Source organism: Mauremys mutica, chromosome 7 (genome assembly GCF_020497125.1).
Source record: "Mauremys mutica isolate MM-2020 ecotype Southern chromosome 7, ASM2049712v1, whole genome shotgun sequence".
In the NCBI taxonomy this organism is placed as follows: domain Eukaryota; kingdom Metazoa; phylum Chordata; order Testudines; family Geoemydidae; genus Mauremys; species Mauremys mutica.
The window spans coordinates 85,872,705-85,933,652 of record NC_059078.1 but is presented as its reverse complement, the minus strand read 5'-3'; the positions used below and the strand labels follow the sequence as shown (position 1 = coordinate 85,933,652).

The following is a 60,948-nucleotide window of genomic DNA, read 5'->3' as shown; positions in this document are numbered from 1 at the left end:
CTTGTTAGTGAGAAATGAGTGGAAGGCAGCCTCCAGCTGCTATGATAGTCCAGACAGGACATTAAGAAGTGTGGAGGAGAGGAGCCCAGCATCGCGCTGCTAGTCCAGGGGCAATTGAATCTTTTCTTTACACATGAAGGGTGGGGGCTGATGGAGTTCAGCCCCCTGTTGCTATGATGAGGACGGTTGCCAGCCATACTGCACCATCTACCAGGAAAAATTAGGGCCAGGCGCCCTTGATCGACCTAATGGATGCTAGTCGGCATGATTACCAGTCCTTTTGCACTGCCCCATGTGCCAATAGGCTGATGATGACGATGGGTATCAGTCATATTGTACCATCAGCCACCCATGGCGGGGGGGGGGGGAGCAAGGATGTTGGTGTTGGGTGCTGCAGCATCGCGTCTATCTGCAGCATTCAGTAAAGATAGGGTGACATGTAAAAGAGTCAAGAGAGGGATTGTTTTCCCTTTCACTTCTGGGGGTGGGTGAGGGGGTGCGTAAATTGCTGAGCTATGCCCTGACCCACCGCGGACACTGTTTTTGACCCTAGAAGCATTTGGAGCTCAGCCAAGAATGCAAATGCTTTTCAGATACTGCAGGAACTGTGAGATAGCTTGAGTCCTCCAGTCCATGAGCATCCATTTGATTCTTTGGCTTTCCGTTATGCTTGTCACGCAGCAGTGCGCTGAGTCCCTGCTATGGCGTCTGTCTGGAGATTTTTTTTAAATGATTTTGAATTTCGTCTTCTGTAACGGGGCGCTGATAGAACAGATTTGCCTGCCCTTACTGCGATCACATCCGCATGGTCCATGCTGGAGCTCTTTTTTTATTTTATTTTTTTGATTTCGGACTGCATCGCCACCCGTGCTATCGGAGCTCCACGCTGGGCAAACAGGAAATATTCAAAAGTTCGCGGGGCTTTTCCTGTCTACCTGGTCACTGCATCCGAGTTCAGATTGCTGTCCAGAGCGGTCAGTGGTGCACTGTGGGATACCGCCCAGAGGCCAATACTGTCGATTTGCGGCCACACTAAACCTAATCCGATATGGTAATACCGATACTAGCGCTACTCCTCTCGTTAGGGAGGAGTACAGAAACCGGTTTAAAGAGCCCTTTATATCGATATAAAGGGCCTCTCAGTGTGGACGCGTGTGGCATTAAATCGGTTTTACGCTCCTAAAACCGGTTTAAACGCCTAGTGTAGACCAGGCTTTACTCAGACTGCTAAAGGCTCACACTCTCTGCTGGGAGGAGCTGATGAAAGTCTCTCTCACTGGAGATGTACAGCAGCATCTACAGCCTACTGCCTCTGAGCAGACCCCCTTGGGACAAAGCTTCTGGTGGAAGGAGAGGGATAGCTCAGTGGTTTGAGCATTGGCCTGCTAAACCCAGGGTTGTGAGTTCAATCCTTGAGGGGGCCACTTAGGGATCTGGGGCAAATATTGGTCCTGCTAGTGAAGGCAGGGGGCTGGTCTCGATGACCTTTCAAGGTCCCTTCCAGTTCTAGGAGATTGGTATATCTCCTATTATTACCTTTTTTAGAGGTCTGGTCCTAGGATAGGGGATAGCTACTTCCTCTTCCCTCAAATGTGGTGGAGTGGGTTCATCCCACAGTGTCATCTCAGCACTCAAATGCCTTCCATGAGACTCTCCCTTCAGTGGGATGTCATTGCCCCAGGGAAGCATGGGAAAATTTAAACAAACACTAAGGGTAGGTATTAACCCAGTTTCCCCTGGTGGCAATGCTGATGTAAGCCATAGCATGGAGAATGTGGATTCCAGTGCGCTCTCTCTCTCTGGTAGAGTATAGGGAAAAGGTGGTAAAATGCCAGGAATAGGTAGTTGAGGTAGGAGCTCAGGCTACTGGAGAGGAAGAGCGTAGCTGTCGAGTACCTGGGGTGAGGACATGCAGTCTCACTAGCATATATTTTACATTTAAGACCAAAGAAAGCTCTATACAAATGAAAGCCTAGGTCTCCCCCAGTCATTCAGTAACCATTATAATTATTCCTTATTAATTTATTTCTACTGCAGTCATGACCAGTTTCCCCAGTCAGGGTGTGAGACACTGCCCATGAACAGAGAGAGAGACACGCCCTGCCCTGAAGAATTTACAATCTGAAGCCCCAACTCTACAATCACAACTCTGCATGGACCCAGGCCTCCAATCATATTGATCTAATTACAGGATCAGTACCTTCTGTTGGAGACCAATGGATCACTACAGTTTCTCATTTGCCAATGAATACTTCCCCAGATGTGCTTTTCTCCAAATGCTCCTGTGTCCTAAATCTCACTACAAGTTTCAGATAAATCTCATTTGAAGTTTCTCAAATGATTGACAACTCAGCTATTTTTCATATGTGGTACACACACAAAAAGGTACAAAAACTTTTTTTTAAAAAATTAACACCTCCCCCCTTCCCTGAGTTTCATCTCAACAAAATACCATGTACGAATGAGTTCAAATCTGGGCAAAATAAATTTCTTCAGTAGCCGCAGGACAGGCAAACTCTGATGGAAAAAAGTGACCTTTCTGAAGACTTTTTGGATTTGGGGGCAATATTAAGTTTCTCCTGACTTGGTTTTACCAGGTGTGACAACTCTAATAGTTTAATAAATTAAGCTTGTTCAAACTATTTTGATGTTATGCCCCACTCACCCCTCCAGCACATTATTTTCTGACAGTGAGTTTTATTAGTTTATCTGGTGCACCGCTCTCCAAAGCAAATGCTCCATTCTCAGCTTCAGGAGTCCAATCTTAGTTGCACACTGGAATTTAGTGATAACAGTATCAGGGAAGTGAACAGTCATCACTTGGCTTCACCTCATGTCAAATTATAAAGCTCTCATTTAGATTTCAGTAAGTGGGAGATAAGTATGTATTTCACTTTCACTACCATATTGGATATATGCATTTTTGAGGACAAACTGCACAAAGCTCAGTTTTGTCTAAGGTTCTCTTTAGACATAACCATTAGCAGCACCAGGCTGCAAAATAATAAGATAAAATGTGTACTTAAGACATCGTCTGAGTGATTGAAGAAAACACCTGAAAGCCCCTGTCCAGCAAGAGAGGGGGGAAAAAACCTGTCTTACCCTAACTTCTACACAACCTCCATCTCCTTTAAACAGTGTAAGAATTGGAAGGTCAAGTTGGCTTAGGAACAGTGTCTTCAGAAACAAAGTTGCTTAAAGTGGCTCTTCCAACTGAAGGTAAATACTGTGTAAATTACAATTTATATTTTATCAGGGAATCAAGCTTTTATTCATTTAAAAGTGTAGGCTGAAAAGCATGTTGAACTTTCAAAATGTAGGAGCACACAGCACAGGCTCCATGCACAAAAACACTAGACACAGGCCATTTGGAAGTGTTCTTGTTTTGTGCAAACTAGACCCCTGTTAAAAAATGTGTTCCTGGTGTAGCTCTGAAATATCAGTTTTGATCATACCATGTGAGGCCAATTTGACAGCAATGTTAATTAGATCTAATGGCAACAGTGCCATTAGCTCAGAAGAAAAGAAAACTTCCTTTTATGAAAACCAGCCCTCGAAATGCCTGAATAAATTTCAGAGCTCTTACAACAGTTACTATGGAGTCACTATGGGAACAAGCAGTGAATTAAGCTGAAGTGCTAATCTCAGCAAAATACCGAAAGAATGCTGTAGAGTTACCTAGCTGTTTTCTCATTAAAAGGGGCTGTTGCTCAAACAAAGATTTCAGTTTACTCCGCCAAGTACCCAAATGAAGCCTTTCCTTGCTAAAAATATACATTAAAAAGCAGCCTTGTGAACAATTAAAGGATAAACTGGTTATCAAAACATAATGGAAGCAGGGAGTATAGCAGGAATGTGGATTTTGTGTGTGACATACCCATGATGGTTGAGAGCAGGGAGGGGAGCATTAGCATTATACAACATATTGTTCTGAATTGAAGTTTAAAATTTGGACTGAAGTCTGTAGCCTAAAACTTAAAAAAGCATAGATTTGCAAGGGGTCAGAGAACTCCACAGCATACCAGGGGGTGTAGAACTGTCTGTATGAAGGTCAGTGGTTTTTACTCCTCACCATTGCACATCAAACACTCAATTTCTAACCGTTTTGAATTCAAGCCTCAGAGAGATCATCCTTTAAATTAAAAAAAAAAAAAAAAAAAGAGTCCAGAGAAAGCCTTTGCCATAATCTGTCAGACAGCTGTTTAGCTTTGTAAATAAAATAAAAGTTACATGAACTTGGGAAACAATTACACACATTTCACAAGCCCAATCAAATACTTACCCTGGGGCTGGTACATATAATGCACTGGAAGTGGCTAGTAAAAGAAACAGGTGCTTTCAAACTGCTACATGCTGACACAATGCTTGTTTCCATACAGGAGCTTGTGGATTCTGTTGTACTCAATATCAACTAGAGTTTAATACGATACAACTGGGTGCAAATGAAACCTTTAACCCAATCAGTGTAGGTTTGTATCCAGACATTTTAGAAAGTCAGAATCAGTTAAAAGGAAGTTCAAACTTGCTTTCAAGTTTGCAAAAATCGATGGGAAGAGCTCTAACATCCGAAAGTGCCACAACTCCTCTCCACAAAACAAACACAGCAGGAGAAGCAGTGTAGCTTCCTTCCCACAGCCATTACAACATGCCCCAGTGCTGACAATCACTTCTTTGGACAAAAGTCGTTTCAGCCTCTAAACACACTTGTTGGTGTCTTTGAAGAAAGGCCAGAGATCAAGACTGTCACCTTAAAATGATCCAAATCAAACTAATTTAGTTATCAGGGCTAGAATGCTGATGAGCATGTGCAATCAGGCAAGAGCATTCCCTTCCCTTCTACAAATTGTTTGAAATATCATGTAGTGATTAACTCCATTTAAAAAAAAACTGTCAAAACAGCCAGATAACAACAAACTGAAGAAAGGTCAAACTAAACAGCCAATTTTCCAATTTTAAGCTAGCTGGGTAAACCTCTCGTAACGGCGTGTCGGATATACAAAGGTCATGGATGTCTAAGTGCACTGCACTCTCTCAATTTTTAGTTAATCTGGAATAACGTATTTTACTTCCTCCCCCAACAATTAAGAATTATGAAGGATGAACTTGAAATTAAACAAGAAATAAAATACATTATAACACACAGAAGAACAGAGCCACTTTGGCTACCTCTGCACTGGGGGCTGGGAGTATGATTCCCAGCTCACGTAGGCATACTCGCATTAGCTCTCACTGAGCTAGCATGCCAAAACTGTAGCTGTATTTACAGTATTTTATACTGTACACGGTAGCACAAGCAGTGGCAGCAGGGACTATCGACCCTGAATATGTACCCACAGGACCCCAGCAGGTTTGCACAGAGGGCAACTCACAGCTGCCCATGCTACCACGGCTACACTATTATTTTTAGCACATTAACTCAATGGGAGCCCCTGGCTCCAAGCATAGACATCGCCTTTCATGAAGGGAATATAAAAAATGTCAGGGAAAATATACAGACTTTTGATTGTACTCAAAGTAAAGACACAGCATTAAGAAAGCAATTCGGGGAATTTACAGCTAGCACCACAAAACCACCTATTCACAATGTCGTATTTTTACAGTATAACATTTTTGGCTTTGGTAATAGGTAATAAAGGTGATAATTGGAGATATATCAATCTCCTAGAACTGGAAGGGACCTCAAAAGGTCATTGAGTCCAGCCCCCTGCCTTCACTAGCAGGACCAATTTTTGCCCCAGATCCTTAAGTGGCCCCCTCAAGGATTGAACTCACAACGCTGGGTTTAGCAGGCCAATGCTCAAACCACTGAGCTATCCCTCCCCCCTGAATAAGATCATGTCTAACTTTCCCCCAGGGTAAAAATAATTTTTTTTAAATGTATCAATTTTTTCCCTAGAAGCCATCAGATAGAAAGAACTTAAAAGAGCTATGACCTTTCCTCCAGAATTTCTGAGAGAGAGAAACACTGTAAATTGCCCACATCTAGGACATTAACAGATAAATGCTTTCCACCTGATTACTTCAGATTTTCAGGGAAGGCAAAGGTTGAAAGGCATGAGATTCTAATCTGATTTCCTATGAAGTGGTACATTACCATTTATAGCACTTATCTGTTGAACTATGTACTATACAAAGGTGTGGAATGATTAGCGAATTCATTACTAAGGAAATATACCTGACCATTATGGTAAAAACAGTTTAAGTGTGTATTTTGTAAGGATGTTTTAGATTCAAACTTTCATATAGGAACACACAGTATTTCTTATGCTGAATGTCATGGTTGTGAGAAAATGTGTAACAGGTCAACAAAAGCAGAATTAATAAAATAACCTTTCTGCTTACAAGACTCCATCTCTGAATATTTGCTTCATAGAACTACCACCAGGGGAAAAAATGCAACAGCACCAGTGTAATCCAGAGATGCCAGAAAAGGTTATTAAAATAGTATTTATTCTATGAACAAAAATTAAATGGAATTAGATCATTATTTCACTTCTTCTTTTTCCCTGTCCCCGTTGAACCATTCTGATGATCTTTTTTTCCAGTTGGGAAATTTCCATTGTTATTGTGGTGAACCTGCCACTCTCTTTCCAGCTGTTTCAGCATTTCTTGGGTAAGGAGTCCTTCACGCACTAGTCTGGCAGCAAGAGATCCTTGTCCGTGACTTTTCATATTCGACTGTACTTCAGCAGGTTTATAGCCCAAAGCTTTAGATCCCCTTATTCTCTTCTGTCCTGGGACCTTTGTGGCACTTGAGAATTGCTCTTGGTTTGCTGCTGGAAGATCTTCCAAGTTCAACATCCTGTCATTAACTTCAGTTCTCTGAAGAGGAAAGTCATCTGGTACAGCTATAGCACCAGAAACAGAAGTAGCTTCTGAAGCTCTGATAAGCCTTGTAATGCTGCGCACACCAATTTGTATAATGTTGTCTAGTTCTTTCTGGATATCCCGTACGAGGTTGGCATCTGGGAACATGTCCATAAATCGGTAACTGAAAGAAAAAAAAGGTTTTAAATTTGCCAATATAAGAACTGCTGTAGGTCAATGGAGTAAGTAGAGATCAAGTTGCTGTCTTACTATTTTGTGGTATATAAGTGACCGCCAATCCACTCCCACCCATATGCCTCTTCTTTGTGTATCATATTATACATTGCCTCATCAGAGAGGATCTTGACAGTACAACTGTATAACCTGAGCAGATGCAACAATCGGTAGGTTGTACAGAGATCTGTTTAACTGTCAATGTGGCATTCTCCCATATAGTGCTAAATTTGCACCAACATAAAAACATAGCTTCCATTTGTCCATGAGCTGCAAATATACTAGGAGAAAACCAAAATAAAGCTTAAGTTTCAGTTTCAATACCTTAACCACAGATAGAGGTCAAAAACATCATGAACAGCTTCAAGATGAACAAGATCCTTGATGTTCTTTGGTGGGACCAGTGGCCAGTTAGTATGCCTGCATATCCAGTCAAATGTCAAAGGCTCATTTCTACTAAACTGCCTTGCAAACTGGAAAATAAATAGATTCAACAGGGTCTTGTATAAGTCTGTTAGCAAGAACTGAGTATTTTTACAACATATTAATTTATTAAACCATTTCAAATTTCCATCCCAAAGCCTCAGAAATAGACTGTACTAGTATGAGTTACAAGTACAACAACTTTTTTTTAAACTATATCTTCTTTATTTGTGTTGACATATGTGTTTTTATATTGTAAAGATGATGTAGTATAATAATGGAAAATCATAATACTGGCAAATACAAAAAAAAAAGTTACCAACCTGCTCTGTAGCTGTTGTTCTTTGAGATATGTTGTACATGTCCACTGAAATTTGTTTGTGTGTGTTTGTGTGTGTGTTTGTGTGTGTGTTTGTGTGTGTGTGTAACCCACACACCTTCTGGGTGTGATGTTCTGTCCCATCTAGTGGCACCGAGACCACTTAAAGAGAAAGAGTTAAATGAGTCTGCTCTACAGCCTTAGCTAATAGCCAGCTGGCTTTTAGCTCATGCGGTAGAGGCTCATGAACTAAGCTCCAGGGATCCCGGGTTCGATCCCGCCTGCCAATGACCGTGGTCTGTCGGCGTTACATGTGCACTAGCGTCAGAGATTTTTCCCTGGGTGGTACCAGTTGGGGTGGCACATGCACCCTCTGCTGTCTTGTGGTGCTGAGTGATGGCAAAAGGGTAGAGCTGCCCCCCAAACCCTCCCATTTCCTTCTTACTGGACAGACTCTGATATAGAAGGGAAGTAGGGTGAGTCATAGAATGAACATGTGTAACACATTTCAAAGAACTCCAGGTTAGTTTTTAATTCAAGTGATTGCACTTATCCACTCCACTTTGGGTGACTCTCAACCAATTCAATCTGCAGGTTAAACTCCAAGCTGTGAGATGAAGAGCCTCAGGTTTGGGATGAAGGAGACCATGGTCCTGTGAAATCAAATCTGGATCTGTTTTTTATGTCAATGGATTCCTTGTTGGCAGGGACAGTAGAGTGGAAAAGCAATGCTAGAGACCACGCCGGTGCAACAAGGGTCACGTGAGCATGATCCTATCTGATTTTTTAACATCACTCTGGGAAAGAGTGGAACCAGAGGGTAAGCATACCTGAGGTGGTCTTTCCAAGGCAACAGGAAAGCATCTGTCAGAAACCCTGGACTGTGACCTGTTTTTGAACAAAACTGATGACACCTCCTGTTGTACCAGATTGCAAATAACTTTATGTGGAGAACCTTCAGACAAAGAGACCACTCATGGTGACTGGTGAAAGAACTGCTCAGCTGATCTGCCAGACTGTTCTGGACACCTTGAAGGTCGGAGAGTTTGATGCGGATCAAGCTAGCAATACAAAACTCCCAAAACAGTATTGCCTCTTGGCACAGAAGTGTCCAGTTGGTCCCTATGTGTCTGTTCATGTAGAACATTGCTGCTGTGTTGTCCGTAAGAACTAGCAAAATCCTTCCCTTGATGTGGGGAGAATAGCGTGACAAGCTAGATGAATAGCTCTCAACTATCTTACATTTATGTGGAGAGCTAAATCCTGGACAGATCAGATACCTTGTGTCTGCAGAATTCTCAGGTGGACTCCCCAACCTAAGGCAGAAGCATCTGTAACCAGAGTCAAAGTAGGTTGAAGGGGACAAAAGGAACTCCCACACATACATTGGTTGGACCATCCATCAGTCCTAAGAGGCTGACTTCTTTGAACACTCAAACTAACATGTCCATTGGATGACAAATTGGGAAGTACACCAAGCTCAGTCAGCCCTGCACCTTCCTGAGATGAAGCCTATAGCATGCCAAACTATGTAAATACAAGAGGCCATGTGCCCCAGAAGTGAGAGACAGTTCCATACTGTCATGGCAGAATGGGCTTTCAGATCTAACAAAATGCCAAACATTGTCTGGAATCTGCTTTGTGAGAGAAACACCCTGGCTTCTGAAGAATCCAGGACTACACCTATAAATTCTATTCTCTGAACAGGCCAAAGGATTCACTTTTCCTCATTTATCAGCACCACCTCTCTCTTGGATCAGCCTCTCACCTGTTAGTCATCCAGATATGGAAACATTTATACTCCTGATTTCCTCTGGAATGCAGCCACCATTGCCAGGCCATGCTTTGTAAAGACAGGTGGGGCCACAGTCAGACAAATGGCAGGGACTGAAAGCTGATAGTGGATTGGTTGACCATAAATCTGAGGAATCTCCTGGGGCTTTGACATAGTAACACATTGAAATACACCCTTTAAGTCGAGGGCAGCGTACCAGTCGCCAAGATCCAGACGGGATAATGGAAGCCAAAGTGACTGTGTGAAAATTGATTTTCCTTATGTACTTCATCAGCTCTCACAGGTCTAGTATGGGCCTGGGGCCTCCTTTTTCCTTTGGAATCTGAAAGTAGCATGAATAAAATCCCTTTCCTCTGTGTAAAGGAGGAACTTCCTCTATGACTCCTGACAGGAGGAGAGATTGTACCTCCCAAAGGAGAGCTTCCTCTTGAGAGAGGTCCCTGAAAAGGGATGGAGAATGGGGCTGGGAACAAGGGGTAGAAATAAACTGAAGGATGGATCCCAATTCCATCTTGTTAAGACCCACTAGTCTGTAGTGATATAGGTCCAAGCACTTAGGAAGTGGGGTAGCCTGTTGGAAAAATAAACGGAGTTTGAAAATATAGCAAAACTTCTCGTATGCTGTGCTTCCCAAGATTGTCAAACTGACTGTTTGGTGTTCCCAAGCTGTCTGGACAAGCTCGCAGTGGATGAGAAAAGAAGAGGTGGTGGTGGTCTCCAGCTGTAACTTTTCCCTTTTCTCCTAGTCTGGTCCTGATAAGGCATAAAGGAAGTATCATGGTAGGACTGCTGCGGGTGAAACTGCTGCTTTTTTGGGAAAGGAGTGTAAATACCCAAAGGCTTCAGCATAGCCCTACAGTCGTTAAGGCTGTGAAACTTGTCATCTCCTTGCTGCGAAAAGAGAGTGTTGGTCCCTCCTCAGGAAGACCTGATGACTGGATCTATGAACATTTAATGCATTGTTATGGCTGATGCCATGGCTCTAGCAGCAGAATCTGAAGCATTCAATGCAACCTGAAGCAAGGCCCTGGCTACCTTGTCCACTATTGCAAAAAACTCTTGTCTGGCCTCCTCTGGCAACTTGTCTGTAAATTTTAAAAATATGCCCCAGAGGGAGAAAAACAGTGCCCCAGCAATACTCACTGATTATTCTACAGCTGGCCTGCAACTCCAGATTTCTAAACTTTTCTCCTAAGAAGAGTTTCTTTGCATCCTTGATTTTGGGGTAGACTCCTACCGACCCCAGTGCGAGGAGACGCAATACCTCCATTCAGTCCTTTTAGCAGCGGGAGGCAGGGAAGATGGTGTTTGCCACACTATTTTTGTGGGCTCCAAAATAGTCTCATTTATGAGAAATGCCACTTGAGAAGACCCCACAGATCCCAAAATATCAACCAACCAACCTATGTGAGCTCTACTTCCACCTGTATGTCTGTGGTGAAAGCCACCCTCTTTACGAGGTCCTGATGTAACTGTCAGCAGGATATGAGGAAACACTGACCATTGCTGCTTTATCTGGGGGTGATGAGGAAGAACCTAAGGCTGCCTGAGGTGGTGCTTCCAGAATTTTTTCTGAAGGGGGATTCACTCAGGCAGATTGCTCATGTTTGGGAGCTCATTACTGGGAGAGACTTCTTGCAGTTCTTGACATGAAGCTTCACAACATCTACTGGAGGATGTAGAGGAGGGTGAGCAAGGAGAGGATCTGGAGTTGGCAGAAACCCCCACAGGTTTCCATATGGCCACTGATATGGCACTGGAGCCCCATTTCTCCCCTGCCAAGGCTCCCTACCAACCAACCAATGTGGAGTTTCTGCTGGACACCAGGGATGAAAACCCCTTGGAGTAGAGTGACAGCTTACGTAATGCAGCACTGACAGACTTAGCAGATTGCATGCCGCAGCATATGCCTCAGGTGCTGATGGCATCAGGGAAAGTCATTTGCTGCTGCTGAGCCAAAGAGAATGGCACCACAGGATGGTGTTCCCTAGATGTTGGTCTCAATGGCACTGGTACCAGTGCCGTGTCAATGACCATGCCTGAGCCTCCATATGCACCTCGGCACTGAGCATGCTCTATCTTGCTTCGCAGCTTGACTACTGAACGTCAGTGCTAGGGATCTCAATCTCCTCAATGACATTTGCTAGTGTTGTTTCTTTGGTATCAGAGACGTAGATCAGCATTGACACTGTCACAACAGGAAGAGCATTCCCAACCGAACTAAAGATGCTCAGTGCTCACTCCGAGCAGGAAGTTTCCAAGGGTGGGGACAAGGCTGCCTCCACAAGATGCTTTAGTCTGATTTCCCCATCTGTTTTAGTTCTGCGCTTAAAGTCCCTACAGATTTGGCACCTGCCCCTGATGTGAGCTTCTCCGAAGCACATGGAACTGCAGGTCACTGATCAGCCTTGGCTTTTTGCATTCATGGCAAGTTTTGAAGCCTGAGAACCAAGACATGCCCCAGCAATCTGTATTCAGAACCAGTGGGAACTGAAGCGTAAACTAAGTATGCTAGTAAAAGGAAAAAAAGAGAACTACTACTAAAACACTACGCTAAGACTATTAACAAATACTAGCTATATACAATTGAAAACATTTAGAAAGAGGAAACACTTGCAGTAACAAGGTAGCACACTTCAACAGCCATCACAGATGGAAGACGGAACTTAGGGGGGCTGGGGCAGCTCTGCCCTTTATATCATCGCACAGGAGCGTGAGGAAGAAAAGGGCACATAAGCTGCCCTGACAGGTACTGCTGAGGGAAAAATCTGACACTAGTGCACTGGGCGTGCACACACCCAAAGTGGAATGAACAGGTGCAACTCCTCGAAGAACTAACATACTGTCTATGACAGAGCACTATGTCGAATGAAGTTTCACTAGCAAGGCAATACTGCTTTTGTGATCTCAATCTATTTATTGAGTTAAAAACAAACATCAATTATTGGAGAATAAGGCACAGAAGTATCAGAACAACTAAGTGCGAGGGTTTCACAGCTACTGTATTTTAATAAGTGATCTAAAGTTTGTCTGCACATATTTCAAACAACGTTTTACTTTATGCAGCTCAGAATTTTCGTCAACTACCACACATTTTTTACATAACTGTTCAACCCAGGAGCCATCTCTCCCCTCCTGTGCCTCATTAAAACAATTTGTTATGGGTCATACACACAGCTAAGAAGCAAAGTATGGGGCTATCCAGAAAATGAGAGCAGTTTTATGGCTTGATGATCTCCTCCTAGCATGGTCAGCTGGGCTTTGCCCATTGTCTTAGATCTATCAGCAGCCAGCTCATTTTGCTGAATCCTAACAATGCTTCTCTTATTTCAGATTATTTTTTCTAGGCTGAGAAAGTGATGTTGGATACTCATTCCCTGATGTAACAAAGACACTATTCTCAGCTTTAAAAAAAAAAAAAAAAGGTTTTTTGTTTTTTTAAATAGAAATTAACCACTGACACTTGTGAATCTTAGCTGTTTTGCCAACAGACAACTCAATCACAAAAGTTATGCCTAAATTTTCAAAAGTTATTAGTGATTTTGGGTGCCCATTTTCAGACATTGGGCAGGGGTCTGATTTTCAGAGGGTGAGAGCTAAGCATTTTCTGAAGATCAGGCCCTTTGTAATAGCTTAAATGAGGCACTCGGAATTTGAGGAAAAGTAAAATCACTAGCCAATTTGTAAAATATAGATCTGTATTTTCACACAAATAGGAGATTTCTCATTTCACTGATATGCAGCAAAAATTTTTTTGTTTTTTACTCTGAAAAAGTGTTTTGTCCAAACAAAGTGAAACAAATGTGGCAGCATTTGATATAAATTAACAGGAAGTCACTGAGCAAGGGCCTGATCCTGCAACGCCCAACTTACATGAGTAGTTTCTACCGCCTTCAGTGGACTACTCACATGACTAAAGATTACTCGAGTCAGGCTTTGCAGGACTACACTATGAAATAGATCATATATGGTCACATACTTTAGTTTTTAGTTATGTGAATTCACTATTGGGCTAAATTTGGGTTTTTTTTAAAGTCTTAATCATAAAATCAATGACTAATCTAGTTGAGCTTAAGTACTTCTATTTTATTCACAAACTGGGTGCTGAGAAAAAATGAGTTACTAATAATGGCACCAGCTAGTTGTAGGCAAGCTACTGCTAGAAGGTGCTGTGCAAAGCTTAATACCATACAACTCTGAATATGTACATCATTCCTGACCTCTGCTAGTTCAGAAATTCCCACTGGGCAAGTTATGGGAATTTTGTGACGTGAATAAAGGGAAAGTTTAGACAACCTTTTTTTTATTTTTAATTTACATCCTAAAGTGGAAGCTGAGCTCCAAGAGTGAAATGCTAATGCATTTACAAACCTTTGTCTGAATGGTTAATAGAGGTTGTATTCTTTACAAATTCACCAGCTAGTTTGTATTTCTACTTCCATGTGAGCTTTTTAAAATGCACTTGGAAACTGCCAATTTGCTTAAGACTGATCTAGTCAATTATAAAATAACTGTATATTTGAAGAACGTACCTTTAGCAAAGAGGTGCAGACAAAAGGCTGTTTTTTGTTGATGGGTGCTGTGCAGAACACATACCTTACTCTTAAGTTTAGTGGAATGTGCTGAATCATATCTGCTAGAAATTTAAAGTCATCAACATTGCAGACAAAATAGAGCCCATCCACTTGTGAGAGGCTCACAAAGATATCCTGTTCAGAAAATATTAAAATACTGTTAATAGTTGAAGTTCAGGTTAAGATTATCATAAATGATGGTTGTCAGCTTTTATACTGCCATGCTAACAACTGAATATTTGATGAGCTCTTTCAAAGTCTGATTACATTTGAATGGTACCTTTAAAAAAACCCAATCATTTTTGTATAGGTTGTGTTTGTTCTCTCCCTGCACAATTTCCTTTAAAAATTACATCTGTAATGCAGATTCAGTAGCAGTACAGAGGGTCTGTGACGCTACTTAAAAAAAGTAAAACAACTGCTTCTTAAACGTATAATATAGTAATAATATAATATAAGAGCATACATAATAAGGCACATAGTATGATCTCATAAAGTCAGTTATTTCTACATTAAACTGTTGTAAATTTGTGTCACCATCATAACACAAGATAGATTTCTTTTTATCTTAGTAGATAATTCAACCATTAAATTATTATAAGGTTGGCTTTAGGATTTTGAGATTACAGGAAAAAGTAGTGAGAAATCAGATCAACTAAAATGTTGCAGGACTTGAGATCAAAGAGTATAAAGACAAATTCCTCTCCATCTGTGCTTGAAACATATTTAAGATTAAAAAAAAAAAAATCTAAAGTGTCCACAGCATTAGTTCATACCGGTATGGACATCATCAATAGAGAAACATTCAATCATTCTAGATGACTAGCTTAGTTTTGAAAAGTTTCCATAAGAAGCAGCTTCCAAAACTATTATTTTTGCTTCAATATCTGAGTGCATGTCTCAAACTTCAGAGCAAAAAATATACTTTTAAAATACCAAAACAAGTGAACAGCAGTGGCTGCAGCAACAAATGCTCTTAAAAACAGAACAAGATTACCTGGAGACTTCCAGGTCAGTAGTGACACAAAGGGTTACACAATGAGTATTCTGAATGCATCAGTTGTCACTATACTGGTAGACAGAAAAGTCTAATTGCTTAATAAAAACCCCACAAAGCAGCACCTTGGCTTTTTAATTACATTGCATTGCAGTGAAGTAGTAATTATAAGGTAACATTTATGTGATTTTTAAAATGAAAGCTCATGTTTCTATAGGTTTAATAATTCTTACCATTAGATTTGACAGAGTAGCATCAGGGAGATGATATGCAAACATTTCTATCTGCTCAGCAGTAGGATGCAGGCCAGCTGTCTAGGGAAAAAGAACAAATGAACATAACCTTTTAAAATTGCTTTTTAACAAAAAAAGTAATCTCAAAAGCAAAATCCAGCAGAATAGCATGCAAGAATTCACTGTACCCCATGGAATCCACCACAGAGCACCACTATCCTGAACTTTTAAGAACGAAAATGAAAACAAAGCTCAAGAAGAGAGAGCCTAGAAGAGCAGCTGCAGTACGTGAGTGAGAGACTTCAAGAGTTTTCTGGAACCTGCAAATGCCCCAGGCATTCAGAATGACGGCACTGTACAATTCAATTTTCTTACTCAGATTCAACAGTGTGCAGCAGGGGTCGGCAACCTTTCAGAAGTGGTGTGCCGAGTCTTCATTTAGTCATTCTAATTTAAGGTTTCGCGTGCTGGTAATAAATTTTAACGTTTTTAGACGGTCTCTTTCTCTAAGTCTATAATATACAACTAAACTATTGTTATATGTAAAGTAAATAAGGATTTGAAATGTTTAAGAAGCTTCATTTAAAATTAAATTAAAATGCAGAGCCCCCCCGGACCGGTGGCCATGACCCAGGCAGTGTGAGTGCCACTGAAAATCAGCTCTTGTGCCACCTTCAGCACGCGTGCCATAGGTTGCCTACCCCTGGTGTACAGTGAAGAAGAATACTGGATCACAATATACCAAGGCAATTGCAGAACATTTTGGTGAGATCAGAACATTTAAGACTCTTACCTCTATGGGAGGCACAGACCTATTCAAAATTTCTTTCAGCAATACAAGGTCATCACGATGCATTGTAGTGACTTCCCCTTCCTTGAACATAGAGCTAAATCTTCCAGCTCTGCCTGAAATTTGTAGAGCCTGAGAGGTTGTAATTGCATCCATTTCCTTCTCTCCCTTTTCATTGATACTTGGCTTTATTAGAGAATTAAAAATGATTCTCTTTATACTCCTGAAACATTTAAACAAAAACAGACAAAAATCACTGACTACTTTCTCTTGCAGAGAAAAGATAGGTGAGGTAATATCTTTTATTGGACCAACTTCTGTGGATGACAGCATTGGTCCACCTCACCCACCTTGTGACTATAATATCCTGGTACTGACACAGCTACAACTACACTGCATATTTTCTCTTCAGTCATGCAAGTTATTGCCATAGAGCTAATTACTGCAGAGGAAGGAGTTCCTTTTTCCTATCAAGGTCCCTTCTTTTCACAAAGCAGGTGGTCTTCAGACTGTAGGTGTTCTTCTAATATGAATTTACTGTTCAAAGTTGCCAGACTGAAGGCCTTGGAAACAGAAGGCCTTTCTTTAGCCATGGAACAGACGCAGCACGGGCAGCAGCAGTGCAAATTTCCCACACCACTAGGCCAACACCTATCAGTCCTGTTTAAGGAGGAATACTTAGCCCTGGTCTACGCTGGGGGGGGGGGGGGGAATCGATCTACGAAGTGGACGTACTTAGATCGATCCAAGTGGTGTCTTCACCGTGGTGAGTCGACTGCTGCTGCTCTCCCGTCGACTCCGCTTGCACCTCTAGACTAGACGTGATAAATCAATCCCTGCTGGATCGACCGCTACCTGCCAATCCGGCGGGTAGTGAAGACATAGCCCCAGAGTAATTAGATATCCACGGATTCAGTGGTTGGCAGTCTCAGCAGAGTCCAATGGTGACCACATCACAAAAAAAATGGCAACATCTGGGACCTGACTAAGACCACTAAGACTTCTGAAATGCACACCTCTAGTTTTCACATCAGAGAATAAGAACCTGATCCTGTGTGGAGCTGAGCATTCTCAAATGCCACTGAACTGAAGATGCTCAGTGCCACCCAGGATGCAGTCTAAATGAGCAGTTTATCTGTTGTGATCATTTTCAGTATCTAGAAAGTTTAGCTCAACTTTCAGCCACCACTTAATTCTAGTGAGAACACATATACACACATACTGGGTACTGTACATAAAGGGTTTTTATCCACATTAAGCAAACTGTCAAAGACTGAGGAAAACCAGCACACTTGTCTCATTGAAAAATAAGCCTTAACCTATTCAGAGTACTTACAAATTAAGCCCCATTCCAATTGCATCCGTAGCAACTAGAATTTTACACGGATCATCAGGGTCATTGAATTTCTTTGCCTGGGTAAGCTTTGTCCCTAGAACAGAATCAATCACAAGTACAGGACTTTATGTAACAGGACTTTCCACACAAAAAGAGGTTATACAAAAAGACTGCGTGCTCTTACATGTCACTGAACAAAAGCATAACAGGTTGAAGAAACATCATTGAAGAAACATGTTAATTTTTGCAAGTGTTCCCAGAAAAATGGATGGGTGGCATTTTAAATAAATCAAAATAAAATAAAAGTTATTGTTGGAAGAACAAAATTAAGATTACACAGCTGATAAAGCTCTAACTCCAAGATTATAAAACAAGACCAAGAAAATGTGCTCAGTATTGTCTTAATTCAATATCTAGATATAGAGCTTGAAAAACGTAAAGTCTCTTTATTAAATACTTTTCATATGGTAGCAGCAATAAACAGAGCCTTCTCTTTAAAAGCAAGATAAAGCTAGTATCTTACCAGGTGGGAGACTGCCATATATGACAGCACATTCTAGTCCTCGGGCTTCAATCTGCCGACTCACAGAATAAATATCGTTCTTATTGAAACAGACAATGCAGTCACCAGGACGGAGGTTATCTAAAGACTCTAGCGCATAATCCAGCACGGTAATAGGGGTAAGCCTCTTGTAGTTTCTGACCTATGATCAAACAGCCGTTTTGTCAAGGCAAAACACAAAAATCCTTTGCAAAATGTATACTATGAACATTTAACTTCATATGAAAAAAATCAATCATAGCTTTAAGATTATGCTGTGCCTCACAATCCCAATGAGAGAAGCACTAAGAGAAAAGGTTGCATCCCCTTCTGCCTTCCAAACAGTAATGAACATTCTCAGGAGCATTTCCAAACTGGGGACTTAAAGACCTTTTCAGGAGACAGAAAAGAAGCTACTTTAATTTTTAAATTAGATTCCACTGCAGACATATACAATGTAAGTAAAACTGTATTAATACTAGGGAGAAAGAAAATTTGCTCTCCAATATGGGAGTCCTGCAGGCAGAATGCTTTCAGGGTCGGGATCTATGTTTGTAAAATGTCCCTTGCAGACAAGCACATGGAGGTAGCTAGCCAGAGTTAGTTTATTTTTCTTTTCATAGCTTTTTTCCTTGGCATATGTTAATCCTTTTTGCATTTTATACTCTTCTACTGATTTTTGATTTCTTAAGAACAAGTAACTAAAAATAAAGTGACCTGAGCAAAAGGTGGGCATCGTGACCTCTAGGGAAAATGGATATGTGAAGGAAGCCTCAGCATAGATCTAGCACTCTCTCTGGGTAAGTCAGTAGAAATTGTAAGATCCATTGTTCTCTTGATAAGGGCAATAATATTTTTGCCAATAAAAGTTTATTTTGCAACATCTCTAAGAAACCTCCTTTTGATTCAGGAGGATTACGTAGCCAACATATCAAACACAAGCTCTGACTCCTGTAGATTTGATCAGTATTTTCTAAAATGAGGGATATAGTAGACACCTGCAAAATTTTAGCTAGTTTAGTAGATAGTAAAGTGTATACAACTTTATAGCCACTGGACAGGGGAGAAAAAAGGGGACGGTATAAGATCTACCTCTACTTCCTCTCCTGTAGAATACATGAGCTCTGTCACCAAGTCAATAGCAGCAGCTTCTCCACAAACGTGAACTTCTTCTGCACTGAGTCCTGAAAAAAAATGTAGTGAAATAAAGCGTTAAAATATAAGTGTTCACACAAATCAGCAATACTGAGAGCTGACAGAGGTGGTTACAAAAAAAAAAAAAAATCCTGCCTACTGAAGATGGCAATAAAGGATGGGATTTATTTCCTTGTTTATTTTTTCTTCCTACATATCCATAGTCACTGTAACTTTTGCTTGTGTATTTACCTAAACCACCACTATATACACTGCTAAGTTTTAATGGAGCAATTCTTGACCTTACCAACTATTATCCAGTGTCAAATCATCCATCTGATAACTATCTTAAAAGTTAATATTCTGCTGACACCCTCTTGGTGCCTTGCCATCATCTTCGTATTTCCCCAACATGGGAACACATGCCTAAGGCTTCACTGCTTCACTTGTAAAAGGAAAAATGAAACTAACTCTTCTACTCTAACTTCTCAAAATTTCCTCAAATATGGAAAAGTTAGAGTTTCCTTTTTCCACTCTAACTTTTGAAAAGTCACAGAGTGGGGAAAGAGGTAAAATTAGGGGAGAGAATGTTTTCTTTTTTTTTATCATTCTGCTAAATTCAGTGGTAAAAGAAAGGGGAGAGAAAAACCCCAAAATGTGAGATTTCCAGGCTTTGAAGACAAAAGAAAATTCAAAAGTTCCCACTGAAAAAAAACCCCATAAAATTGAAAACACGTGCCTGCAAGAAATTTGGTTTATAATTAAACCCATGGGGGGGGGGGGGGGGAGAGATAATCAGCCAAATCTAAAATTTAAAAGTTTATAGAAATGTTTATTATTTGCCAAGCTAGCACACATTTAACACTAAGTTTTAAATTAAAATTCTGTTGGATTACCTATAATTACAATTTTTCAATTTACAAAAGTGTAATAAGTAGATTATATGATAAAATGAGGCTTCTCTACTAATCAAGCAGGTAAACAAACAACAAATTCATTCAACATAATTAGTGGTAAGTTTAACACACTTGGAGCTAGTTTATTAAATGTAAAATGGCTCAGTTTCAACACTGATGGGCATACCTAAAAGTGCTCTGGTCCAGGCCCATCCTCTAGCTGGATCTCTGATCATCTGAATTTCATCAATGACAGCCACTTCATCTTAAAAACAAGAAAATTATGATGCGAGGTGATGAGTGCCTAGATGACACGACTACATATGAAGGAACATCTCCAAGAAGCACAATACAAAACAGAAGTTATTTCGTACAAGAACTATTCAAACTCAGTCTCTTCTGCATTCCAAGATTGCTCTGAGAGTATCCAGATTTAATAACTCTCAGATGACAGTAGTATAGAAGAGGTCAGAAATTGCTAAGTTAAAAGTAAGAATACATACAGCACTTGCAAGACTAGAATGAATTGCTTAAGTTTAACCTCTTACAGGGGGTAAGATAAATATGAAATTAAAGAATTAGAGTTAGCTTACGTTTGCTTAAGGAAATATATGTGCATTGTAAAGAAAGACCCTGCCTGGCAAGTAGAAGGCAGGCCTTGAAAATAATAAGTGGTAAAGCCAGAAGGAATAAAATAGGGAAGATGTCTGGTTCAAAGAATAACTAATGAGATAACAGGACGTTTCTAAAAAGAATGCCTCGTACCAACAGGGATGACTGCAGGTGGTTTTAAATAAAACACAGACAATCTGTCTTAAAATGAGCCAACACGACCCTTCCCCAACCCACAAACTAGTGTTAAAGCCTGTGTGAACTCAGGTGCAATGGGAAAACTGTTGGACAGCAAGAAGGAGGGGAGGAAAGGCCTTGAGAAGAAAGGAGGTTGTAAATCTTATCTGGATTAAGACTGGAAATAAGGGTGAATTGTCTCAAATTGTCTTTTAGCTGAAGGCAGTAATTGGCAATGACATCACCTGCTTGTTAAAGGATATAAAAGATAAACTCTTAAAGGGTTCATTGCTAATACCTGCCTGACCGCACTGGAGGCGACCTATATGGGTCTAAACACCCCTGGGTTTAACAGCCCATTTGTAAGTATCTTGATCAAATTCTGATAAAATGTTGTGTTACTTTTTGGATGCAGTAAATTGGCTAAAAAGCCTAACTAATAAGCATGTTTAGACCAATTTGATAAGTTTGGCCTTTGGATTTAATAAAGGAATTTATGATTAAATTAGTGTTTGGTAGTTTTCCATATTAATAATTTCAAATATTACTAATATCAGCATAAGGGTGTAAGCATCATTGCATATAAAGAAACCCATGCATATGAAGAAAATAACCATGTATACATACAAGGTGAAGTAACACTGCACATCTCAATAGTGCAAGCAACATGGGTTGCTTGTCTGCCTTCTGGATCAACAAGAACACGCTCTTCTCCTGTTACCAAGTCACACGGCACACTCTAAAAGAATTAAGAAGAAGTTAAATTATCTTAAAAATAGAATTAGAATATTTTCCAAAGGGGAAAAAAAATGGGAAATTGTGACAGACTATGCCCCTGTATTCACTCCCTACAAACTAACATAATAATCTTTGCACAGGGCATATCTTGTAAGGTAGAGTTTGAAAACGTCAGTTTGGGCAACAGATCTGTCTTAGACAAAGGAATGTATGTTCTGCTTAATTTACATTTAAGCAGTAAACAGAGTCATCAAGCATGAACAGAAACAAAAAGCTCAAACAGGTGAGAAAAAGCCAGCAGAGAACATCCTCTCACATAGATTCTTTGTCTCCTAGTGCCCAGCTGGAAATGTTTTTAAAGAGAGGGACTGAAACTGTAAAAATAAGGGACAAACACCCCAAAGCACCACCCCGTCTCTCTCTGCCCATCGCATTCACAGCAACTCACTCAACAAAGGAAGCATTCCTTGGACGCTGGGGTGGGGTCCTGACCTACAGGGTTTGGTCAGTAACACTGCTGAAAGCATATGGTGAGAGACTTTGCTTCAATCTGATATAGTTTAAGTCAAGTAGGAGTAAATATCTTACCTTTATTTTTCTTGTAACCATTTCTGACTTTTCTGCCTCATTACTTGTACTCACTTAATCTCTTTGTAGTTAATAAACTTGTTTTACTGTTATCTAATCCAGTGTGTTTAAATTAAAGTGTCTGAATAACTATTTGAGATAATAAGATGACACATTGTTTCTTTTAAAGAATAACAGATTTAAAATACTTTGTACTGTCCAGGAGAAGGCTGAGCAGTATTGGACATACATTTCTGGGGGGGGGAAATCTGGGATTGGAGGTGTGTTGGGGTCACCATGCATATAACCAAGACTGGTGAAAGCCAGAGTGTAACCCAAGGGTGGCTGGCTGGCTGCACTTCCACACTGCATGTCACTGTGTTTTTCTTGATGGAAGGCTGTGAGCTGCCCAGGTGGGAGCTACTTTTTCAAGACTTTGTAAGTTAACAAAGCTTGCCAGGCAGGGGTGACACAGCTACTCATATCTGGACTGTTTGCTGGTATGTCACTGAAATTAACCCAAGTATACTACATGTCTACATACATGGTCGGATGGAGCCCAATTTTGTTGACCTTCTAGACATGGAGGGGAGGAAGGTGGAGGAAGCTGAGGATACAATTTCCCTCTGATGGGTGGTTTAAATTGTACTGATCATTGTCTATTGATTAAATGAGATGTGGTAGGACAAGGGAGGGGTGTAAAGTGTCTCTTAGCTCAATTTTGTTGCAGTTCCTATGGTGCTGTGTTTTTAAAAGTCAATCAAAGTGACAAACTTTGGATGGGTGCCTTTTGGTATAGTTTCCTCTAAAACAAAATCTGAATAAAATAAGTTATCTTAACAACATCTTTCTCCCTCCTACCCATCCCTGTGATCTAGTAGATTACCATCTCTGGTTTGATTTCTTTTAGAGCGGGGATAGATTTATCCTTGAGAAATCCCTGCCAAAAGTAATTTACAGAAGACAGACAATGGAGTACAGTAAATATTTCGTTCTAATATGTTCAATTACATTCTAATATGCTGAAGGTAGCATTTAGAGACTACTAATTTCTGTAATCAGAAGCTCTCCCCTCCCCCACCATTCCCCAGTTCCTGCAATGTAATATCATTATGCTTTAACTTTGTATTTCTCCATCCCCACGAGGTTTATGCTTTAATCATATTAGCAACCACGTACAATACACTGAGCACAATAATCCTCAATAGATTAGGAAACTTTTCCATGACAACTCCACTAACAAGGGGTGCACATGCATACACATGCACTATATATTGTTTCAGACTATTATTCAAAGGCAGATGTTTGGTCCTAGGGATTAGAATTTCGTATTAACGTAAAATATGTTAGAAATTAAAATGATGAGAATTACAAAATCACTATTGTTAAAGAATTAACCAAAACTCAGCATGTTTAATTGACAGATTACTACTACAGATTTATATGTAATTACTATATAAATATTGGTGATTTTAATACTTAGTCTTTTAAATTAATGCTTTGTAATACCATTTCTGTTTGCCTCCCTGCAAATTCTATGCAGCTGGAAACAGGCTAGAGAAAAAGACCTACAAAGATTTTGGAGGCAATCAGTGGGGCTAATGAAATCTTATTCAAGCCACCTAAAGCAACACCATGGCAATGCCCTTTAAATCAAAGCATTTGCTGCAAGCGGTAAAACATTTTATTCAATGCCCACTAGTACTAATATAAACATTAAAACAGGAAGAGAGAAGTTAGTATATGCCAGGGTAGCTATGTTGAATAGAAATGAAACTAGCTTATCAAGTTGTCGTATAACAGGAATAAATAATTCTATATTATATATTGACTAGAGAGCAATGCCCTCCCCTATCGACGTTCTGAGATGCATAAACCTCCACTCCAAAAAGAAAGGAAATTCTGTAGACATGGTGTCCCCTGACACAAGTACTTCCTTGCAAACACATGCAACAAGCTCCTGGGAGTGGGTCCACCAATCTGGAGGGCTTTTAGCAGAGAGATGGACATAATGTGGCAGCTGGAAGGCAAGAAATGAACCTGCTACTACTTATGGTTTTCATGGTTTAAAAACACTTCTCCAATTAAATCTTGCACTGCTTTACACAGTGACCCAATAAAGTGATTTATATAAAAATCAACTTTTCTTCATGTTCCTATTTCTGTAATTTGCTAATGAAAAATTTTATTTTATTTAACATAACCTGAATTAGGTGTTTTTTTCCTGATATGGCAATCGGTGTTCATCCCAACCTAACACTGTCCTTGTTTTCCCAAGGTTACAGTCCAGGGACAGCTGCCTTAGTGCAAGATCAAGGGGAACAGAGGCAGTCATCTCCACTCCCCAGGCAGTCCTACAAGAAAGCTAGCAAGAGCCAATGTAAGCACAGGGGTGAGCCAATGACAAAGGCAATAGACTGCTACATGCATGAATGTATGGAGTTCTTTGGACACTGTTTCATCTGTTTCTGTGAACCACTAGTATTAATGAACACTGACAGTATCATAATTCAAGACTACATTTTAACAGACTGACTATTTCAAAGACTACCCTAAAGACTTACATTTATTAAAACAAAATATTTCGTATAATGACATGAATGCATGTAAAGTTGAAGAGAAATTATTTAAGTAATACACTGACAGCATCATTACTCTTTTGGAAGATCTCATGGGCCAGCAGTTTTAATGGACCACAGTATATTCCTGATTTTGCTGCCAAGTATCTCTGGATAGCATGATGAGTTTTTCCACTATTTGTAGGGCCAGCATGAAAGACTATCTTTCTTTGAATCGCCCTGGCTTCTGGATACCTAAAATACAAAACAAAGACAAAAATAATTATAATCTATCATCCAGATATAGATTTGGGTGAAATCCCAGGTGAATTTGTGCTATTTGCCCATTTATTTTAAATTGTCATTTAATAAAACAAAAGACTGGGAGGAAAGTTCTTAAACTCAATCAAGTACAAAGAGGTTTCAATATAATCCTCAAATATTAGTAGACCTCTTGACCATTTCACATTTCAGAAAGTTTAAAGTCGAATATGTGAATACTGTTGTCAACAAATAATATTCTTACTATTATTGTTTTACTACTGCATTATTTTTTATTTACTTTTTAGATTTTGATTTAATATCTATTGAATAGGATGTGAGTAAAAGACCGAAACTACCTCTATACAAAGCTATCAACAAGCTAAAATTATTTAACAGGGGAGGAGAAAGAAAGAATGTCAGATAATGGAACAACGGTCTCAAAGCTGAAGCCCTCTCATTTAAATTTTAATTCTTCGGCAAAGAACACTGATAGTAACAGACATCACATCAAAGAAGTCTGACTCCTGGCACAAAAGGACTGTAAAAGTGGTCTGACAGCCATTGTTGAACTTTTATGTCATGAAGCACAGGTCCAAAGCATCTGCAAAACTGTTTTTTCTTAGAAACAATTCTTCCCAATACCTGACGCCCCAGCAAATGTGTCATTTCATTAATTACCTGGATAATGGACAGAGTGTGCTTATAAAACTTGCAGATGACATCAATCTTGAAGGGGTTGCAAGTACTTTGGAGAATGGGATTAGAATTCAAAACAAACTTAACAAATTAGAGAACTGGTCTGAATTCAACAAGAGGAAATTCAATAAAGACAAGGGCAAAGTACTTCACTTAGGAAGGAAAATCAAATGCACAACTACAACATAGGGAATGACTGGCTAGGTGGTAATACTGCTGAAAAGGATCTGGGAGTTGTAGCAGATCACAAATTGAAAAAAAGTAAAAAATGCAGTGCAGCTGCAAAAAAGGCTAATATCATTCCAAGATGTATTAACAGGAGTGTTGTATATAAGACACGGGAGGTAATTGTTCCACTCTACTTGGCACTGCTGCCCAATTTTGAGCACCACACTTTAGGAAAGATGTGGACAAATTGGGGAGAGTCAAGAGGAGAGCAAAAAAATGATAAAAGGTTTGGAAAACTGAATATATGAGGAAACGTTTAAAAAAATGGGCACGGGGGGGAACAGTTTTCAAATGTGTTCAGGGCTGCTTTAAAGAGGATAGTGATCAATTGTTCTCCACACCCACTGAAGACAGGACAAGAAGCAATGTGTTTAAGCTGCAGCAAGGAGATTTAGGTTAGGTATTAGTAAACATTTTCTAACTATAAAGGGTAGTTAAGGCTCAGGAATAGTCTTCCAAGGAAGGCTGTGGAATCCCTATGATTGGAAGTTTCTAAGAAAAGGTTCAACAAACACCTGTCAGGGACAGTCTAGGTTTATTTGATCCTGCCACAGTGCAGGAGCCTGCACTTGAGTTTTCCAGGTCTCTTTGGGCCTTATACTTCTATGATTCTATGTTACTATGACCCTTGATTTCAAGGTTTTGCACGTTTTTCTGAAATCATTACCCACCAAAGACTGGACAACCACAGACATGAAACTGAGCTCCATTTTAGGATTAGATATTATATAGCAAAGCTTTAACGACTAAACCGTACTGGATTAATCAAAACCTGTTACTCTTAGCTATACATTATTTCCAATTTATATTGATACTAGCAGGCAGGTATGCGCAGTATCAATTCTGATAACTAGCTATAACAACGTCTTCCAGACAATGAAATTAGTATAGTCTTTAGCATGAAAACTGCTATCACTGGACAGCAATAATATGAAAGTCTGACACTTAAGTACACTAACCAGTTGGGCGGCAATCTTAAGTCACTGATCTTGCGCAGATCATCCATACAGTCCAGCATAGGAAAGATTTGCTTAGCATGTCTCAGAAAAAATGGAAAGAGATCATCAACGTGACCTGGAAGACAAACACTTTTAAGAAAGTTTGCTACTATTAACGAGTCATGGGTTCATGAGATCAGTTTTTTGAACAATGGAAAAGTAATAATATAATATAGACTCATTAAACCTATAATGCAATACAATCTAGTATCGCAAAAAAAAAAAAAAAAAAACACACCTAAGCAAAAAAAAAAAAATCTAACTTCAATACAGTGACTTTGGCTATTCCACAGCATTTTACTGAACTTTGTTACAGAAGATTTCCAGAATAGGAAGATTTTTAGGATTGTTTGTTGAGGATAAACCAAATAAAAATTTAAATTTATTTTTGATACTCTTCAATTAGTGTGGTATAACTACCATAACTGAGCATTTTGTATTAAAATTAAGATGAGTTTGAAACTTTCATATATAGGTTAGTTGGGGGTGACTTGCTTTGACAAATATTTTATGTGCCACCATATACTATTTTAGAAGCTTATGAAAATTTTAAAAGGATGCTAGCAAATACTTTGGGTCCATAATTTAAAGTACAGTAGGTTAAATTATATTTCAAGTATAGAGAACTTTTGTCACGTTTAACACTTTAGAATTGCCACCATTTAAAAATAAAGCAGCGCTACTGTTTTTGTAGAACATATACTAAAGAAGAGCTGTGTGCATTTCTGTGCTGTTTCTATAGCCATCAACTAGCATCTCCTCTTCATAGGCACAAGCATTATTAATTATGTTACAGAATGTAATTACCAGAACATGTATGCCAGTGTCAATACTGACCCAAAAAAAAAAAAAAAAAAAAAAACCACACACACAAAAGAAACAACGCAAAGGATCAAAAGTATACTCTCCAGATTCTAAAAAAAATCAAGAGAAAGTAAGCAATATTAAAACCAGTCATCCATCAGCATATTCTTAACAGCCCCTTAAAGATCATACAAGTTGTAAAGCCATAACAGAAAAACATATGGAATGGAAAAAGTAAACATGGTCATCAAGTCTTTTTCTTAACAATTTGTAACTTGCAAGGAATAGATACTTTTGTGGAAGGGACGCATCTTCGTGGTGCTCTGGAGAGCAATAAGTGCTAAAGGGCCAGATCCCACAAAGTGAAGTACATCTCTGCTCCTTCCATTCCCACTTCAGGGGGCTTCAAGGGCATTGAGCACCTCATAGATTCAGACCCAGTTCTCTTTATCTTTATACAAGCCAGAGCAGAAAGTAAAAATATTCACAAACTAAGTTTTATTTTAAAACATGGTCTATATACTTGCCTGCACCACAACAGATATCATTTAGAATAATATGTACATCAGCACTCAGGAAACTGGACTCCATAATGTACTTTCTAAAGCTTATAAATGCTTGGTGAAAAAGACGAGCTGTGGAAGGGGAGAAAAAATTTTTTTCACTGTCACATACAAAGTTTCACTTTGAAATACCCAACAGAAAACGCAAAATGTCAATTTAAATCAAGTTAACTAGAAATAATATATTTTTCAGATCTTTTGTACACAAACATTCAGATTAAAAAAGAAAAGCAAGCTACTCAGACAACAGGGTTTGCCTGTAACAGTTTTGCTAAAAGCAGCTAAAAAATAAGGCTAAACCCAAGATGACATATTTGTTTGATGTAGAATGTGTGAGAGTTATTCTACTAGAAAGGAAAAAACACAAGAAAAAACATCCAGATAACTTCATTTTAAATATGGTTGGTGCCACAAATTACATTTTTCTTACCATCCAGTCCATTTTCTCCACCCAGTCTCTGCATTTCTTTCCGCTTGTAAAACTTATTTAATATTTTCAGGACTTCACCTGTAAGATAAAAGTTTGGAATTTCTTAACTTAACTGACGTCAGATTAACTTTTGCTCAAATAGAATTAAGAAAGTCTGCAATTATTTTGTTCAACTCAGTCTAAGGCCCAGATTTTAAAACGTATTTAGGCATTGCCTAACTTGACTTAGCAGCCTAGGTCTCACTGAAAGTCAGTGGTACTTGAGCTCCTAAGTCATTTTTGAAAGCTGTCTATTTAGGCCTTGCCACACTGAGCAGAACACCTAAATACCTTTAAAAATGTGGGTCTAAATGTTTGTAAAAAAAAAAAAAAAAATGAGCGCTTGTCATCATGAACACACTCTTACTTTCATTAAGTTTAATTACAATTAACATTGAGCCTAGTACTGGGGATGACAGTCATCTCAAGTGATTCCAGAGGAATTTCCATACTGGATCAGACCAGTGACTCATTTAGTCCAGTATCCTGTCTGACAGAAGCCCATCTCAGATACTTTATAGGAAGGTGCAAGAAAACCTGTAGTGCACAGTTACTACTCTTGTTAGTTAATGGTAGGCTGTGACCCAAAGCATAATGGTTTACATCCCATACATATATACATACACATATAAAAAACCATGACCACTTAGTTTCCTATTAATCTGGAGATTTTGTCAAAGGCTTGTTCAAATCACTTATTTCTTCTATAACCACAATCCGTGACACTAACATTATGTTAGCCAAATCAAAGAGAATATGCCAGTTTCCAAACTGCTTAATAATTCTTTAAATATACAATAATGAAATATATTTAAGACAGGGCTGGAGCCTCCCCTGCAGCTGGTAGTGGCCCAAAGACAGAAAATTCTACAAATTTCACACCAAAAAGTTTCCTGGAAAATACCCCTCAAGATGGCTGCACCAAGAATCAAAAAGGAACCGGAGGGATGAAGGCTCCCAACCTCACATGTCCATAGGGAAGACAGCACTTAGATCAGAAGAGATATGCTGCATGGAGCTGTGTGTTGCTCTGACTGTCCTCCCCATCAGGCAGTACAGCTCCAATAGGCGTTGTGGTACTATTAGCAGATTTCCCCTCCAGTTGCTCAGTAGCACATACATCATGTCAAGTGAAAAGCACCTACATCATGTTATCCTTCCACTCTGCCCATCAGATTATTTTGAGCGAGTATTGATAGCATACAAGAAGTCCTTTAAAAAGGCAGTACTGTGTAGTCAAGATATGAACTACATAAGAATAGTGCACACATGCACAACAATGTTTATGCTTACAAACCTAAACCGAAACACAAAAAGAATAATATATTTTATGGAACAGCTGACCTGGCCACTAAGTACACCTGGTTTAGATCTGTACACATTCCAATCAGCCACGTTTTTGCCAGCCTTTCCATTTTTTTTTCTTTGTTATTTTGTATCTCCTGGTGCTAACACTGACTGCAACAGTTGAATGCCTTAACTTGTACCCTGCAGCATCAGCTAGCAAAGGCAAAGTCTCAGCAGAACAGTGCAAGGGAGACTTTGAACAAAAAATGCAATACAGTGGCACCAACCCCAAGCCCTGAGTGAACTAGAACAGCACTCAAACAATCTATGAATGCATGGTGAGAATGTTCTATTCACTAGAGTTCTCTCTCAAAAAAAATAAAAATAAAAAATGAAACCCCTAAATTCCTCTTTGGACTTTCCAGAACTAGCTTTGAGAAGAGTGTGGAGAGCAGGAAATACACTTAATGTTTGACATTAAGTGTGTCCATGAATCTAAATTCAGTTACAAAACTTAAAAGAAGGTCAGTGTTATTTATTATCCTAAGCAGTAAGGCATTGGGACTACACCATACTTCTTGACTTTAAGCACACACTCTTCCTTTCTAAGGGCTTGTCCACATTACAGAGCCTTGGCCAATATAATAATGCCAGCAGAGCCAAAGAGTAGATGCAGCATAAGGCCTGGTCTACACTAGGCGTTTAAACCAGTTTTAGGAGCGTAAAACCGATTTAACGCCACACGCGTCCACACTAAGAGGCCCTTTATATCGGTATAAAGGGCTCTTTAAACCGGTTTCTGTACTCCTCCCTAACGAGAGGAGTAGCGCTAATATCGGTATTACCATATCGGATTGGGGTTAGTGTGGCCGCAGATCGACGGTATTGGCCTCCGGGCGGTATCCCACAGTGCACCACTGACCGCTCTGGACAGCAATCTGAACTCGGATGCAGTGGCCAGGTAGACAGGAAAAGCCCCGCGAACTTTTGAATATTTCCTGTTTGCCCAGCGTGGAGCTCCGATCAGCACGTGTGGTGATGCAGTTAAAAATCAAAATAAAGAAAGAGCTCCCGCATGGACGATGCGGACGTGATCGCTGTAAGGGCAGGCAAATCTGTTCTATCAGCGCTCCGTTACAGAAGACGAAATTCAAAATCATTTTAAAAAAATCTCCAGACAGATGCCATAGCAGGGACTCAGCGCACTGCTGCGTGACAAGCGTAACGGAAAGCCAAAGAATCAAATGGACGCTCATGGACTGGAGGACTCAAGCTATCCCACAGTTCCTGCAGTCTCTGAAAAGCATTTGCATTCTTGGCTGAGCTCCAAATGCTTCTAGGGTCAAAAACAGTGTCCGCGGTGGGTCAGGGCATAGCTAGGCAATTTACGCACCCCCCCACCCACCCCCAGAAGTGAAAGGGAAAACAATCCTCTCTTGACTCTTTTACATGTCACCCAATCTTTACTGAATGCTGCAGATAGACGCGATGGTGCAGCACTCAACACCAACATCCTTGCTCCCCCCACGCCATGGATGGCTGATGGTACAATAAGACTGATACCCATCGTCATCATCAGCCTATTGGCACATGGGGCAGTGCAAAAGGACTGGTAACCATGCCGACTAGCATCAGTTAGGTTGATCAAGGGTGCCTGCCCCTAATTTTTCCTGGTAGATGGTGCAATATGGCTGGTAACCATCTTCATCATAGCAACAGGGGGCTGAGCTCCATCAGCCCCCACCATTCATGTGTAAAGAAAAGATTCAGTTGCCCCTGGACTAGCAGTGAGATGCTGGGCTCCTCTCCTACACACTGCTTAATGTCCTGTCTGGACTATCATAGCAGCTGGAGGCTGCCTTCCACTCATTTCTCACTAACAAGTCACTGTGTCATCACACAAGTGGGGGGACAATGCTATGGTAGCCCAGGAAGGCTGGGGGAAGAACAGAATGAACAGGTGGGGTTGTTGCAGGAGCACCCCGTGAATAGCATACAGCTCATAATTTCTGCAGGATCTGACACAGAGCAGCTGTGCTCTCTGGTTATGATATACAGTGGTTCTCTAGTACACTTGCCCATATTCTAGGCAGGACTGATTCTATTTTTAGATACCAAAAAGGAGGGATTGACTCAGGGAGTCATTCCCAATTTTGGCTTTTGCGCCCCTGGCTAAGAGCAGCCAGGGGCACTTATGACAGCAACAGATGGTGCAGTGCAAAAGGACTGGTAGCCACGATCATCTTATTACCAATTTATGGCATGGTAGATGGTACAATATGGCTGGTAACCATCTCTGCTATCATGCAAAAGCAAAAGCATGCTGCTGTGTAGCGCTGCTGAATCGCCTCTGTGAGCGGCATCTAGTACACATACGGTGACAGTCACAAAAGGCTAAACAGGCTCCATGATTGCCATGCTATGGCATCTGCCAGGGCAATCCAGAGAAAAAAGGCACGAAATGCTTGTCTGCCGTTGCTTTCCCAGCGGAAGGAGTGACTGACGACATTTACCCAGAACCACCCGCGACAATGATTTTTGCCGCATCAGGCACTGGGATCTCAACCCGGAAATTCCAAGGGGCGGGGGAGGCTGCGGGAACTATGGGATAGCTACGGAATAGCTACCCACAGTGCAATGCTCCAGAAATCGACGCTAGCCTCGGACCGTGGACGCACACCACCGATTTAATGTGTTTAGTGTAGCCGCGCACACTCGATTTTATACAATCTGTTTTGTTAAACCGGTTTATGTAAATTCGGAATAATCCCGTAGTGTAGACGTACCCTATGTCACAAAATAAGTTTGTCTGCCTGCACAGTAACACCACCTCCCTGAGGTCGTTAGCTAAGCCAAAGAAGAACTCTATAGTCACATCTACCCTGGAGGTTTTATTAGCATAGCCATGTCAGTCTTAGCCAATGCAGCTATGCCAACAAACCTTTGTGCTGTAGACCGGGCCTAAACTATTCTACTTCCCCTCACAGTTAGAATCTTGTGTCTAAGGCTATGTCTACACTAGGAGAACTTTACTAGTAAAGGAATACTGACCTGCTATACTGGCAAAGTGCTCCTACTGTGGGCACTGTTACACCAGCAAAGCTGCACTTTCTACCAGTATGGTAAAACCGCTCCCCAAACATGAAACAAGATATACCAACAAAGCTGCACTTTTCTGGTAAAACTGCATCTACACTAGGGACTTTTGTTGCACAGCTCTGTCAGTCAGGGATCACAACTCTTCATACCACTGACCAACAGAGCTGTGCCAGTAAAAGTCCATGGCACAGATCTAGCCTTAATGTCTGTACACCACCTAGGGGCAGCAGAGCCCTGATCCCTAACTGGGACCTCTAGACAGTATGCTACATAATAAAACAATATTACCTCCTCCCAGCTAAGTCAAAGAGCATTTCTCTTTAATTATTCTTTATCTTTCTGTTGTCTTTCACACAAGTGAGCACTCACCATTTATGTTCTACACTCAGACGAATCTGTGTTCTCCTGATTATTATTCTGTCTTTCTAATTGTTTTTTTCAGCATCACCTTTAGGGGCTCTTCATCTTCCTATCTATTGGAATCCCCATAGGGATCTATTCTCTGGTCTCTTCTCGTCTCTCTCTGTATATATGCACTTAATTTAGATGATCCCCAAATTTATCTCTGACCTTTCCCCTTCTGACCAATCTAGCATAGTTGAAAATCTGACTATTTACTCCTATTCTTTACTTTGTTTCTCTTAGCCAATCTCTAGTCAGAGGACAGTACCTTAGCTTTCATTCCTTGACTACTTTGCTTCTTTAAGAGCATTTTGTGAGGTACTTTGTCACAGGCTTTTTGACATTCCAAGTAAGTTACAGAGGCTTTGCAGGTTTATCCCCAACATGTCATATTCATCTAGGTGCTTTTAGTTCTATTTTTAAACCTTTATCCTAAATCTGAAGTAAAGCTCACCAGACTGCAACTCCTAGCATCACTACTACTCTCCTCGCCTTGTTTTTTCCAAGACAGGATCAACATTTCCCACTCTCCAGTCTTATTGAAGAGCAGCCAATTTCAATGACAGATTGTATATTTTCAGTAGAAACTCAACCGCCTTATTCTTAAATTCCTTCAGAACTCTTGCACATATACTATTAAGTAAATCCTAGTGATTTCTTGCTCTTAATTTTAATCAAATTTGTTCTAGCACCTCCTATTCTGACACTTTGAACTCTAAGAGCACCAGGAAGCGATGAAAAGATTCTGCATTTGGACCTACACCTATCAGGTAATAAAGCCTGAGAGGCATAGGTCCAAACACAGAATCTTTTCATCACTTCCTGTGCTGAAGGCAGCTAAAGATAGGATCATTCAGCTTCTCTGTTCTGTCCTATATCAGGGCCTCTCCTTCTGCCCCTCCACCCCCACAAACATGATACAGTTCTGCAGTGACCTAGAATCCTATTTTCGACATCTCCGACTCAAGGAATATTTCCAACACACCTCTGAACAACATACTCACACACAGAGACCTTCCTACCAACACTACAAAAAGAAGGCTTCTGGGTGGATTCCTCCCGAAGGTCGAAACAACAGACTGGACTTCTACAAAGAGTGCTTCCGCTGACTTGCATGGGCTGAAATTGTGGAAAGGCAGCATCACTTGCCCCATAACCTCAGCCGTGCGGAACACAGTGCCATCCACAGCCTCGGAAACAACTCTGACATCATAATCAAAAAGGCTGACAAAGGAGGTGCTGTCATCATCATGAATAGGTTGGAATATGAACAAGAAGCTGCTAGGCAGCTCTCCAAAACCACATTCTACAAGCCATTAGCCTCTGATCCCACTGAGGGTTACCAAAAGAAACTACACCATCTGCTCAAGAAACTTCCTGAAAAAGCACAAGAGCAAATCTGCACAGACACACCCCTAGAATCCCGAGCAGGGGTATTCTATCTGCTACCCAAGATCCATAAACCTCATCATCTCAGGCACTGGCACCCCGACAGCAGGATTGTCTGGCTATGTAGACTCCCTCCTCATGCCCTACGCTACCAGCACTCCTGACACCACTGACTTCCTGAGGAAACTACAATCCATTAGTGATCTTCCTAAAAACACCATCCTAACCACTATGGATGTAGAAGCCCTCTACACCAACATTCCACACAAAGATGGACTACAAGCCATCAGGAACAGTATCTCCGATAATGTCACGACAAACCTGGTGGCAGAACTTTGTGACTTTGTCCTCATCCACAACTATTTCACATTTGGGGACAACATATACCTTCAAATCAGCGGCACTGCTATGGGTACCCAAGCCCCACAGTAGGCCAACATTTTTATGGCTGACTTAGAACAACGCTTCCTCAGCTCTCGTCCCCTAATGCCCCTGCTCTATTTGCGCTACATTGATGACATTTTCATCATCTGGACCCATGGAAAAGAAGCCCTTGAGGAATTCCACCATGATTTCAACAATTTCCACTCCACCATCAACCTCAGCCTGGACCAGTCCACACAAGAGATCCACTTCCTGGACACTATAGTGCTAATAAGCGATGGTCACATAACCACCACCCTATACCGGAAACCTACTGACTGTTATCTTACCTACATGTCTCCAGACCACACCACACGATCCATTGTCTACAGCCAAGCTCTATGATACAATCGCATTTGTCTCTGTCTGAGGGATTGGAGCAAACACCTACAAGATCTCTATCATGCGATCTTACAACTACAATACCCACCTGCTGAAGTGAAGAAACAGATTGACGGAGCCAGAAGAGTACCCAGAAGTCACCTACTACAGGACAGACCCAACAAAGAAAGTAACAGAACATCACTAGCCGTCACCTTCAGCCCCCAACTAAAACCTCTACAGCGCATCATCAAAGATCTACAACCTATCCTCAAGGATGATGCCTCACTCTCACAGATCTTGCGAGACAGGCCAGTCCTTGCTTACAGAAGCCCCCCAACCTGAAGCAAATACTCACAAGCAACCACACACCACAAAAACAAAACAAAACCAAAAAAAAAAACCACTAACCCAGGAACCTATCCTTGCAACAAAGCTCGTTGCCAACTCTTTCCACATATCTATTCAGGGGACACCATCATAGGACCTAATCACATCATCCACACTATCAGAGGTAAGTTCACCTGCACATCTACCAATGTGATATATGCCATCATGTGCCAGTAATGTCCCTCTGCCATGTACATTGGCCAAACCGGACAGTCTCTACGTAAAAGAATAAATGGACACAAATCAGACATCAAGAATTATAACATTCAAAAACTAGTTGGAAAACACTTCAATCTCCCTGGTCACTCGATTACAGGCCTAAAAGTCACAATATTACAACAAAAAAACCTTCACAACGAGAGACTGCTGATTGGAATTAATTTGAAAAATGGACACCATTAAATTAGGCTTAAAAAAAGACTGGGAGCGGATGGGTCATTACACAAAGTAAAACTATTTCCCCATATTTATTTCCTCCCCCCCCCAACACACACAGTTCCTCACTACTTCGTGTCAACTGCTGCAAATGGACCATTTTGATTACCACTACAAAAAGTTTCTCTCTCTCTTGCTGGTAATAGCTCACCTTAACTAATCACTCTCGTGTGGGGGGGGGGGGTGTCTTCCTACTGTATTTTCCACTGCATGCATCCGATGAAGTGGGCTGTAGCCCGTGTGTTTGTGTGTGTCTTCCTACTGTATTTTCCACTGCATGCATCCGATGAAGTGGGCTGTAGCCCACGAAAGCTTATGCTCAATAAATGTGTTAGTCTCTAAGGTGCCACAAGTACTCCTGTTCTTTTTGCAGATACAGACTAACACGGCTGCTACCCTGAAATCTGTTATGTCTGTATCTTTCTTTATGCCCTGGTAGACCAATGGACCAACTGACTCTGTCTCACGTTTCCTAATATACTTAAAATATTTCTTGTTATTTATTTTTATGTCTGGCTATTTATTCTTCAAAACCCCTTTAACAATTAACTTTCATGTTATATTTTACTTGACACAGTTTGTGCCTTTCCATCTCCTTTACTAGGCTTGAAATTTCATTTTCTGAAGCAGTGGTTCTCAAAGTCAGTCCGTCACTTGTTCAGGGCAAGCCCCTGGCAGGCCGGGCCAGTTTGTTTACCTGCCGTGTCCGCAGGTTCAGCTGATAGCGGCTTCCACTGGCCGCAGTTCGCCACTCCAGGCCAATGGGGGCTGCGGGAAGCGGCGCGGGCAGGGGGATGTGCTGGCTGCCCTTCCTGTCCTAACTCTGCCCTAACTCTGAGAGGACAGAAAATTAAAATTAGTAAGTATACTTCCTCTAGTGAACTTGATAAAGAAACTCAGGATTTCCAGTTAGTTATAGGCAGATTGAAAGACATTCTATGTTTAAAATGTACTTAGTTTAACTATCAGGAAGATATTTCAAACTTCAACTTTGTTGTTGGAAAAGATTTAAAACAAATCTATATAAGGAGACTCCAGAATCTATAGCCTTTCCAATTTTAACCCACTCTTGCATAAAAAGCCTAGGGCACCTATAGGTCCTATGGAGTTACAGTATGCACAAAATTTAATAGTGTGCATCTTTGAGTCTGCATGATGTGTGGAATTTAGAATTTAAAGTTAAGCAGCATGCCCGTTATCAAAGTCTTCATAACCTTAATTGTTAAGCTGCCAATGTCCCATTGAGTGTTCTGGAATTTTTGGCTACTACCTAACTGTTACTCATTAAAATGAACAAGTGATTAATTACAGAATTACGCATACCGTGGAAAATGGTCAGCCTCGTTATTTACAGGATCACTTATTACATCTTTTAATCTACTTACAACTCTTTCATGAGTCTTACTTTGAGAATGCAATTGTATAGACTCTTTATGTTCAAAACATTGCTAATAATGAAAGGAATCACACAGTACATGTTCAGCATATCCATAGAGAGCAAAGGTTTGAGGGCTGTGAGTATCTTGTTTTTTAGAGAGAGGGACGAATGTTTGAATAGATAAATGTTATTAAATCTTCTCCTTACTATTACTGCGGCACTTTAAAATACAGAACCTACTGGGAGCAGAACAGAGAAACTTGGGGTCAGGCATTTGCTCGAGGGCTCTTGCATTGCATTCCTCACAAACTTGGAGCACAAAAACTTCTAGACATTTTAAAGTAATCAATTATTTGTGGAAAGGTGAAGAATTTAACTAATCTGTCAAGATAGGCCTTGTTCTCTGCCCACAGGTACTAGAGATCAAACAGATTCTATATGTGTTTTTCCTAAACCATTTCTCAAAGTTATAATTTTGAACAAAAAATACTGAAATTCATTTCTAATACATATCAAATAAGACCACTGCTATTACCCGCTTAGCCAGTTATCTGGCTCTACTTGCTATTACCTTTCAGTCTAGCTCTACTGTATGCAGACACTCTTTGCCCTTTAAAGGCATGTGAAGGAAGCTAGAAGATGTAACAAAGATACAAATATTCTGGTTTACTGGTATTTGAGTTCTCAATCACTGCCAATTCCAGGCTTCAGCTGCTACCCAAGGAGGAGTCTTCACACACCTCAGACTTAGGGTATGGCTACACTTGCAGCTGTACAGCGCTGGGAGTTAAACTTGTCTTGGTACAGCTGAGTAGGGAAAGCGCTGCAATCTGGCCACACTGACAGCTACCAGCGCACTGTCGTGGCCACATTTGCAGCATCTGCAGCAGCATTGGGAGCGGTGCATTTATGGGCAGCTATCCCAGTGTTCAAGTGGCTGCAACATGCTTTTCAAAAGAGGGGGGTGGGGTGGAGTGTGACAGGGAGCGTGGGGGAGAGAGAGAGTGGATTTTTGGAGCCGACACTCTGTCAGCAGCTGCCTTGCAAGTTCTGACCCATTCACTGAAAGCAAATAGCCCTCTTTGTTTTTTTCCTCACAGACCAGATAAGCAGCCTCCCCGAAACAGACCCCCCCCTCCCTCCCCAAGCCCCTTCCTTCCCCTCTCTTCAAGCAAACACTAGCTGTGGGCATTGCTGTGAATGAGCTCCCTTTGGAAACAGTAGCTGTGTTTGTTTTTTTGATAAGCAGCTCCGGGAGCCTCCAGTTCACAACAAAACAAACAGAGGCATCACAACAAAACAAAGAGAGTTATCTTTACTTAAAAGCATTATGGGAAGCTTCCGGAGGCCAGTTACAACGTAGGGCTTGGCTACACTTGCAAGTTGCAGCGCTGGTAGAGGCTTTCCAGCGCTGCAATTAGTAACCGTCTACACCTGCAAGGCACATCCAGCGCTGCAACTCCCTGGCTGTACACCTGGTCAGGTTGGGGTGTAGCGATTGCAGCGCTGGTGATCCAGCGCTGCTCATCAAGTGTGGACACACACCAGTGCTTTTATTGGCCTCCAGGGAATAAGGAGATATCCCAGAATGCTTTTAACTAAATTACTCTCTTTGTTTTGTTATGCAGCCTCTCTTTGTTTTGTTGTGAACTCCGATCGGAGCTCCGTTGAACTGCTTATCTAAAAAACAAACACTGATCACAGCAAACAGGAGCTATCTGTACCTGGCTGTGAACGATCAAATGAGAGGCAAGCAGTTTGCTTGACAGAGAAACAGCGTTGGATGCAGGCTGTTTGCAATTAAGACTAAGGGTTCGCGAACATTTTGTGATTTTTCAATCCAGGGAAGCTAACACACAGTGTTGGCTCCAAAAATCCACTCTCTCTATCTTCCCCGCTCCCTGTCACAGTACACCACAGGGAGTGAGTGAAACAGCGGGGAGTCCGTGTTGGAGGCAGGCTGTTTGCAATTAAGAGTTAAGACTAAGGGCTCGCGAACATTTTGTGATTTTTCAATCCAGGGAAGCTAACACACAGTGTTGGCTCCAAAAATCCACTCTCTCTATCTTCCCCGCTCCCTGTCACAGTACACCACCCTCCACCCCCCTCTTTTGAAAAACACGTTATTGCTACATGAATGCTGGGATAGCTGCCCATAATGCAGCACTCCCAACAGCGCTGTAAATGCTGCAAATGTGGCCACACACCAGCGCTGGTAGCTATGAGTGTGGCCACACACCAGCGCTGGCCCTGCACAGCTGCACGACCAGCGCTGTAACTCCCAGCGCTGCAACTTTCAAGTGTAGCCAAGCCCGTAGTAAGATTATTCCCTGTTTACACTGGCGCCCCAGCACTGCAGCAGGAGCGCTAGTCTCTTTATTCCTCTCGTGGAGGTGGAGTACAACCAGCACTGTAGCCAGGGAGATACAGCGCTGTATGTGCCTATTAGCCAGGATGGGCAGAAGCTCGGAATGGGTGACAGGGGATGGATCACTTGATAATTCCCTGTTCTGTTCGTTCCCTCTGGAGCACCTAGCATTGGTCACTGTCAGGAGACAGGATACTGGGCTAGATGGACCTTTGGTCTGACCCAGTATGGCCGCTCTTATGTTCTTATTATTTTGATATGTTTCCCACTGATACGTTTCACACATACCATTTACTGTCTAAACTAACATTAGATTAGGACTGCATCTAATCTAATGCATTATGTATCTAAAATTGTTTTCATTTAGATCCTACACTCTTTAGAGCACCAGTGTCATCTTCAGTTTTATACAGCACCAAGAGCTCAACAAAACTGCCATGTTTAGCAAGTCCTAAGGTTTTTATGGCATGTGTTGATAAAATAACATTGCTCCTGCGTGGAAGAGGACAAATATATTCAGAATTAATAAGTGAATGGTTAAAAAAAAAACTTTAAAAAGAAAAACTGGATTACACCTAGCATCTCAAAAAAAGCCTTGAAGTTCTAGGGAAATACTGATCACATATTTGGGGAAATGAAAAACAGAAAAGAAACAAAATGCTTGAAAGGGCGCAAAGCATTTCCTATTTTGTTTTAATTTAAACTCCACATAAATTAAAGGATCATGCTAGCTGACAGGAATTACAACTACTGTATATGACTTCTAAAATAAACTAGAGCAAGAGATTCCTTTCTTTTCTGCGGTGCCAGAGTTCAATATTCCATAATGCTCCTGCAACACTCAACAGCTTCAGTAGCACAGAGTGCATTAATGTGAATACAGTTCCCTATAAGGGTTTAGTTGTTAATGATAAAAACAAGGAGTCCGGTGGCACCTTAAAGACTAACAGATTTATTTGGGCATAAGCTATCGTGGGTAAAAAAAACCTCACTTCTTCAGATGCATGATGTTAACCACTGAAACACACACAGAACCCTGCACTTATGTTCCAGCTAAAAAGTGTTTCTGCTCATCTTTTAAAAAGGTCGAAAACCAAGAAGAAAAAATCTCAAGTCTTTTACAAACAGCTGTTAAAGAACGTTATGGTTATCACAGATCTGGTCAAGTGCCCCCTGCTGGACGCTCATCAGACTGCTGTGAGGGGAACCAAATGTGCCCTTAGCTTCCTGGGACTGGTAAGAGTTTAGGCACCATCCTGGCTTTGGCCCTCTAGGCATCCACAGACCCAGATCTGTGTCTCATACTACTCTTGGCAGGGGACCCTGCAGACCAATTGTCTAGGCCCTAAAACTAGTGCCACCTCCCCAGCAGCTCTATCACATTCCCCAGAATCCCACCAAAGCTGTTCGCCTTCTGGTTTACAGGTTCTCTCTTCAAGGGTACATGACAGTGAAAGCAAACAGACACACTCTGTACAGGATTCTAAACAAAATTATTCTTTACTTATTTAAAATGAGAAATACACAGATCTATGCAAAATAATAAATACAACTATACGCATGCTTCAGATTCCTCCCTACTCTGAAGAATTCCTTTGGCTTGGGCCCAGTTCTCTGGGCTGTCCAGGATCTTTCCCCTGCAGCTCATGGTTTTTCTTCAGACTCCTGGAACCTTTTTCTATGTGAGCTGATCATCTCTGACCTTGGCTGCTCACCCAAAACTGACCACCTGCCACAAAATCCTACCCATCTCTTCCTCTCTCCTGACAAAGCTTCCTATTTATCTGAGAGTCTCCTGAGTTTATCTATCCCCATACCAATACCTGGGCTCTTTGTTCTCTCCTTGGTGATTTCCATTTCCCCTGCAGAGAAGAGGGAGAGACTAGACATCCTCCTTTGCATACCCATTGTCCCAAGATGGTTCTACCTGAACAGGCGACCATTGACAATCTAATAAACCACCACAGTATCTGGACTGGGATAGATGTGCTACAGTCCCTCTCAGCAAATGGTGAATTCACCATTCACAGAGGATACACCTGCCATGATACAATAATTCATAACAGCTTTGTAACACCAACCAGAATTCATATGTTGCACATAGACAGATTCCCCAAGTCATCACCCTGGTGTCTGAAGATGATCCTCCAAGATACAGTGGTGTGTGTATTAAGTTTCTAACATAGCTGGGCATTTACTAGAAATGCTCATGAATAGGTATGTTTGATTTTGATCTGGAGAAAATTCAGACATCTGGCAGCATTACCACCTGCCCATCACAAAGTGAAATTTGAGGAAACTAATATTTCAGATGCAGACTGGTTAAGATCTGTGACTGTGAAGTTATGAAGCTACCACATATAAAAGTGACTGCCCACAACATTTCAACCTAGCCAATGAAGTGCCCTCCATGGTAATACAACATTTTCTATAATAAGGGGCAAAGAAAACAAAATCACAGATTCTTCCTCCAATTACAACACACCTTGTAGGCTTTTAACAAAATATGTTGCCAATCCTGACAAATTAAGATTTGTAGGTTCTTGGTTCCATTTTTCTTACCACTATGCTTAAGGAACAATCACCATATCTGAACAATTCAGAGGTCCTTGCCTCAGGTCTGTTAAAAAGAAATGAAACTGGTAAATAATTCAGTAATGTACGAGTAGATATGTCCTACGCTAATCATGAAGACACTGTAAAGGAGAACAGATTTCTTATACATTTCTGTTCTTGTAATAGTGCATTTTTCTACTGTTGAAAGAAGACATTACAGTTCTCCATAAATAGATCGTATTCAAACAGCTACTTGCTACAGCATAACAGACGGAATTCTGCGCCAGGTGGGAGGTAAAGAGAGTTTAGCATAGGCCTGAATTGTTGCAATACCAAGAACTAGACTGATCCCTTCAGTTACGCTGTCTTGACTATTTCCTAGTCTTGTTACAATTCAGGACTACGCCAAACGCTGTTCCCCTGCTACCTGACGCACGTCCCGGACGGCCCAGCACCACTTACTCTTGTTGAGCGGCTGGGTGAGCTCGGCCCCGATGTCCCCCTCGGGGCCCGGCGCCAGGGGCTGCACGTGCAGGGGCACGAACAGGGCGGTGTCCGGGGCCCTGCCGCCGTTCCGCTCGGACGAGGAGGCGGCGGCCCGGCTCGGGTGCCGCAGGCCCCCCAGGCTCCGGAAGGCGACAGAGGCGGCGCCGGCATGGCGGGGCGAGGGCCCCGGGCGGGCCGGCAGCCGGGCCAGCAGCCACACACAGCGGTTCATAGACGCAACGCACTCCGCTCCGCCGGCAACTGGCGGCGCAGCCCTACTGCGTCATCACAGCGCGACACAGAGCCTCGGGCAGGGCTGCCCGGCCAGGTGCCTGACTGGGGAAAATATTAACCAAGACGGCAGCAGCCCCGCCGGGCTTGCCGCGCCTCCGCGGGGAGAGGAAAGGCCCATACCCGGCCGGCCGGCCCCCTCCTGGGTCACTGACACCGGGACGGGCAGCACCGCCTGCCGCCGGCCATTAGCAATGACGAGCTTAGGGTGGAAGGGCCCAGGGCGGGGACTTGCCTGGGTGTCAAGAGCGAGCCCCAGCGGCCGCGGGGCCAGACTTGCGGGCGGGGGAGCGCTCCCAAGCAGGGGCGGCCTGGACCCCCCAACCGCCGTGCTGGCTGGTGGGGTGCCTGCTAGCTGCGGGCTGGCTCCGGATTGCCAGTGCTCCGGGAGTGAAATCTCAATCTCCAGGAGAGGGCTGGGAGAAGCCGGGGCCGGAAGGCGTAGGGCACTCCGCACATGAATGGTGAATCCCATGTCTCCCGTCGTGCCGCCGGGGCTTTAAATGCCGCGGCAATGTGCATTTTTCTGCCCACCAGGTGCACTGTGCGTGCATCTCTTCAGCTTGTGTGATTGGGTTTTGTCACAAGGTAAAGTCTGTGCACCGTAACTGATCCATGCACGTTTGCGTTGTCTGGTCTCTTTAGTCTACGCTCCACTGCCTCGCACTTTCCGAAAAAAAGAACAGAAATGGATGAGGGTGAGGGCTCCTCGAAACATAGCAGCTCTGAAGGTATCGTAAAAAAGAAAAAATACTATTGTTGTTACAATGACAACTGGTGTAAAGACCCAGACTATAAAAACTGGCTTCGCAAAGTCGATGAATTTACAGCTGAATGCATTTTGTGTCGTCAGACATTTTCCATTAAATATGAAGGGAGACGAGCTGTTAATATCCATGCAGAATGTACAAAACACAAGGAAGCTGTAAAAAATCAGAAACGAACACCTCAGATTGCACCCTTTTTTACAAAAAAGGAGGCACCTCAAGTAAATCTAGTGACAGCAGCAGAAATCGGAGAAATTTACCATGGTGTGGTTCATCATTTAAGTTATGCTAGTCAGTGTGGCAACAATATGCTTCCAAGGTTTCTACCGGATTCAGAAATTGCAAGAAAAATGTCTTGTGGACGGACAAAAGCAACTAGTATTACTGAGAATGTTTTGGCACCAAAATCGCAAGAACTGTTGCTTAATGATCTTGAATTAGCAGGGTTTTTTTCAGTTGGATCGGACGCCTCTAATAAGGGAAATAGAAAGTTTTTCCCAATAACTGTTCGTTATTTTTCCAAGACAGAAGGGATTAAATATGGCTTGCTTGATTTTTACCATGATAACGATGAGACAAGTGAGGCCATTGCTGCACGCATTTCAAATATTATAGAAGAAAACGGCCTTAATATAAACTGTGTATCATCTTATGTAGCTGATAATGCATCTGTTAATTTTGAGAAACACAGGTCAGTTTATCAGAAGCTTAAGCAATTGAATGACAGAATTATTGAGGTTGGATGCAAATGCCATGTAATTCATAACTGTATTAAAAATGGCATGAAAGCTTTGAGTTTTGACGTTGAAAGTCTTGTCCTGAAAGTATACAGCGAGTTCTCTTCTTCTGCTAAAAAGTCAGAATCTCTCAGTTCATTTTTTGAATTTGTAGAAATTGAATATAAGGAAATTCTGCATCACGTACCAACTAGGTGGCTGTCCCTTCTGCCTGCGATAGAACAAGTCCTACAATGCTGGCCTGCGTTAAAGGCATATTTCATATCAGAGGGGGAAGAAGAATGTGTCAAAATTATATGGGAAGCATTCAGTGAGGATGAGCAGGAGTCTCTCCCTCTTTGTTATGTTTACTTTCTGCATAACCTGATGGGAGTATTTTATGAAGCACTAAAAAAGCTAGAATGCAATAATGCCAGCTGTACAGAGTTGGATTGTGTCATGGGAAGTCTTCATTCTAAACTAAAGAGAAGGAAAGAGGATAACTTTTATGGAAGATCAGTTCAGGCTATTTTGTGCAATGTCTCTCCATCTAACAAGAGGAAATTTAAGGAAGAAGCGGATAAGGCGTTTTCAAGATGCATTGCATACCTTGAGAAATGGTATGATTTCAAGACATCTGTTTTCAAACAAATGTCAGTCCTCTCACTGGACAATGAAGTAAAATGGTCTGATCTTGAGAAGTTGGCTGAAGTTCTTCGCATTGAAATTGACTTTGACAAGCTGTTTGATGATTACTGCATTTTACAGCAAGTAAGAAGAGAAATCATTTCAAAGGAGCAAAAAATAGATCAAAGATGGGTAGAAGTTTTCAAACAAATTCCAGAAAGTGGAAACAGCCAAATGTTTAAACTTGTATCTTTCACACTTTCAATTCCAGTCTCAAATGCCTACTGTGAAAGGGTCTTCAGCTTAATGACTCAGCTTTGGAGCAAAGAAAGAAACAGACTGAGTGAAAGTGTTGTGAAAGCAGAGTTACAGGTGCAACTGAATTATAGTATGTCATGCACTGACTTTTATGAATATGTCAAAAAGTCCCCAGAGTTGCTCAAAGCAGCAAGAAGCCAGCTGAAGTACAGATTTAAGAAGAAAAATTCTGAGCAAAGGCACTCTGCTACAGGAAACTCAGCTTCTATAATGTAAATACAATAATATTTTATTAAGTCAAATCAATGTTTTTGCTGTATCTGTCATTTTCTAATGGTATGGTATTTTATTTTCTGTATTTTTAAATAATGGAATTAACTAATACACATATACACACAAACATTTAAGCATGCATTAACAAGCAAAGTAACCTAAACCCAATCTTGCTATTTAAAAATAAGATTCACATTACAACTGGAGATTTTGTAATACTGATTTTTTTATGCAATGTTTAAAATGTGAAATTGATTCATACAATGCTCCTTATTTCCACCGAAGGCAAAATGATGGCTCTGAAGTGAATGAGTTTGAGAACAGAAGGTCAGTCATTATTGCCATTACATCATGTGATGAAACCTTCCAGAATAGAGCCAAACAGAGCTGGCAACCCTATATCCACCCTGTGCCACATGTATCCCAAGCTGGGTGTTCCTTCTCACCTTGACTTGCATCTCAGCAACTCAGGCTTTTCATTAATGAAAAACATAAGCCTGAGCCACAATAAATGCGTTTTGTGGCCACAAAAATGTTTAGTTATGTCAGCTGCTGGCTATATTTCAGCCTGGATTGTTACTAATAAACAGCCTTTCCTGCAGAAAATAACTCCATTTAAGCACCACTCACTCACTGTAAAAAAAACCTGAAGCAACCTTTTGAAACTCCTCCCTAGGTGAAAGACAAATGTTCCTGCCCAAAGGCTGCCCATTTTATAGCCTTGTTTTCTCCTCCAGTCAGATTTCACACAACTTTAACAACCATTTGCAAAAAGGCATGATCTGTGATCCGCTTGGAAAAGCTTTGAGCTTGAAGGCCAACAATAGTAAAATCAGTATCTCTTTTATGAGTTTTGTTATGAATAAATGGATTACACCCAAATTATGGGAATTTTAAAATCTCAAATACTAAAGCATTTTTGTATGTGCAGTTGTAATCAACATTGTACAACATTAAGATTATCAAGTAAAAAGTGCTAATGAAAACTAGGCCTTATATCCCAGTAATTAATCAAATGCAGGCATGTGGATGATAAATTAGAGGGGAATTATAAATGCAGATACTGTATTGGGAAGTTTGAGATTCTAGAATACGTATTTTAATATTTCACATAAGTCAGAGTAGGAATGGAGCATGGTCAGCAAAATATTCAAGGACAAAGGATGGGGTTAGGATATGATTTAGGCTGCACTTGTAATATGGTGGGCTTGAACTGAACTTTGATGCCTTTTATAGGTGCCTTTTTTTAGCTTGCATCTACTACATGGAAGCAATTTCAGCTGACAGCTCACCACACATCTGTTCCAAGGGGCAGACTGAATATACTTTCATGTGTTAGTATCAAGGCTTCTTGTATAGTTAATTCAGATTTTTGACATGTTAGAGCAATTAAGACTAGCTGTTAACAGATGCAAGCTGTAGAATAAATATTAAATTTTAAAAATTAGTTGGTTAAGGAATATGTGTTGTAAAGAAACACCCCAACTAGTAATTAGAAAGGCTTTGAAAATAACAAGTTATAAATCCAGATGGAATAGAGATGGGAGGATGGTTGATTCAAAAAAATAAGCTAAATAAAGGTTTATTTTTTTTAAAAAAGGCTTCTAAGCGATAGGGATTGACTGCAGATGGTTTTAAATAAGTAAAAAAATCTGTATTAAAAAGGAGCCAACATGAACCTTCTCACCCCACATAACCAGTGTTATCTTAACAATAAACCTATGTGAACCCAGCTGCAACAGAAAAACTGTTGGTCAGCAAGGAGGAGGAAAAGAAAGGTCTTGGGAAGAAAGGGGGTTGTAAATTTTAACTGGATTAAGACTGGAAATAAGGGTGAACTGTCTTAGATTGGTTTTTAGCTGAAGTCAATAATTAGCAATGACATCACACATTTGTTAAAGGGTACATTGCTAATACCTGCCTGACCAAGTTAGAGCTGACCAATAGGGGTCTAAGCACTCCTAGTTTAGCCCGTTTGTAAGTATCTTGGCTCAAATGCTTCTAAATGTTTTGTTACTGTTTGGATGTAGTATATTTCTTATTAGTTAGGCTTTTTAGGCATGTTTAGAGCAGTTGTATAAACACCAGTTGGCCTTTGGATTTAATAAAGGAATTTCTGATTAATTTAGCATAGTAATACTCCGCACACACAATAATTCCAACATAAGCCTTTGAAATTTAGGTTATGTTAAAGGTACAAGGATTGCAGGTTTATTGGCAGTGCCCCACTTTATGCCAACTGCAGCTGTATTTCCCCAGTGTTTCAGCAAGGACAACTGTGCTCAGGCTTCCAGCTCCCCAGCTGTTGCCTTTCTGGTTAGAATTTTCACCTTTCTCACTGGGATATTCCCAGGCTGCACAGTTCCCAGTCTTCATTGTGTATTTTCCAGCAAAGACCGTCTGCCGAGGGTGACCTGCTTGCTTTCTCTTCAGAGACTAATAACAGAGTGATTGCTACTGATACACAATTCTTTCTAAGCATGCCTACTTCATTCTTAAGGTAAAAAGCCTCCTAGAGGAAATGTATTAAAAGCAATAAAAGAACTTGCATGCATCATCCCACCTAGAGGTGGTTTTTTTGTTGTTGTTTTCTGCTAACAAGTTCATCAAAGCTTCAGCTCAGAATAACCAGTCTTATGGGGCCTCAGTAGGCCAAGTCCTTCCACTCCTCCCCTAAGGATTGGGGTCTTCTGTGGATGAGAGGCCTGTCCATTTGATGGATCAGGCAGGAGTCAGTTTAAACCCCAGGCTTTTATCCAAAAGGCTTTTTTTGTCTGGTGGTCTCTGGAGAATCCACTTTGAACTAGCATATCTCTGCAGAGGGGGGTGGCTTCAGAGGCCAATAATGAAAGAAAATCCTTAGCACTACCTCTCCCTATTAGGTATATTAGTTGACAGATGTGAGGAATCATCCCAGATTGAAATGGCAGTAGGAGGAGGTTTGGAAACAAATTTAAAAAACAGTAATAAAAGTCACCAGGACCAAATGGTATTCATCCAGGAGTTCTGAAGGAACTCCTATATGAAATTGCAGAACTGCAGTATGTAACCTATCACTTAAATCAGCTTTTGTACCAGATGACTGGAGAATAGCTACTGTGATGCCAATTTTTTAAGAAGGCTCCAGCGGCAAGCCTGGCACTTACAGGCCAGTAAGCCTAACTTCAGTTCCAGGCAAATTTCAACTACAGTAGAACCTCAGAGTTACAAGCAGACCAGTCAACCACACACCTCATTTGGAATCAGAAGTACACAATCAGGCAGCAGCAGAGACGGGGAAAAAGGCAAATATAGTACAGTACTGTGTTAAATTACTAAAAAAAGGAAAAAAGCATTTTTCTTCTGAAACTTTACTATGCAAAGCTGTATTACACATCAATGTTCAGTTGTAAACTTTTGAAAGAAGTCATAACATTTTGTTCTGAATTACAAAAACATTTCAGTTACGATTTTCCATTCCCAAGATGTTCATAGCTCTGAGGGTCTACTGTATAGTAAAGAAAATTACAGATACATATATCAACATGATTTGTTGGGAAAGAGTCAACATGGCTTCTGTAAAGGGAAATCATGCCTCACCGATCGATTAGTATTCTTTGAGGGGGATCAACAAACGTGGACAACGGTGATCCACTAAGATATAGTGTACTTGGATTTTCAGAAAGCCTTTGACAAGGCTCCCTCACCAAAGGCTTTTAAATAAAGTAAGGTATCATGGGACATGATAGTAGGTCCTCTCATGGGTCAGTAACTGGTTTAAAAAAACAGGAAACAAAGGGTAGGAAAAAATGGTCAGTTTTCAGAAGAGAGAGAGGTAAATAGGAGTGTTCCCCCAGGGATTTGTCCTGGGACCAGTGCTGTTCAACATATTCATAAATTATCTGGAAAAAGGGGTAAACAGTGAGGTGGCAAAGTTTGCAGATGATACAAAATTACTTAAGATAGTTGAGTCCAAAACACTGTGAAGAATTAAAAAGTGATTTCACACAACTGGCTGAACTGGGCCACAAAATGGCAGATGAAATTCATTGTTGATAAATGAAAAGTGCATTTTGGAAAACAATCTTAACTATACATACAAAATGATGGCATCTAAATTAGCTCTTACTACTCAAGGAGGAGATGTGGACTGTTCTCTGAAAACATCCACTCAGTGTGCAATGGCAGTCAAAAAAAAAAAGATAATGTTAGGAATCATTAGGAAAGGGATAGATGCTGGGACAGTAAATATAACACCACTATATATATATATATATCCATAGCATACCCACATTTTGAATATTGTGTGCAGTTCTAGTCATCCCATCTCAATAAAAGATATATTGGAAAAGGAGGACAACAAAAATGATTAAGGGTATGGAACAGCTTCCATATGAGGAAAGATTAAAAAGATTAGGACTGTTCACCTTGGAAAAGAGACAATTAAGGAAGAAATGACAGAGAGCTATAAAATCATGAATAGGCTACATTTTAGTCACGGGTATTTTTAGTAAACAAATTCACAGCCCACGACTTGTACTATATCCCTGACTAAATACTAGGAGTGCTGGGGGGAGGGTGTAGCTCATGGGGTGCTGTGAATGCAGGGGGGGGCAGCAACCCAGGGGTGCCACAGGTGCATGGGGGATGCTGGGGGGCAGCCCAGGGGGTGCCATAGATGCATATGGGAAGGGTGCAAGTCCTGGAGGGGCAGTCTGGGGGGTGCCGTGAGTGCTCTGGGGGGCAGTCTGGAGAGCACCATGAGTGCAGCCTGGGTCCTCAGCTGGTGCTGGGGGGGAGGGAGTTTAGCAGATTCCTGGGAAATGGTGACATGTCCCCCTCTCAGCTCCTAGCTCCGCTCGCTGCCAGTGGAGGCAGCACGTGGAGCTAGGAGCTGAGGGAGGGACACGTTGCAGCTTCTGGGGAGCCCCACAAGGTAAGCACTGCCCCTCCTGTGCCCCAACCCCTAGCTCTGAGCTACCCCCCACAAGCAGCAGCCAGTGCAAATGGCCTGGGGCCATCTTAGCTGCTCAGGCAGCACCAGTAGAAGTCACAGAGGTCACAGCAAGTTATGGAATCCATGACTTCAGTGACAAACTCACAGCCTGACAAACTCATGAAGCATGTGCAGGAAAAGTATTTACCCTTTCACATACAAATTAGGGAGCTATCCAATGAAATAAATAAGCAGCCGGTTTAAAACAAAACAAAAAAAAAGGAAGTACTTCTTCACACCATGCACAGTCAACCTGTGGAATTCATTGCCAGGGGATGTTGTGAAGGCCAAAAGCATAACAGGGTTCAAAAAATAATTAGATATGTTCCTGGAGGGTAGGTCCATTCATGGCTATTAGCCAATATGGTTAGGGTTGCAACCCCATCCTCTGGATGTCCCTAAGCCTTTGCCCAATGCTGGGACCAGACAACAGGGAACAGACCACTTGATAATTGCCCTGTTCTGTTCATTCCCTTGGAAGCATCTGGTGTAGGCCACTATTAGAAAACAGGATATTGAGCTAGATGAACAATTGGTCTTTACCCAAAATGGCCATTCTTATGTTTTTTCACATGTACATAATTGCATTTTTAATACAAGTACCTCAAAGATATTAACTCATGCAACAAGGTCTAGCAATTCAATAAAGTTTAATTCTAATAAGGTTCGTTCAGAGTATTGTCAGTTTGTCATAGGCAGATGAAGGCTGTAACCTGTCCCAACCCCCGCCCCATTCCCTTTACCATTCCGGCTACTCCTCATAGTCACTAGGCTTTGCCCAACTCAGCAAGCTAGCAGCACCTTTTGGCAACAGGCATATGCCCAGCCTATAGCCAAGTGCTCTAGCCCTAATAAACTTTACCCCTCCCATCCTCTAAGATTTAGAAAATTAATTCCTTTACTTTCCAAGATCAGCTGATAAGTTACCCCAATAACTGGTTTAAGTCTAAGAAGATTTTAAAGAAAGCAATGTTTATTTAGAAACCAGATAAGTCTCGCACTTCTGTTAGTCAGTGTCTTGGTAACAGCCTCCCTGGGTAGGATAATCTTGTAATTACAGCACTTCAGCAAGTCTCTGCAAGCGAGCACTTGTATCTGTTCCATTCCACTTTCCTAGAATACATTGCTACAAAGACACCCCTTGAACCTTGTTTGATAAAGACACACCTTTCTTACATACCACTTTATTCTAACAAAGCCTACCTGTATGCAGCTAGATACCTATAGTGGGAGACTGGGGGCAGGAGGTCCTGTCCTGATGATTAGGCAACAAATAATTTAATTTAGCTAAAGTTAATACTTACTCTAGGAAGAAAATATTGTATGTTATCTAGTATACTTCAGAGATATTAGTATTTAGCAAGAGTGGGTGGAAGATCAAGGCTCTAATAAATGGAACAATTTTTGGTGAAAGGTTAGAAATATAGTAAATGAAACTGCTGATGTATAAAGATGGCACATTAATTAATTGGGCTTTGAATTATTTAGAGGAAAAATAGGGGTTTCCAGGTTAAGAAAGGCATAGAAGACAGGATACATCAGTGATATTTATACGTCATACTAGGTACAAGTTTAAATAGGATATGGTTACTGAGATCTCTTCAGACTTTTATCCCTGAAAAAGCAAAGCAATCATTTAAAAAAGTAACTAGATGGTTCTGTTATGCTAGTTTATACAGCATTCATTTGTCAAATGCCATGCAAATCTAGACAGGGCCCTTGCGCCAAAAAGATTTTATGATCCAAGACAAGACTTGGGACAGTCAACATTGGGAATATAGTCTGATAGAGCCCTGTGTTAGAATCAAAGCTAGAGCACCCTGGAACATGAGAGAACTTCATGCTTCTAGACCAGTCTTGAGCTAATTTAATAAACTAAGTCTTCAACTTCAAATGTTTAAATCTTCAAAATTTTAAGAAAATTGATTAAACTTTGTTTATTCCTTAAACCTAAGAACTAAAAAAAAAAAAAAAAAAACCACACACACACCAAGTTTGACATATTCATTCAGCTATTTGACTTATGCATGCACAGAATTTCTGACTAACATATGGGAAGAGTATATTTCATATAGGCTTAACTCAACAATATAACCAATTGTTTGGATGTAAAAAAGAAAAAAAATGAAAACCTGAAGTCTCAATAAAAATTGGAACCAGTACATCAGTTGTGTGATCTTTCACATACTGCCCCGAAGTATGTCCAAAGCCAGGCTGAGAAACTACTCTCACCCCAAAGAGACCAATCATGCAGACGAAACCGTCACAATCCTTGGCTTCTCTGAAAAGACTGCTGAAAGTAAACACACTATGAAGTGAAATAAGCCTACTGGCTCATATCATAAGTGACACCGAATAAATCTCAGGTGGGGGTGGATTTTCTCACTGACATGGGATGAATTGAGACTAGTAACTATAAATTACTTAAGATTCTATATACTATACTAATTTCCTAAATTATCTATTAACCCAGGTTTTCCATCCTCAAAATACATTCATATCCATTGCAAATGGTATTTTCAGTACAATGTACATTCCAATTAAAGACAAACCACATGTTTTAGTGAGAATACAGCTACTTTAATAACTCAAATAGAGGCTCAGTGTGTTTCTTGTTTATTATACATGGTTGCACAATCTGAGGCTGGTTAAATACAATCTGTTTTCAAAGTCTCTTGGAATAGTTTCCAGATTACAACATGCAAGTGATAATGAAAATATTTGGCATATTTTTAAAAAATTCTGAACAGGCACTTACATGAGGGAGTTAAATTTGCACTCAGATATCCACATTTAACAGAAATACCCCAGTATATAGTACATAGAATCTTTGTCTGCTTTATCAAAGTGCCATAGTAGTAAAACATTTTACAGAAGTGTAATTCAATTATTTTGCTTACTCATAAAGTAAGGTAAACCAATGACGCCTGCACTGAAGTTTAGAAAGAGTGTCTTGTTTATAGTCCAAGTGAAATACAAGCGCAAGTAGCCTTCCACACAGCACGGTTCATTTTGTGTCCAATCCACATATGTCTGATGACAGACTACGTGATTAATAGTGAACAAATGGAGGCTAACATGTTTAAGTAATTTGTTCAAAGACTCTAAACTCACAAAAGAGAGGAGTAAGACAAAAATATTGTTTTCCTAGCCAAATTTCTCACTTTTCGAACTCAACCAGTTTAAAAAAATATCTTAAAAAAAAAAAAAAAGGAGGTTGTCTCCCACCCAATTATAGGCCTAGATGGACGAGAATAAGTATGTTCTTCTGAGAGGCTGTCATTTTTCCTCCTCCCCCAGGATGGCAAGGGAGCAAGCTGTAAAGAGGGGAGTAGGTTTGTGAATCCAAGAGGTGATGAGTAAATATTGTGCATGTAAAAATTGATTTCAAGAACATAAACACTAGGTCTCGGTTTAATCATTAAGAGTCAGCTATGCTAAAACATCCCTCCCCCCCCCCCCCCCCAAATCATCTCAGTTAAAGTAAAACAGCAACGGGTGGGAGAAGTGCAAGTTCTACAGTTACTAGAAAATAGATTTAAGTAAAAACAAATATGGTTAGAGTAAATTGTAGCGAGCCACCACCCATCTAAAAGGATCATCTTGGGAACAAATTTGTTTGTGAACATTCTTGTGAAAAATGCAAGATTCAAAGCCTCTGATAACCACGGTATGGTCTTAGAAGACTCCAAACAGGTACAGCAAGTTTGTGGTATATGCATGTGGTTTATAGTGTGTTAAACTATGCTTAAAATGTCTAGAATAAGTCTTAAATATTCTTAAAACAAAAAGATCCACCATAAACCCTAATTTTTAGTGTAATTTAGACAAGTATACTTATCTGTTGGTTTCAAAACCAGTGCAGATAAGCAGCACTGGAGGTATGCATGCGATAAATGAAATGAAGGGGGAGAAATGCTTTAATCTACATATTATAGGTGATTAGCAAAAAATAAATATACAAGCCCACATGCATGGAAATATATAACTAGATTTGTTTAAGTTTTATGCATATCAAGTGCATAATATCAAATAAAAGTAAAATGTGCAGTATAAAATAGTAGCTTAAGAAAGTTCCAGTGTTTGAGAAAGCACTTTATTTTAAATGTATATACACACTTGAATGTTACTTGACAAATGTTTTAGTAATATGGTAAATGCAACACTGTAAGACAAAGGAAGACAGTCGTAATGTGGGTTTTTGCCTTCTCTTTTCCTACAGGCTGCTGCCATCTTTAACCTGCTGAAGTATCACAACAGTTTTTTCACCTCCTATACTAGTTCACATTTCAGGTTGCTCAGCAGATGCTTGTGGTTCTGGAGATTCAAACCGCTGGTGAAAATTTGTTCGTGGTTTCCTCAGTTTCTCAGGAGCTTTTCTCCAAAGAATTATTTCCTATTTAGGGGAAGCAAATGCTCATTTAGTATAGTGTTATGTCTGGTCAAATATTAACCCCATAACCTCAAAATTAATCATAGGTTTCTATTGATGCAAGGTTTCCAAAATACTTTGCATGACTATTTATTTCAGTTCTGTAATAAGCTATATTTCTATAAGTCAGGCACAGATAGATTTGAGAACATGAGCAATTCAGTTTACAAATATTAAAATTTTACATCCATGTGTGTTGTGCTCTCTCCTAGTCAGTCACTGCCTCTCTGGCTACTCCAATGCTCACTTTGCTCCCCTTCTGTGCTATCAAGCAAAAGAAATAATATTTCTTGCCCAAAATCTGAATCAGGCCACTCCCTTCTTCTAATCCTTCTGGCTTCCTCTTACTTTCTGCATTAAATTCAAGCTTCTTATTCATACCTTAAGGCCTTATTTACCTGTCTTCAGTTTTGTTCCTATCCATATTTCCTCTTATGGTCACAAAGTATCCACCCTGCCCTTTATATCCTTTACACGCCTTTACTTTTGTACTCTTATGCCAGGAACCAAATCAAATTCCTTCAGTTTCTTCATCCAGCATTAACCCACTCATGTAAACAAAATGTTGCACATCCAGTAATTAAAAAAAAAAAAAGTGATGTGGCACATCCAGTAAACAAAAATGCTCCAACAATTTCCTTTTTTAGACACATAAATTTCTATCAGTATTGTTTTGTCTGCCTATTTAGATTTTAAGTTCTATGGGGCATCAATCACTCCTTTCTTGCATTTTATACCACACTAATACCTCATCTTTGCTAAAACAGTGTTCATCATCCCCTTCCTCCTCCTCACTTGCAAATTAAGTTTAGTGTGCATGCTATTCAGTACAGCAAATGAGAAAAGTAAGTCTTTCACATTTTTATTTGTAGAATAGAGTGTACTTGCTCTGTTTCCAAATATGGAGGAAAAAAAACAAAACCCACTGTTCACAACAAAAGCCATCCTGCCACAAGACTCCAGCCTGTACAACACCATACCTGTTGTTTGAAGTATCGTCTGTCTTCTTCATCCACAAGCACTAGATTCAAAAAGTATCTCACTGAAAATTTTTTGTTCACATCCCTCATTGTAGGAGTTGGATCATAGCCTGCTAAGAAAAGTCTTATAGGAATTGATTCACCTTGAAGAGGAAAGAAAAAGTTAGAGTTAGTTTCATCTGAGAGAACTATCGTTAAAACACATTTCACAAAATGGATAAGACTGGATGAAAAAGCGGTGGTCTTCTACCCAATCACCCTTCAGATTCTAATGGCACAGCCCCTTATCTGGGAAACCCAACACAGGTCCTGAAGTTTACAAGAGCCTTTAAGTCAACGGTGTGCCAGAAGATGGCATTGGTGAGAGGCTATTTCACCTAACCGGGTTCCAAACCATTCAGGACTTTAAAGGACCAAGACCTTGAAGGCCCATTCTATAAATTAAATAAGAAGCCAGTGTCAATTATGAACTGTCACCTAGCATAACTCTTTCTGGGACCTCTCATCACTAAATTACTAAAATAATCTAAATCTTGTTGTCAGAGCTATTGTAGAAAATGCTAATGCTAGCTCAAAGTCAATAAGAACACTATTTTCACTCCAAACCAGATCAGACAACTATTGATCAGTAACTGTTCTTCAGCCATGCCAGAATCAGACTGATTTGGATCTGCAGGATCCAAATTCTAGTTGGAGTTTTTGCAACAACCTTCAGATAGCCCTGTCCCCAGAAAGGGTGATTTAATCTTGCTGTTCAGTCTTGTCTCAGGATCCTAAAATAGTTGCTCAAAGGAGTTCTGTCACCATTCAACTGTGACTGGCAGCTTGCATACCTGTACCCCCTCCCCACCACAAACCAGAACCCTTTCTCCCACTGATTTTTCTTAAGGAGCTTTAAGCCTTGTGATCCTTCTTTTCCTCTACCTTTATTTACCACATCCCTCCCTAAACTTTCCTCTGGAAGCAAGTTTGAGAATCATTAGCAGCTAGCCTCTTCCTTCAGGACTTCTGATTGTTCCAGTATCTGCCCCAATGATTGGGCGAACCAAGTCTTGCAGCAAATATCCTGAAGCACTCCAATAGCTCAGAGGGGAACAGGAAACTTTCTAGGGGCTTGACTACACAAGCAAACTTGCACCACTTTAGTTAAATCCCTATGTGGACACACTTATACCCAGTTTTAAAACAGATATGTCAGCACAGCTTGCCCTTTAGGGGCAGCCAGTTTTCGACAGGTAAGTGTGTCCAAGTAGGTTTTAACCTGACTTATTTTAGTTTGCCCAACAAAGCTGCACCAACTTTTAAACTTATTTTAGTTAAACTACACCATTACCTAAACTGGTGTAACTTCATGTTTAGACCAGGCCTAAAGAATATCTTTTCCACTCAGTGAGTTATTGTAATTTAGAGGCACCCAAATATTCATAACACAGTTACTATCCATGATCCCTTAGAACAGTGGTTCTCAACCTTTCCAGACCACTGTATGTCTGATTTGTCTTGCGTACCCCAAGTTTCACCTCAACTAAAAGACTATTTACAAAATCAGACATTAAAATACAAAATTGTCACAGCACAGTATTACTGAAAAATTGCTTACTTTCTCATTTTTACCATATAATTATTAAAAAAATCAATTGGAATATAGATATGGTACTTACATTTCAGTGCATAGTATATAGAGCAATATAAACAAGTCGTATGAAATTTTAGTTTGTACTGACTTCACTTCTGCTTATTATGTAGCCTGTTGTAAAACTAGGCAAATATCTAGGTGAGTTGATGTACCCCCAGAAGACCTCTGTGTACCCCTGGTTTAGAACCAGGGCCTTAGAGCAGCTGCATGTCCTGACAGTAGGCACCAGATGGCTTGTGCTCAGAAGCTTGCTAAAGAGTCTGCTTCCAAAGAGGCAAATATGGTGGAGATCAGAGATGGAAGTACTTAAAAACACTAGTAAAGGAGAGGAACACATGGCAGCAAAATGAGAGAAAAGAAGGACTGTCCTCCCACTTTTTAGGAAGAATATTCTTCACTTCCTCCTATATAGTGAGCTGTTAAATGTAGTAGAGATGGGCTTGAACTAGAATCCCAAATCGGATCACAGGTATTGGTGAAGGTGACTAGGATTAGTAAAAAGGTTTCAACTTCAAACAGATTTCATAATTAGAGCCCCCATCTCTAGCTTAAGTAATCACTATTGCCACTTGCAGCTTTGGGTGTTCTACCTTACCATACCACTTTCACAACCCAAACAAAAATTTAGTTTTTCAAGACAACCAATTCCTATCTATATAGAAGCAAACTCCTCTTAAAAACCTGTTATAATTTTACACACTAGAATGTTCTCCAAAGTTCAAGTGCAATTATTTACCTTTGACTGGCGCACCATCCATTATTTCATACTTAGCAATGGTTTCCGTCTCTGTTGTGGTACTGGGCCCTGGTTTTAAAAAAAAAAAAAAAAAGTGCAAGGTGTTGATGAGAGACATTTTGGAACATTTACTTGATATGCTTTTTCAGTGAAACTACAGGACTTCAAACAATAGTCTTATTGCCCAACAGTGTTTTCACTTTAATTGACACAAACCCTTTGGTTTCCCTTTGTATGTCTAAGGAAGATTGTGTATATTAAGAAAAAAAACTCAACTTCCAATAGTGTTTATATTCATAAGTGGAAAAAAAAAATACTAGGTAGAGCTACGTATAGTATGGATAAATGCTTTGGAAGCTTTACCTGCAATCATCCACCTACTCCTGACTCAAACCTCCTTGGAGTTAAAACTTAAATTGTACCAAATTGTATGCTGATTTTGTGAAATGGACAGTACTATCAACAGTAATCTACTCATTTATTTGAGGGATCGAGTAGCTCTGTAACAAGTCCATGAGTCATGAGGTGTTTAGCAAAAATGTGGCGCTTAAAGGTGTAAAGATTGACTTGTAAAGGAAAAGAAATTATTTGCACCCTCTATGATGTATTAAAGCATCTTAAACTTTTCTGCTTCTTCTCCATGTTACAAATTCATGTCTCGTCTACCCTGGAAAACTAAGGTGACTGAAGAGCTGGTAAAATTTTGGCATCACAAAAACTGTTTTTAGTTTGCTTTTAATAACACCTATTTAATTCCAATGACTAATGGACACTCAAATATAAGATGTCTGTTAAAGATGCAGCATCACTACCTCTTTAGTTGAAGTATGAACATTCAGACATCCCAGACCTCCAAATCATCATTCAGCAAAAACAGGAAAAGACCAAACCTAACACTGATATTTGTAAAGTTAGGTCTTTCTTTGTTTTTATATAAAGCTTTTTAGTTCTTTCAAGACGACAATGCTTTCCATATATATCTCCTTTAATAAATGGGGGGGGGGGTGGGGAGAGGGAAGAGAGAGAGAGAGAGAGAGAATGTAGATGAAGGGTAACATTTTCCAAAATGCCTAAGTAAAGTCCCATTTTCAAGAGCTACTAATGAATCCTAATGAAAGTTAATGGGAATTAAGCATTTTTGAAACCTTTACTCTGTCGTCACAATTATCTGCTATTCAAAGGACATGACCAGCCTCTTCAACTGTTTAAAAAAAAAAAATCCACTAATTTCAGATATTTGACTGAAGTGAATAACAATTCATGCTCATGCATATTTTTAGTTTGAGTATCAAACGTTCTGTAAATAGCCTGTAATTTTAAGTGATCTAGGATGAGCTCTCCAACCCAAAAGCAAGCTTTGAATCCTAAAGTATGAAGTAGATGTCTACTACAAGATCTAGCTACTTTTATACTAGATATCAAATTTGATTCTGAACCCCAGATGAACAGAAACCCCATTAAAAATGTCTGATGAACCAAAATACATCTTTGACTAACTTATTAGGTTTGCATCAACTTTATGATAAAAATATGAGCTAGTAATTTGTGTATTCTTCCTTTTTTGCTCATCTTACCAATTCCAGTGATCTCCTTTTTGATCAGTTGCAACTCCATGTGCTGAATTTTTATTCTTACTAAGAGGAAATAAATTTTTCCAACAATCACATCCTTTAAGTGATACCTTTAGGAGAACAAACACAGCTTTCAGTTAAAGGCTTACCTAATACACATGATTTTAGCTAGAGTTTAAGAAAAAAAATATACAGGTGCATAATTTTTATTGCTGAAACTGAACCGAACAGTGCCCTTCTGCTAAGGTGGGTTTCCCAACCACTCAAGTGAGGCTAGAACATCCCTACCACTACAGATTCCAACTGAGAATGCACTACAGTCATCCAAATAGCATGATTTCAGGAGCTAAATCAAAGTCACTAGCAAGTTTGCAGGAGACTGAACGTTAAGCACTGAAA

At 40.5% G+C, this 60,948-nt stretch overlaps 2 protein-coding genes across 5 annotated transcripts in view; both read right to left on the bottom strand.

Moving 5' to 3' along the window:
* Positions 1-6,429: 6,429 nt before the first annotated feature.
* Positions 6,430-43,952, bottom strand: SUPV3L1 (Suv3 like RNA helicase). 4 transcript variants are annotated; one of them, XM_045024328.1, is made up of 15 exons: positions 43,814-43,952; positions 28,715-28,792; positions 28,249-28,356; positions 26,879-26,993; positions 24,818-24,986; positions 21,496-21,607; positions 20,267-20,344; positions 19,142-19,233; positions 18,032-18,212; positions 17,509-17,602; positions 16,176-16,395; positions 15,383-15,463; positions 14,111-14,287; positions 7,366-7,514; positions 6,430-6,991 (listed from the first exon to the last, which is right to left on the bottom strand). In XM_045024328.1, exons 2-15 carry the CDS (start codon positions 28,746-28,748, stop codon positions 6,490-6,492), a joined length of 2,112 nt encoding a protein of 703 aa, XP_044880263.1. In that variant the 5' UTR covers positions 28,749-28,792; positions 43,814-43,952; the 3' UTR covers positions 6,430-6,489. The 4 variants fall into 4 exon arrangements, with proteins under 4 accessions (XP_044880263.1, XP_044880259.1, XP_044880261.1 ...); XM_045024324.1 differs by lacking the exon at positions 43,814-43,952 and adding an exon at positions 43,264-43,550; XM_045024326.1 differs by lacking the exon at positions 43,814-43,952 and adding an exon at positions 34,546-34,687.
* A 9,800-nt stretch (positions 43,953-53,752) lies between these two features.
* VPS26A (VPS26, retromer complex component A) overlaps positions 53,753-60,948 on the bottom strand; it is a 26,325-nt gene continuing 19,129 nt past the window's right edge. Inside the window, exons 6-9 of the mRNA XM_045024661.1 lie at positions 60,553-60,659; positions 58,979-59,047; positions 56,607-56,749; positions 53,753-55,590 (exon numbers count right to left, since the gene is read on the bottom strand). Coding sequence (XP_044880596.1) covers positions 55,477-55,590; positions 56,607-56,749; positions 58,979-59,047; positions 60,553-60,659 — 433 coding nt within the window. The 3' untranslated portion in view covers positions 53,753-55,476. The remainder of the gene's footprint in view (positions 55,591-56,606; positions 56,750-58,978; positions 59,048-60,552; positions 60,660-60,948) is intronic.

Excerpts from the sequence above, each read along its gene's own strand:
- SUPV3L1 (XM_045024324.1), bottom strand. The coding sequence starts at position 43,519 with ATGAACCGCTGTGTGTGGCTGCTGGCCCGGCTGCCGGCCCGCCCGGGG. Across the intron at positions 24,987-26,878 it reads TTAAGATTGCCGCCCAACTG|GTATCCAGAAGCCAGGGCGA; the intron begins GTTAGTGTACTT and ends TTTGTATTTTAG. Across the intron at positions 7,515-14,110 it reads TCTGCACCTCTTTGCTAAAG|TTTGCAAGGCAGTTTAGTAG; the intron begins GTACGTTCTTCA and ends TTTATTTTCCAG.